General features: G+C 54.8%; 2 protein-coding genes and 1 long non-coding RNA gene across 4 annotated transcripts; 1 reads left to right on the top strand and 2 right to left on the bottom strand.

The window, feature by feature from the left end:
• Nucleotides 1-499: 499 nt before the first annotated feature.
• On the bottom strand, nt 500-1,126 carry RPRML (reprimo like). The gene has a single exon (XM_037887029.2). The coding sequence runs from the start codon at nt 981-983 to the stop codon at nt 648-650; it is 336 nt and encodes a 111-aa protein (XP_037742957.1). The 5' UTR covers nt 984-1,126; the 3' UTR covers nt 500-647.
• Nucleotides 1,127-14,145: 13,019 nt separating this feature from the next.
• Nucleotides 14,146-18,705, bottom strand: LOC122463913. The gene is made up of 3 exons (XR_006287667.1): nt 17,486-18,705; nt 15,637-15,841; nt 14,146-15,277 (listed from the first exon to the last, which is right to left on the bottom strand). It is a non-coding gene; the product is annotated as an uncharacterized LOC122463913 (long non-coding RNA).
• Nucleotides 17,027-60,659, top strand: ITGB3 (integrin subunit beta 3). Of its 2 annotated transcripts, none has more exons than XM_037886877.2 (15): nt 17,027-17,319; nt 30,266-30,348; nt 37,450-37,642; nt 40,870-41,122; nt 43,891-44,053; nt 44,567-44,728; nt 45,313-45,408; nt 46,051-46,140; nt 46,849-46,983; nt 47,474-47,903; nt 50,556-50,778; nt 51,553-51,653; nt 52,649-52,765; nt 56,123-56,289; nt 58,514-60,659. In XM_037886877.2, the coding sequence occupies exons 1-15, from the start codon at nt 17,256-17,258 to the stop codon at nt 58,580-58,582; spliced, it is 2,346 nt and encodes a 781-aa protein (XP_037742805.1). In that variant the 5' UTR covers nt 17,027-17,255; the 3' UTR covers nt 58,583-60,659. The 2 variants fall into 2 exon arrangements, with proteins under 2 accessions (XP_037742805.1, XP_037742806.1); XM_037886878.2 differs by having other exon boundaries at nt 17,028-17,319; nt 52,652-52,765.
• Nucleotides 60,660-60,948: the final 289 nt, after the last annotated feature.

The following is a 60,948-nucleotide window of genomic DNA, read 5'->3' on the forward strand; positions in this document are numbered from 1 at the left end:
TGTAAATAAATAATTAAATTTAATTAAATAAAAGAAACTCCCAGTTCATGGACAAGGAGATCTCAGGCATTTAAAAACAACAAGAAAAAGAACATGCTTTTCCAATTACAAAATTCTTGATTTACAAAAGGATCCATGCTTGAGGTGCGAAATAGAAACAGACAGGCACATTCATTAGCATGCAGTCCTGGCTTTAAGACTCAAAGAGCACCCCACTTTCCCTGCCCCCACAAACATTTCATTTAATTGGCTTGCACACCACAGTTCACTTTTTTTGCTTTGTTTTGTTTTGTTTTGTTTTTTTTAAAAAAAAAGCCTTAAGAAACGGGTAACAGTATCCAAGGTAACAGCCAAAAAGATTCCAGACCTTCACTTTGTTTTTGCAAGTTTTCATGCAAAACGTAACACATTTCTGCATGCAACATTAGGATGACAATTTTATTATTGTGCTTAACACAGGGCCAGAAAGATGTCTCCGTCCCTTTCGCCAGCACGTCTTTCATTCAGCACAGAAGGGTTGATTTACCCTGTACACCAGCATGTTGCAACAAATCCGGATTCCACACCCGGCCCCCCATGTGCATGGGATTGCACTTCTCGACCGGAATTCCATACCATTCACTTGCCTACAGACTCCTGGTATCCTCTCAGTACAGCCCCATGATGGCAGCTCCCACGTCCTTAGACGGTCTGCGGTCCTTGACCAAAAAGTTAATCATGCTCTCCGACTTGATGAGCAAGTTGCAGCCCAAAAAGAAGATCCCAAACACCACAGTCAAGGAGAGGATGCAGAGCACAGCAATCTGGACCACCCGTGTAATGTAGAGGCTCCTCTCATCGGGCAGCAGGACGGAGGACCCACCATCGCTGGCCACCACCGAGCTGGTGCCATTGCAACAACCCATCAAAGTGCCTAGGTCCTGGGTCCTGTTGGAATAAACTCCTTGCTCCATGACAGTCTGGTTGAAAAAGGTCCCATTCATTTTGCTGTTTTAATCCAGAATCTCCACCCAAGGGAAGAGAGAAAAGCCACTTTTGGTTTGGAGCCAAGACAGGGGTTGGGGTAGATTCGTCACTACCGCACTCTCCTCACGGTGAAGCGTCAGGTACTGGAGAAACTTCTTCTAGGCAGCAAGCAACTAGGCAGCCAATTTGCATAGCTGAGAGATGTCTCACTCACTGATTCCTCTGTGCAAGGATATTATAAACATGAGCCCCCAAACAGAGCAGAGAGAGAAGGCAAGGTGGGTACAGGGAGGGGAAATCTACAAGCAAACAAGCAGGAGATTGCAATTTACCCCGTCCCTGGTCCCGCAAAATCCCTAATCTCTCCCCAGTGCTCTAGGAAAGCAAAGCAGAGATGCACATTCCCAGTCGTGAAATTAACACAGAAAGAAGATGCTGAATCCTGCAGGCTGGGAACTGAACAAATGCAAGTTCCAATCGAAAGTCTACGTGGTGCTAAAATATCATCACTTGTCAACTCCACCCTCTCTGGTCCCCCAGGACTGCTGCCCCCCTCCCCCTCCAACACCCCACCTACAGATCAGTGATGCCCCCCACCCACTCCTAGCCCCCACCATCCCCACTCATTGCTAACCTCTCCCACTCCTGACTGCCCAGACCGTGCTGGCCTCCGCCTAATCCTGACACACATGCCTAGTGCTGGGTACTGCTGTCTCCCACCCACCCCTGAACCCCCATCCCTTGACATGGCTTTCCCCACTCCTGACCCCCATCCCCACTCCCTGCTGCCCGCTCATCCACTCCTGACTTCCCCCAGGTCAGTGCTGCCTCCCTCACATCCCTCCTCCCCCAGTTCAGTGCCATCCCACCCATTTCTGGACCCCCAGCCAAGGGCTGTGCCCCCTACGTCTCCCGCACTGGGTCTCCCACGCTTTGAAAAACAACCTGCCAGGAATGTTAAGGCTGCCAAGCTGAGCGCTCAGAAGTTAGAGGGGACACAATGAAGGTTGCTGTGCCCCCTCATGCACATACCCTTAGCTCTGCTGCCTTGGGCATGTGCATTATATCAGCCTTAACCACATGCCCACTTGCTACTTTGTTCACAGGACCCTCGCCCTGTCCAGTTCCCAGGATGGACTGGGAAGACAGGGAGCAGAGACCAGCCAGGGCAGGGGGAGAGCAGAAGGCAGAGGGAAGAAATGGGCTGACAAGGGGACGGAGGAGAGCAGATGGTGTTCTGAAGAGGTGGGGAATGGAATAAGAATTTGCAGGTGGGTCCTAGCAATGCCAAGACCCCTTCCCTCACTCCCTGGCTAGGAAAGCAGCTTCGAAGTGGGGGTAGCTATCCCCTATCTCCAGACCCCATTCCCATGAGGTCCCCTTCCTCCCCCCCAATAGTCCTGCCACCAGCGGAGGGGACTCGGGCTCCGGTCTGTTATTTTGGGGGATGCATTGGCCCACTGGCTGGACTCTGCTGCTCCATCATTCTTGTTAGGGGCCTCCTGTGTCTGACCAACCCCAGGAGAGACTGAGTGGGTGGGACAGACCAGTTCCCCACCCCCTGAAATCCGTGTAGGGACCAAACCCAGAGGCAGCTGATGCAGATGCTGGGGGCAGAGGTGAGAGCAGGACCAGCCATTGTCTATAGCCTGAATTTATTATAACCTTCCTAGGGCTGGCGCGTCACGTCCATCCCGTAGGGAGGGGGGTTGGTTACCAGTCGCTCTGTAAACTCAGTCCCCCAGAAGACAGACCCACTGGTGCAGGGTTAATCTCCACAGTCTGTGCTTTGCGTCCTACATCCCTTTGATCTTCCATCCCGTCTTTCCGCTGAGCCTTGGGAATTCCTTTACAAACATGACTGACGCCTCTCAGGATCTGAGCTATTATCCCCGTCTTATAGATAGGGAAACCAGCGGGACATCTACCCTGCAAAACAAGACCCGCGGGAGTGAGTCTCAGAACCTGGGTCAACTAGGTCACTCAGGCTTGCGCTACTGGGCTAGAAACAGTGGTGTAGACGTTCCCATTCAGGCTCGGGGACCCTCCCCCCGCGCTGGGTTTCAGAGCCCGGGCTCCAGCCTGAGCCAGAACGTCTACACTGCTATTTTCAGCCCCATAGTACAGGGCCTGCGAGTTCGAGTCAGTTGACCCAGGTTCTGAGACTCGCCGGCGTGGTTTTGGTTTTGCAGTGTAGACGTACCCTAAGGCACAGAGCGGCTTAAGGCCAAAATTGTCAAATACAGCCACTGATTTGGGATGTCTCTGTTTTTTAGGTACCCAACTTGGGTCACCTTGGGGTCCCCATCCGGGCACCCAAAAATGGAGAGACCCACCCCCAAATCACTGCCCACTTTGGAAAATTTCAGCCTAAGCAACTGGCTCCAAGGCCATGCAGTGAGTAGAATAAAAACCAGGGGCTCCACTCCCCACTGCCCTGCGCCCGGTGCTATCATTTACACCAGCACAAAGTGCTACCCAATCTGACTGAGAGCGTTTGGCGCAGGTGCCAATGGCTACGCAAGGTGAAGGACAACTGAGCATCAGGCCTCAGGAGTCCTGGCTCCCTGACCACTGCTCTGACCCTGAAAAGCACACTTCCCCCTAGACCTAGGACTAGAATCCAGGACTCCCCATTGTCAGCCCTCTCTCTACCAACCAGGTGACACTTCGTGTTCGCAGGCAGCTCCCCCTCGATGGCTGCTCTCAGCTGGCTGGTTAGCATTAGCCTATTAGCTCACTGTAAACATGCTGGGGCACCATAAAAGGGGAGAATCCTTCCAGAGCTGGCTTTGTCATGGTTTATTTTTTATTTGCTTGGGGTTGGCAGACAAGCCTTTCTCCTTATTGTTACTATAATTATTGGCTGATTCTGCCGGGTGCGGAATGCAGAAGGCTTTAGAATAGGGTTAATGGAGATTTAACCGTGGGGGGTTGTTGAGAAGGGACTGAAGATTACGGGCTGAGGGAGGGTGAACAGTAACTTGGCAGCAAGGTGGGACAGGATTAAGTGGGGAGGTTTCCTTTCCTTTTAATGGTGACTTGTAACCTGGAAAGGTATGGGACTCGTGCCTGTCTTTGCTTCTTTGTGGCAGATAGAGAAGGCCTGAAAGTTTTAAAAATTATTTTTTAATTGCTTGTTTTTCAACATTAGCTATTCAGGCCTTGTCTACATGAAGACCTGCCCGCCGGAGAATGTGGAGGGTTATGACTAGCCCTGGGCAAAGAACTGATTTTTCCATTCACTGACCATCCCAAAGCAAACCAACACATGGTTTGGAGTTGGATGTTCAACCCCAGCCAAAAATGTTTCTTGTCGTTTGTAGGGGTTTTAGCTTTTAAATAACAGGGGGGTAAATTTCTAAAGAAAAAGTTGTCTTGATGTGAAAATGTAGAAACAAAACATTTTGATTTTTTCTGATTTTTTTAAGTGTTTTTTTTTTCCTGTTGAAACAATTTGGCAAATTCAACACAAATTCACAGAACGTTTCAGTCAACCCGGGTTTGCATTTTTCAGCAAAGAAACGGTTCAGATGAAGAGTGGCTCCCAGCTCTAGTTAGGATATAACACATATGCAGGGAAGTTAAAAAGCTGGTATCTTTTCCAGGGTTTATGCACACATTTGCATTTACATGGGAGCAAAGTCCCATTCGCTTAACTGGGGCTACTCTCAGCCATACCGAATGCAGATGCCTAAGTCTTTGTAGGATTCAGGCCTTTTATTCCAACTCTTTGGGAGGAAAGCTACGTTGGGGAAATAAACTCTGAAAGCTCCTGCTGCGCATCTCTGAGTCTTCCAAGGAGACCTCCAATCAAAGCAGGAACGCCCAGTCTTGGCCATCCAGACAGAAATAAAATCTTTTAAAAATCCCAACCAGTCTTCCATCCATCGTTAAGAAGCAAAAAAGAGGCACAGACCCTTTTTGCAGGTCACCTTTAAAGTGCTAAGTTTTTTGAAAGTTCACGGCAAAGTGATTAATCTCAGAGCCTGGTGAGCAATGCAGAGCGAGAACCTTTTGGGGGCTTTTTTAATACATTGATGTTAGGCTAAGAAATGCTTCCTGTGCTGGTATCCTTTCACCTTTCCTTTTTAAAAAAAAATAAAATAAAAAGAGTCCCTAAGGAAGCAGGAGCTTCAGCCCCTGAAAGTTGAATCCAAAGTTTTCTTAATTGCATCCAATCTGATGACAGGAGTGTGCAAGCCTGGGGTTGTTACCACGGTGCAAAACATCCCTCGGCTTCAGAGAAGGGAAGCAAGGTCAAGTGCTATCCTGCAGAGTCTCCCATCCATACGCCACATCCGGATTTTGGAGCAGCCAAAGCAGGGACAGCTCCTGGCTAAACTGGCCCTGGCTTTGCAGGAAACCAGGCTCAGATCCTGAAAGGTATTTAATCACCTCGCTTCCACTGATGTGAGGATCTGGGTCCTACTGTTATTCCATGGGATTCACCCTGAGGGCCAATAAACACCTTGACAGGACAGGTAAGAGTTGAAAGCTTCAGGACTGTAAGGGCAAAGACCGGCCATTGGTTATTATTACATTTTGTAGTGAACAGGCTAGATTGTATGTGTACCACTGCCCCCTACTGGATGGAATCAGTAATGCTCAACTGCATATCATAAGCCCTATATTGCTAACACTTAGTGGAGATTCTCCTTTAGCTCAAGTGACTTTTGGAGCAGGACTGGGTGGGGACTGGGCTTTCGGAGCAGGAAGACCTGAGGTCTATCCCTGCTACTGATTGGTCATGGTGGCAATAGAGACATCTTGACGCCAGTTTCCACCCATCTCCGCTAACGGGTTGCTAGTTATGATTGCTGTTATTTTTAAATGTGTTTGTGACGAGTTTCAGCTTGACAGCCCGGGAGCCTGGAGGCCTCTAGTTATCCCATCCAGGAATGGCGTGAGTAGCAGCAACACAAGATCACCGCACCCTGCCCCATCCAATGTGTCTCCTCAATCCTCCTCATCCTCATGACCCACCCATTCCTTGGCCTCTGCGCTGGGCCTGCCGTGCTGGTGGCAATGTTTCACAAACTGGAAGCCTGCCAGGAACAAGGCGGCTTCCCCCACAGGGGCCAGGAGGCCTGGGGCCAGTCAGTCCTGCCCTGGGCCGGGTATTGGGCTTAAGAGGAAGGATGCCTAGCAGAGCAGAGGGCCAGAGAAGTGCGAAAGGCAGGCAGGGGTGTGTGGCAGGCTCCAGGCAGGAAGGCTCAGGAAAAGCAGGGAGCAAACTAGAGGATCCCATCCCAGGAGGGGCTGAGGGCAGGGAGGGAAAGGAGCGTGGGCAGGGTGAAAGCTGAGCCCAGAGGGTGGGCAGAAGAGTGCTTGAATCAGCAGAAAGAGGACAGACCCCTGGGGAAGGATGGCGCTGGGCCCAATTGGTTACTGGGGCAAAGGCTTTGTGTTTTGCTTGCTTTGTATTTGGATACCCCAGGATGCGGGCGTGGGGGGTGGAGTTTTGGTAATGACTTTACTGGAGGGCCTAAGTCACTGCAGCAAAGCACCTCTCCAGCGGGAGGAGACTGAAAATGGATGTGGGGAAACTGAGGCAGGAGTGCTGCAGTGCTGGGTGTTGCTGTGGGGGGTGCTCTGGGATGGTGCGCCTCATAACACCGTCCCCATAGGCATCTGACTAAGACCAGCTCATTCCAGACCACAAAATGCCAAGCACTGCTGGTCACTGCCACGCTGAGCAGCATTTGACCCAGGGCTGATGGGGAGGGGAGACATTGTACGTGGGCCCTGAACTCAGGGGGGCCGAACATGTCTGTAACTGGGGTGAAATGGGTGGGGGCGGGGCCCCAAATGTCTCTCAACAGGCCTGCTTTGACCCGGTCTACTAGTACCAGTCCCACGGGCCAGCCAGTCCTCCAACGGTGAGCGAAGGGTGGATGTACAAGGTGGGGTTTCCTGCATTGAGCAGATGTTTTGTTCATTCCAGCATTTTGTGTGCGACGATTAGGGGTTATCAGGGATCATTCCCTGCAAGAAGCTAACCTGGTATGAAAATCCTCTGTCACAGATCCCTGGAGCTGGGGAAGGATCGAGTTCCTGCCAGCTCACTGGCTCTCCCTGCGGCTGGCAAATTCTGGGAAGTTCCCTTCATAGATCTCAAGATTAGAAGGGACCATTATGAGGAGACCCACCAAGGGGATGCAGGGAGTCACTGGCACAGCTGGGAAAAGAACCTAGGAGTCCTGACTCACCAGCCCGTGCTTTAGCCACAAGACCAGCCTTCCCCCTCTCAAAGGCCTGGTCTTCTGCTGTTCAGGGTCTTTTTACTGACGCCCATCAAGGCATTGCTGCTACCCAGAGGCTCTGAGCCTGGCTGGCCGGGGCGACTAAAACCACAGCTACTTTCCCTAATACAAGGGAAGGAGGCCAGAGAGGTTTAGTATACGGCACCAGCCCAGATTTAATGGCACACTGCCCTCCTGCAGCACCTGCCGTCCCAAGCTATTGCAGTAGCACCTTGGACCCCAGCCGTGGATCAAGACCCAATTGTGTTGGGGGCTGCAACAAACACAGAACAAAAAGCTAGTGGCTGCCCCAAAGAGCTGACAGTCTCAGTAATTGGATTAAGGAAAGGGAACTGGCTTAAGAGTCAAGAGACCTGAGTTCTGTTCCTGGCTCTGCCACTGACCTGCAGCATGACCGTGGGCAAGTCACTTCACTCCCTGTGCCTCAGTTTCCCCACTTCTTGTCTATTTCGATTGGAAGCTGTCTGAGGCAGGAGCCGTCTCTCGTGACCTGTTTGTACAGCGCCTGGGTTCTGGAGCCGATGCCTGCGTTGCAATCACTAGGTCAGACTTCTGCCCAGAAGGGGAGGTCTTGGGAGCTGTTGCTGCTCATTTCTGCAACCCACCTGTGACAGGGCATCAGGAGCTGGTGCAACGGGGCTAAGAAGAGAAAACTTCAGACAGATGAGGTACATCCCAACTGGTGCACACCAACCTGTGAGTGGTCAGGACTCCGCCCCTTATTGCCAGCCTAGTGACGGAGTAAGGACCCCTGACTGCAGCCAGAGCCATGCATCAGATGGCAGAGAATCCCCTCCCCGCCCCCCCCGCCCCTCCCTCCAACATAGTGTCCTGCACCCCCCCCCCCAGACACCCTGGGCAGCCCAGAGCTGAGACCCCCCGACCACAGCGTGGCGATCCCTTAGCAAAGCCTGGTCCGAAGCCCACCTCACCATCAGAATTCAGAGGCCGCACTGGGGGGTAAATCCCGGGCGTGGAAGGAGCTGTCCCTACAGGATCGGGTAGTGCCGCAGGAGCCCTCTCTAACCCTCCATTCATTTCACTCCCAATTCAAGAAGCTTTTGCCCCCTCTAGTGGCTGCAGCCTGGCATCGGCCGTCCTTGTGTCTCTGCCAGGGAGTTTATGGTCAGCTTTGTGGGGCACCAGGTCTGGCCAGATGCTTTGTAGGCCGGGGGGGACCTGGTGCCGTGGGGTAGGAGTCTTGTGTCTGAATGGGGCAGGGGGGAAGAGACGTCTCCAAGTCCCGCGCAGCTCCTGAGGGCAGGGGAAGGCCTCAAGCCACCCCTGCGTTGCCTCTTCTAGGTGTGCGCTAAGGAGCACTGGGGGCTCTGCTGCACGGGTTCCAGGACGGGTGAGGGAAACGCAGAGGGACGCCAATCCCGCTGTCCCTGGCACACTCTGCACAGGTCCCCGTAACACCTCGGCATGAATAACACCGCATAAGGAGGGGAAGTGCCAAGCGACCCACTGCACCGTGGGTGTGCTACAGTCTCTGGAGTCCCTGGAGCAAGGCCGGATTGATTTTCTAATGGAGATGCTCTGGTTCAACCACAGGTTGTCTGGCTGGATGCACGAATCACTGGCTGAGCGTTTCTGGCACAATGGCCCCTGCTGACCTTAAAATCCAAGCCCTCAATGAAACTTCCTTCCTGAAAAAAGAACAGGAGGACTTGTGGCACCTTAGAGACTAACCAATTTATTTGAGCATAAGCTTTCGTGAGCTACAGCTCACTTCATCGGATGCACACTGTGGAAAGTGTAGAAGATCTTCCTTCCTGAAGGATCGCAAAGTGCAGTGCAAAGTTCGTGTGTAGCCAGCTGGTGAGTGTGTGTCACCGTGTCCCCTCTGGGCTGAGCCACAGGAGTTGTTACAGCCCCCAGTGGGCGACGGGGAGGGGGTGGCTTGGCTTTTTAGCCGAACCTGGACCTACGAGTCTTTTTGGCTCTGGAGGTCCCCGGTTCAGTTCCTGGGGTCCCAGCTAAGAGGGCAGTTGTCAGATGTGCAGAGCTGCTGGATCCCAAAGCCATTTCTGCACCAGTTAGTCAAATAAGGACGCAGCATCGTAAACCGGTCCAGGGCAGGTTTCAGGCAGGAAGATGGAGCATGACCAAATCAGGAAGAGGAGGGGGATGAGGCATTTCTAGAACGAACATCAGAAAGATCCAAAAGATGAGTCCTCATAGCGCTGGGGGCCTTTGACCGCCCAGGCATCTGTTGGAAAAGTTATACAGCAAAACAGAAGTCCTAGTAAGCTCTCGGAGCGTACCGGGGACAGCTTTGTGTTTCAGAAAGTGGAGGAAGTCACCAGGAGGGTGGCCATTTTAGACTTGGTTCTGACCAACCGGAGGAATCGGTAGTGACTCTGAAGGTGGAAGGCAATTTGATGATGATAGATTTCATGAGTCTACGGAAAGGAAGGTGTGAAATCAGCAGACTAAGGCCAAAGGACTTCCAGAAAACAGACTTTAGCAAGCTCTAAGAACTTGCAAGTAAAGTCCCATGGGAAGGAAATTTAAGGGAAAAGGGAGTTCAGGAGAGCTGGCAGCTTCTCAAGGAGACAATAAGGCACAAGTGCAAACTATCCCCAAGCGAAGGAAAGATAGGAAGAATATGAAGAGGCCAGTATGGCTCTATCCGGAGCTCTTTAATGACCTGGAAATCAGAAAGGAATCCTACAAAAAGTGGAAACATGGATGAATTGCTAAGGAGGAGCACAAAAGCCCAGCAGAAGCACATAGGGACAAACTCAGAAAGGCAAAGCACAAAATGAGTTACACTAGCAAGGGACATAAAGGCAATAAGAAGAGGTTCTATAACTACATGAGCAGCAAGAGAAAGAAAAAGGAAAGTGTGGATCCTCTGCTTAATGGGGAAAGAGAGCTAACAACTGGTGACATCAAGAAGGCTGAGGGGTTTAAGGCCTATTTTGCTTCGGTCTTCACTAAAAAGGTTAATGATGACCCGACAGTCAACAAAATGAATATTAACAACAAGGGGGAAGGAACGCAAGCCAAAATAGGGAAAGAACCGGCCAAAGACTATTTAGATATGTTAGATGTATTCGAGTCAGCGGGGACCAATGAAATTCACCCTAGGTACATAAGGAACTAGCTGAAGCGATCTCGGACCCATTAGCAGTTATCTTCAAGAACTCCTGGAGGATGGGTGAGATCCCAGAGGACTGGAGAAGGGCAAATCTAGGACCTCTCTTTAAAAGGGGGAACAAAGAAGACCCAGAGAATTATAGACCAGTCCTGACTGATACCTGGAAAGATACTGGAACAAATTATTAAACAATTTGTGAGCCTCTAGAAAATAATAGGATTATAATAGTCAAGAACAAATCATGCCAAACCAACCTAATTTCCTTCTTTGACAGGTTTCTAGCCTAGCAGATGGGGGGAAGCTGTAGACATGATATATCTTGATTTTAATAAGGTTTTTGACACAGTTCCACATGACATTCTCATAAACAAATTATGGAAATGCGGTCTAGATTCGGTTACTATGAGGTGGGTGCACAACCGGTTGAGGGACTGTAGTCAGAGACTAGTTATCAATGTTTTGCTGTCAGACTGGGAAGTGAATCTAGCGGGGTCCCACAGGGGTCAGTCCTGGGTCCGGTACTATTAAATATTTTCATTTAATTATTTGGATGATGGAGTGGAGCGCATGCTGATCAAATTTGAAGATGACACCAAGCTGGGAGAAGTTGCAAGCACTTTGGAGGACAGAATTGGAATTCAAAACAGCCTTGACAAATTGGAGAACTGGTCTGAATTCAACACGATGAAATTTAGTAAAAACAAGTGCAAACCTTCACTTAAGAAGGAAAAATCAAATGGACAACTACAAAATGGGTAACAAGTGGCTAGGTGGTAGTCCCGCTGAAAAGGATTTGGGGGCTATAGTAGATCACAAATTGAACATGAGTCAACAGTGTGATACATTGCAAAAAAAGCTAATATCATTCTGAGCTGTATTAACAGAAGTGTCATATGTAAGACACGGAAGGTAATTGTCCCGGTCTACTCGGCACTGGTGAGGCCTCAGCTGAAGTACTGCATCCAGTTCTGGGTGCCACACTTGGAAAGATGTGGGCAAACTGAAGAGAGTCCAGAAAAGAACAACAAAAATAATAAAAGGGTTAGAAAATCTGACCTCCGAGGAAAGGTTAAAAAAACTAGGCATGAGTCTTGAGTAAAGAAGACAGAGAGGGGGAACCTGATAACAGTCTTTGAATATGTTAAGGGCTGTTACAAAGAGGATGGTGATCCATTGTTCTCCATGTCCACTGAAGGTAGGGCAAGAAGTAATGGGTTTAATCTGCAGCCAGGGAGATTTAGGTGAGATATTAGGAAAAACTTTCCAACTCTCAGGATAGTTGAGCTCTGGAACAGGCCGCCAAGGCAGGTTGCGTAATCCCGTCATTGGAGGTTTTTAAGAACAGGCTGGACAAATCCCTGTCAGGGACGGGCTAGGTTTATTGGTCCTGCCTCAGCACAGGGGGCTGGACTTGATGACTTCTCGAGATCCCTTCCAGCCCCACATTTCTATGATCCTATGACCTCAGAGGGGACTGGGAAGCTGAATAAAGATTGGCCAGGACACCAAACTCCCCTTTTCAGGACACCCCCCAGTTCTTCAGACAGAGGGAGTTGGGGTCTTTAAGGCCTCAGTGGGGTGTCTCTGCCTAAAGACGATCTCCATAAACACCAGCCAGCTGACACTATTAAAGTCTTTACAGTGTTACTGTTGCGGGTAGTAAATGTTACCGTGACACTTGCAGGATTCCTGCTACTTTTCTTTTAGTGCTTAAAGTGAGGGAATTAACCAGAAATGCCGTGTAAGACCAGCACTAAGGGGTTATAATCAACAGGACAAAAAGCCGGTGTGAGGCCAGACACTTTGCCCCGTGACTTTTTTCTGCATCTGCTCAGCAGCAGTGTGCACCTGAGGACAGTAGGGGGCAGCACCAGAACACCATGGAAAGGACACGGGGCAGCCGAGGGAACCAATGAGGGTTCAGGATGCGTGTTTTGAAAAGTGGTGCCCCTGGAGAGGAGGCCGGGCAGAGTCAGTCGCTCACAGGCTGCTCACACCACTAGTGGCCTGCCGCCCTTCCCTGCTGGCCCAGGCCCAGGCCCCTTGGTAGCTCTGCCCGTGCACTTCGCTTGCATCCTCCCAAGTTGTTGCAGGGTTCTGTGCATGCTAGAACGTGGGGGTGGATAGGAGCAGGAATCGCATGGGGGAACAGGGCAGAAAGGTTTCTATAACCACTAGTCCACACTCCCTTCCAGACCCTGCACTTGAACTCAGGCCTCCTGACTCTCTTTGTTCATCTGCTGTCAGCAACTAGCTGTGAAACCCACTGTCAAAGCATGTGTCTCATCCTCCACCAAGGAGCAGGTCCTCAAGGAATCAATCCTGAAGCACTTACACGGGAGGACAGTGATCAGGAACAGTCAGCATGGATTCACCAAGGGAAGGTCATGCCTGACTAATCTAATCGCCTTCTATGATGAGATTACTGGTTCTGTGGATGAAGGGAATGCGGGGGATGTATTGTTTCTTGACTTTAGCAAAACTTTTGACACGGTCTCCCACAGTATTCTTGCCAGCAAGTTAAAGAAGTATGGGCTGGATGAATGCACTATAAGGTGGATAGAAAGTTGGCTAGATTGTCGGGCTCGACGGGTGGTGATCAATGGCTCCATGTCTAGTTGGCAGCTGGTATCAAGTGGAGTGCCCCAAGGGTCGGTCCTGGGGCCAGTTTTGTTCAATATCTTCATAAATGATCTGGAGGATGGCGTAGATTGCACTCTCAGCAAATTTGCGGATGATACTAAACTAGGAGGAGTGGTAGATATGGTGGCAGGTAGGGATAGGATACAGAGGGACCTAGACAAATTGGAGGATTGGGCCAAAAGAAACCTGATGAGGTTCAATAAGGATAAGTGCAGGGTCCTGCACTTAGGATGGAAGAATCTAATGCACCACTACAGACTAAGGACCGAATGGCTAGGCAGCAGTTCTGCGGAAAAGGACCTAGGGGTGACCGTGGACAAGAAGCTGGATATGAGTCAACAGTGTGTCCTTGTTGCCAAGAAGGCCAGTGGCATTTTGGGATGGATAAGTAGGGGCATTGCCAGCAGATCGAGGGACGTGATCGTTCCCCTCTATTCGACATTGGTGAGGCCTCATCTGGAGTACTGTGTCCAGTTTTGGGCCCCACGCTACAAGAAGGATGTGGAAAAATTGGAGAGAGTCCAGCGAAGGGCAACAAAAATGATTAGGGGTCTGGAACACATGACTTATGAGGAGAGGCTGAGGGAACTGGAATTGTTTAGTCTGCAGAAGAGAAGAATGAGGGGGGATTTGATAGCTGCTTTCAACTATCTGAGAGGTGGTTCCAAAGAGGATGGTTCTAGACTATTCTCAGTGGTAGAAGATGACAGGACAAGGAGTAATGGTCTCAAGTTGCAGTGGGGGAGGTTTAGGTTGGATATTAGGAAAAACTTTTTCACTAGGAGGCTGGTGAAACACTGGAATGTGTTACCTAGGGAGGTGGTAGAATCTCCTTCCTTAGAAGTTTTTAAGGTCAGGCTTGACAAAGCCCTGGCTGGGATGATTTAATTGGGGATTGGTCCTGCTTTGAGCAGGGGGTTGGACTAGATGACCTCCTGAGGTCCCTTCCAACCCTGATATTCTATGATTCTATGATTCATAGAGGAGAACAACGTACAACTGCTACCGCTTACCCTGTTAGCCCAAGTGGCAGAGCTTAAGGGCCTGGCCATGCTGATGACCTGACCTATGTGGGTGCCAATCTGGCTCCACGCGACGGAATTGTTGGGGATTGCATTCTGCTTTTTTAAAATAAGAAATTACACACACAAAACAATGTGCAAGGTTAATTCAGCTCCCTTGTGGATAGGCTTTAGGACACCAACTTTAATTACATGACTGCACGCTCATTCTCCACCAGACCCCTGCCTCATTCAGTGCACAGACGGGAGCTGCCCTGGAGACAAATCAGTGCGGTGCAGGGAGGGAGACTGTTGTTGGTAAGACCCCTGCCTCGCTTGTTGCAAAAGCTGGAAAGTGTGTAGTGAAGGAGACAGGGGGTTGCAGGAAGGGAAGGGATGGTCTCATGTTAAGGCAGCTGACTGCTGCTCTGGAGAACTGGATTCTATCCCTGTCTGCATTCTTGGATGATAGCAGGCGAGTCACTTAAATCAAACGTTTCACCAGTGGTCACTAATGGTGTATTCCTCGGTGTCTAGGTGCCCAGTTTGAGACAGGTGGGGTGTCTGAGGTGCAGAAGTGCTGGACGCTCACAGTTGCAGCAGAAGACACAAGGAGCTGTGCCCCGAGCATATCACGGTAAAAATGCTAAATCCTGTGAAGATTGCCCTGCCCTCGTTGTCTTGAGTTGGGCGCTCAAAATTAGTGGACACTTTGGGCCCTAATCTCGCTGGGCTTAAGTTCTCCATCAGAAAAACGAGGCTAACAGCAGCCCTTCGTGTGAAGAGGTTGTGAAGATAAATTCATGAATGTCTGCAAAGCACTCGGGTACTCTGGTGAACGCCCAACAGAAGCATCCAGGGGGAAATTAATCATTCTGGATTGAGTGCCGGTTTTGGAGGGGGTGCGTTAAATAAGACCTGGGCTGCCCTTTGAATGAGCAGGATACAAAGAAATGTCAAATACCTGCCTCTTCTGTGAGCGCTGTCCATTCTGTGCACTGAGCCAGTGAGGGAGGGTCCAGCAGCAAACAAAATAGTATGTGATCAGCTCATTAAAGATTGCATCGTTGGCATCCATACGCACAAAGGGGGCCAGTGAAAGTCCAACCTTCGTTCTGGCATTTCCTAACTGCCAAGTGCTGGACTCTGCAACCTGAACTTTTTGACCACACGTTTGTATGGAAGTGTTTTTATTACAGTAGAATCCAAAGGTCGCGATCAGGCCTGGAGCATGCTGGGTTCTGGACGGACACACAGTGAGAGACGGTCTCTGTCCTGAAGAAGTTATTGTCCAACTAGACAAAGGAGAAGAGCGAAAATAGAGGTAGATGAAAGTGAAGTTACTTGCCCAACATCTCATAACAGGCAGTGGCAAAGCCTGGAATAGAATCAGGGGTTCCCGCCCCCCTAATCTGGTGCACCAGCTATTCTGTCCTTGCACCTACAAACGTTCTCTGACTCTTTCTCCAGTCCCCACTCCCAGCCACTTGGACCCAGGGCTGAGTTCAGTTTCAGTGTCCCATGCTAAGGGGGGGGGTGTGGGTGTGTGGGGGGGTGTCAGTGTGTGTGTCAGTCACCCAGCACAACAGGGCCCTGATCCTGACTGGTCTGTAGCTGCTCCTGAAATATAAAAAATGCTGATAAAGACACAGACCGTCCATTTGCCCAGCTGCGGTGGCGATTTGGGCTCCTTTTCCAAAGAGCGGGTGTTAAATCACTCCGGAGGCTGTGGCAAGCAGGTGGTTGCAGGGCTAAGATCTCTGATTTTCCAGCCACGCGTGCGCTGAGTTGGCATGAGGCATATCTGCCTGACAGCTCATCCTCACTCAAGTGCTCCAGCAGCTTGGAAAGGGGAAGGGCTGGAGAAAGAGGAAAACAGATGTGTCCTTCTCTTTCACCCTGCCTCCTGTTATTGTTAGGGTAGCATCTAGCTACCTGTGCTAGGTGCGGTACAGACAGACAGAGGTAAACGGTGCCCCAGGGAAGGACACCACAGGGCGGAGGTGGGGTGGGCAAGCAGTCCTCTACAGATTCATCGCTTGCATCACCCAGTCTCACCCACTGCATAGCACGGGCCCGGAGCACCTCGCCCAGTGACTCCTGCACCCGGCCCAGCAGCGCTGACTGAGCAGGACTGTAACTTCTGGAAAGATACCCGGCTTTGAGTTACAGACCGTGAGTGATGGAGCACATCCCGGGGCTGTGCACAGGGGCTGCTCCCCGATGCAGGGGAGGGAGCAGAGACCCACTATCCCTGCCCCTACTGGCCTCAGACTGCATCCTTCCAAGGGAAGGCTGAACCCCAGTGCCAGGGAGCTGCTGGGGGAGTGGCAGGGCACCCTGGGACTGTGCAGGGGTGTTCAGTCCCTGCTCTAGAGCCTTTCCAATCTTAGTACTAGAGGTTCATTTCCTTGTGGCACTGGCCCCTTCCAGCCATGCGCCGAGGACAGGTAGGACTCTGGGCAGATCCAAAAGGTCAGAGATTTCCCCAGATCAGACAAGCCCCCCCCAAAGTTTGGCTACTTCCCCACAGTAGAGCTGGGTCTGAGACAGAAAGCATCTCTCCCATCAGTGTAAATCTGGAGCAACTCCACTTTTGTCAACGGGGTAAAACCGGTGCAGACAGGAGGCGAAGCAGGCCCAAAGTTCGGAACCAGATCTTAAACTTCCTCCGCCTTTGGGACGGCTGCATCCAAACTCAAAGCCCCTGTCTGTTCAGACCCTGAGTCGGATCCCCCTGCGTTTACACCAGCTTGACAGCAGCATCACTCCATTAACTTCAGCGGAGTTACTCCTGATTTACACCAGCGTCAGCCAGAAGAGAGCTGGGATTTTTGCATTTGGATCTGACCTCCCCCGGAATTTGGGGGTGACTCCAAGGGTTTGGATCCAGGCTGTATCTCTAGCTAGAGCAGAGGCAGAAAAGAAACCCAGGGAGACGCTGCTGGGGCGGGTGCAGGGTGTCAAAGCAGGCTCTGGCCCCAGAGTGGCTGCAGCCCGGGGGCTAGGCCGGCGGTCACGGAGCCAGGCTGGGTTTATAAGGCCCTGGGAGGAGACGGAGGGAGAGACAGGAGCGCCGCGCTGCAGGCAGACAGGCGGGGGCAGTCGCTGACTCAAAGCTGACGGCGGAGTTTCCTCCAGGCAGCCCGGGCTCTGGCTCAGCACGTCGGTGCGGCTCAGGCCCTCAGCCTCATGATTCATCCCCCCGGGCGGCTCAAAAGCTCCAGCCGTCCCAGCCCCGGGCTCCAGCCCTGAAGTCCGGACTCGGAGAAGATGCGGGGGCTCCGCCCGGCGCTCCGGACCCTGGTGCTGGCGCTGTGCGCGGCGGGACTCCAGGGTAGGTTCCCCGGCCTCCGGGGGTCGCGCTGGGTTACCCTCGGGCACGGGGGTGGCCGGTGCCTGGATTGCCCCGCAGGGGAAGGTTGCGGACTCTGTTTGCTCCGCTCCCAGCGATGCAGAGATTGTGCCGGAGGGGATGGGTGTGCGTTGGGGGGGGTAGGTACCTGACTCTGTGTTTCTGCGTATTCAGCTCCTATTGGGTGTGTGCGTTTCGATGCTCCGCACACTGGGCGCTAGGGGTTGGGTAGGTCTCCAGATCCGAGCTGGCCATTGCTTGGGTGGAAGCCCCAGGAGTCTGCATGGCCCGTGGGCTACAGGAGGTTGAGGTGTCCTCCCCGGGCAGCGAGGCGTTGCAACGGCTCGTGACTTTAGCCTGAGGCTTGCGGTAGCCTGGTGCTTTTCTTCAAGCCCCTGCACTCAAGGGGTTGCGTGAGACTCACTTTTTAAAAGCCTCACAGCGGCAGGGGAGAGCTGGGAAAGGTGACCCCAAAGACGCCCCCCGCCCCCCAAGCCCGGAAGAGAAATAAAAAGAACCCCAGAATTGAGTGTTTTTAAAATCTCGTGTTTTTAAAGCCAATCGTTTGAGTTGTGAAGGCTTGGAGTTGGCAGAGCCAGAGATACCAGAGCCCCTTTGTTTGGGCTTTTTAAAACTAGCTGAGGTGTGTGTAGGGACTAACCTGCCCGGGCCCCTGAAATGGGCTGGGGACCCCATAAGTCATTTCTATCTCTGAACTCTAGGATCTGTGAGTCCCTGTGTGTGTGTGTGTGTGTCTGGTGTGTGACTGCACCCTCAGTGTGCATGTGGAAGTGTGTGGATGTGTGGTTGTACCGTTGGTGTTAGTGCGTGTGTGTGGAAGTGTTTTGTGATGTGTGATTGCACCATTTGTGTTATTGTGGGTTGGTGTGTGACTGCACCCTCAGTGTGCATGTGGAAGTGTGTGGTTAGTGACGTGTGGTTGCACCGTGTTGTGTGGGTGTGTGTGGTGTGTGGTGCTGTGCAATGGCGCGGCACCATCGGCATGAGTGTGGATGAGCACTTCCCTTGTGATTGGTTTGGTGTCTGGGCATGGGTTTACATGTCTGAGTGTGTCTCTGTCTAGCAGGAATATTCCCAGCCTCCGTGCAGGAAAGAAGCGTACTGGGACATGCACAGGGCACCTCCTGCAGAGGTGGCAGAGAGCCTTGCCAAGTTTGGGTTTTTCCTGGTGAAACAAGCCAGCGTCACACGAGAGCTGGGTCCCAAATCCCTGCGCTGCAAAGCCGTGTGCGGAGGACTCGGCCGGGTCTCTCCTCGGCCATTCCCACGCCCCATCTCACCCTTCCTGCTGCTCCCCTGAGGCTACCCTCCATCCTGACCAGGCCTGGCAGCGCTGAGAGGGCTGGTGCTGAGTTTCTTGCTCCTGACCCACCCACTGCGAGGTCCTGTCAAGCATTCCTGGGCCAGGGGAAGACTGAGCGCATGCGGGCTACACAGGGCCAGACACAGAGAGCAGGGCTATGGTGATGCAGCCTGCCCCCTTCCAGCCCTATGGGTGTGTATCGCCCACCAGCTGAGACTTAGTTACTCGATGGTGAATGGGTGTGAGTCCGTGAGACCTGCACCTGACACATCACCTCTGACTTCTGCCCACGCCGCCTGACAAAATAGGTGTGGTTTTACCATGGGATAACAACCGCCCAGGCCCTGGCCGCTGGATGCACTTTGGTTTTCCCTGAGGGTTTACAGCTGGCCTTGCCTGGCTACCAGGCAATAAAACTATCCAGGCCATGTCTCTACTGAGGATTTTCCAGTGAGAAAACTCTTGCACATTAATTATTTGGCTGTAATAAAACCCCCTTGGTTCAGTGATGCCACAGCCGGAGCCTAGGGGTAAGTCTAGATGGGGGACACAGGTTGTGCTTTCCGCTGTGTTGGCTGGCCAGGTTTTTCAAGGAGGCTTTGGGTCGACCAGAGCGAGCTGACTGGGTGAACCAGAATCATCCGTACTATTTACTCCATGTGCTGTGGTAGGTTCTGTACAGCACAGGAAGCCAGTCCCTGCCCCCAGAGAGCCGACTGGCAGCGTTTGCCACCTGCTTGGCACTGGGGTAGGTGGCGACACGAGGTGCATGGCCGCAGAGAATCGTTAGGGTCTGGGGGGAGGGTTACCCTTTGCGGATAGCCTGTCGCAGAGTTAGCAGTCTCTTCTGTGCGGATTGGGCCGGGCCAGGACTTCAGGGAGACCACGTGTGCGGAAACTGGGGCGGCACAGGCCGGGAGCTAGAGGCCCAGAAAGGACCGGGGCTGTCTGTGTCCAGCAGAGGCTATAAAGAACCCCCCTTTGTATTCCTTGCGGCAGAGTCTTGTCTCAGCGCTGGGGCACTATGCTAGTAATGCAGTCGGGGAAAGCGTGTGTTCAGTCTTGTCTCTGGGGGTCTGTTAACATCTCAAACCACTCAGACTTTGCTCCACCCTTACCATGGTTCATCAGAACCTCCAGGGTACAATCTCCCAGCTCATCATGACCCCTATAGTACCCAGCAAAACCAGGCGGCCGCCTGGGGATATGACTCCTTCTCTCCTGCTGGCATCCCACCTAATTTACCCCTGCTCCCCCTCCAACTAATGTTCTTGGGCAGGTAACAGACACTGGCATACAATACTGACTCCCATGCCTGGGACAGTGGCTGGCCAGTCTGCCCGGGGATAAAACGCTGCCAAATCTGAATTCTCTGCTCACTGCACGGGGAGAGTTTTACGCCCTCTTTGCCCAGGTGTAAATGAGGACACAAGGGGTCGGACAATGGAGACTCAGCCCGCTGTGTTTGTCAGCGGGCAGCCAGAGCGCTGACTGCACCATGAACCAATGAACAAGCAGAGCCCCCCGTCCAGTCAGGGAGAAGGCAGATAGGTGGCTCTGCAGTGCCAATGCCCTGCAGGGGTCTGCACAGGACAGGGGACATGGATTGAGGCCTCAGAGAGGAGCTTGGAATTGTGTGAAATCCAGGATGGTCACAGGAGCCTAAAGGAGTTAGATGCCTGACTTTCATTGTATGTCAATGGGATTTGTGCACCTATCCCCCTCTGGCTTCTTTGACCAGCCCTGCCCAAAAGGAGACAGCACCAGGGCCCTGATTCAGATCTCACTGGTGCCAGTTTCACCCCACTGTCTGCCAGTTACACCAGCACCAAGGAAGAAAACTTGGCACTCCGTATACAGAAACACAATTCCTCTGGGACCAGCATTGCTGGGTCTGCTTCTCCCTCACCACATGCCCGTAGCCAGCCCTGAAAACCCCCTGGCCCTTCTCGCTACTGCAGTGAATCAAAAGGAAGTGGCCAGGACGGTAACGCAGCAGATGGGGGCTAAGTGGTAGCGCTGGTTGGAAAGCAGCGGAGCTGGGATTCATCATCGCTGGTGCTTGACTTTCCCGAGGGCGCCGGGGGGCGGGGGGGTGGGGGGGAATTTCAGGAAGCCTCAGAGTTTAGCTACAGCTGAGCTCTAGGCTCCAAGTGCTGGCTCGACCGGCTCAGCCTCTGTTGGACGTGCTTCATGGAGTTCCTAGCTCAGGACCCTCCAGAGGGGACTTTACCACACCAGGTCCCGGCTGCACAGTGTGGCTGCAACACGCAGATGGGGAGCCATTTGTCCCCTTGTTCTTTAGCCCAGGATATTTAGTGCTTTGTGTCCAACAGATGGGCTCTAGCTCAGGTCCACATCCATGACAGGTGCTGCCACACTCGGCCTAAGTGACTTGCCCAAGGTCATGCAGGAAGTCGGTGGCAGCGCCAGCTTTAGACCCCACATTGACTCATTCCTAGGAGGGCTCTATCCCTAACACAGCTGTGTGGGGCAAGGGAGGAGCCCCAGCTAGCCCAGGGTGAGACTAATGACCACACCTGTCAACAGGCCCCGAACACGGAGGGGAGAAAACCCGTCTGATAGGAAGCACGCTCTGCCGGTTGGCCGCCGAAGGAGAACTAAGCACCATGGGCTCGGTACGGCGCTCTGGTAACCGCAACCCATGAGTCAGCAGGTGGATGTGGTTTTTAGGAAGACAGTAGTGAGGAATGGAGGAAATTCTCGGGCTGCAGAGGGGTCAGGGAGCCTACCCGAGCACCTTCCCCTCCCTCTCCAGCAGCGAGACTCTGGTGGCACTGGTTCAAACCTGCGGGACGCCATGCGAGGGCTGCCTCACGGGTTTTGTTCTGAGGGGGGCTAGACACTGCCCAGCCCTGTGGCCTGAGCCCCCTTAGCTTTCAAAGGTACCCTCTGTGTCTTATGTATCTATCAGGAGCTCCAGTGGTTTGCAGCACCCAGTGCAGAATCCTGAACGCCCGCAATGGCCAACTGAGGGTCCCTTTGTGCCTCTCCCGCGGGCTGCCAAGCTAAGGCTTCTCCTGAGATTTCCCTAGCACTAAGCCGCTCTCTGAGCCCCTTTGTGGCTGTCTTCCAGCTTTGATGAGCAAAAGAAATCCAGTGCCCGTGCTCATAGTGCCCGGACTGCAGCTTGGCAGGGTCTTGGCAGGGCTGGGGAGATTTGACACTGAAGGGGGCAGGAGAACGGAAAGGACAGGTGATAACCATCCATACCTGTGTATCTACACAGCAGGGCGCTGACTGTAACATCATTGTGGCTACGCTGGTATGAATGCCCTCAATATAGACGGGCACTTAGTGATGTGTAATTTGGGTGGTCAATAGAGATTATCTTCTTTAATAAGGGTCCTTGGTGGTTTTATGGAAGGAGTGTTGCTCTGGGACTCAAAAGAGCCAGGTTCTAGTCCTGGTGATGTTAGGCAAGTTACTTCTGCTCCCTGTGCCTTGATTTCCCCATCTGTATAATAGGGGTAATGGTTGTAAAGCACTTTGAGATCTATGGGTGAAAAGTGCCGTATGAAAGCTAGGGATTATGTGGGCAAAGCTCAGTGTTGATGGCCCTTTTCCTCACCCCTGGGGCTGGGCACTGACACCAGTGCAGAGTGAATGCCCAATGCTGCAGAATCAGACGCTCACTGTACATGGATGATGTGGCTCTCCTGGTAGGAGATACAAGGCTCAGGGCGGGGAGAGGAATCAGACCCCTTTCCATTAAACTGCCTCCAGCACCCAGCACTCTTTGGAAAAATGGGTCCCTAAAGAGTGTGGCGGCTGAGTTTTACAGTGGGCATTAGCCTGCCTACAGCACCCCTGCCCTGTGCAAATGACCGATGTGAGCTGCTGCTTAGGATGGAGCAGGAAGCCTGGCCGTGTGCCCCGCCCTGGCTAAGGGCAGGCCCATTATGTCCTGCCCCAGTGAGGGCCAAAAGCCGTGCATACAAGCGAGCCCAGGGAGGGTGTCCCTTCCTGCTCCGATTGCTTTGAGGCAAGGGCAAAGAATCAGTCTGGGCACCCAGCTATTTTAAGCAATTTCCTACCAGCTGCTGTTATTTCACTGGTTCCTCTTCCTGTTCTGCTTTCATTTTCCCGCCTTCCCCTCCTCCCATCCCCTTAGCTACAGCACTCAAACACTGGTACTTCCACCCCCGCGTCTGCAGCTGCAGTGCACAGAGCCAGGCCATCCCGGAGCAGGGAGTCAGGCCGTCTTGTTTTGCGACGGGCGCCTCTCAGTCCAGCCTCTGTCCCGTCAACATACACTGCAGTGGGGCAAGCGATGGGGCTGGAGCAGGAGGCCTGGTGCTTTAAACCCCGCTGACTCATCACGGGGCCTCAGTAACAGGAGAGAGGTCATCAGTCAGCGGGTCTCCCCCAGCCCCCGAGCCAGCTGCCTCCTCTGGCTCCCTTCTTCCCCACAACAGGACCCATTTACAGGCAGCATCAGCTCCTGCGGCCAGTCCGACCCGTTAGTATTGTTGGTGCTGTATTAGCAGACCCCCAGGCCTGGTTGTGCTTGGCGCCGGGAGAGAACTCACAAACCATGCAGAGGTGGGTTACCATGTACCTAAAGAGCGCCCTCTCTGGCTGGTGTGGGCACTGCACTGATAAAATCCATGGGGCCCTCATTAAAGGGTGCTTCCGGTGGAGGCAGGATGCCACGAAGCCCTGGATGGATTGAAATCAGAGGGACCAGTCAGTCCGCAGGGGCTCTGGTAATGGAAGCCTCTTTTCCAGGAAAACATGGACATGTGGAACCCACTGCGCAGTATGTCCCCATCTGTGCTGATCCACAGAGGGCCTGAGGCTGTTACAGACCTTGCTGGGGAGGTCTGGCTCACGCCATAGCAGCTCAGGTGTTTTGCGCTGGAGGTCGCCGGCACGGTCCCCAGCGGGACAGCTATCACCCGTGCTGCCTCGGCGCACGTGCACAAGTGGCCGTGCGACCCAATGATTCTGTTAGTCCCAGGCGGTGATGCCGGGCCACGCAGGAGGGAGAGGCTTCAGAACCAACAACTGCCCTTCAGCAAAGGATTTCCAAAGAGTCACAGCGTTACACCCGCCGCCAGCCAGGTGCGCTGCGGTAACCGCAGCGATCCGTCGATTGCACGGAGGATCCCCACGCACTTTACAGACACTAGTTACACGAATGCTCAGCATCCTAGTGAAGACGGTGCAGCTCTGTGTTTTCATGGGGAAACTGAGGTGCAGGAAAAGGCAGTGACACTGGAGAACCATAGAGTTTAAGGCCAGAAGGGACCACTAGATTAGTCTGACCTCCTGCATATCGCAGGCCAGCAACATCACCCAGCACCCTGTGACTGGCAGCCTGTCAACCCTTTTAGGCCTGGGCAACCCAGCACCCTTTTTGGCCTGGGGCCAGCTGAAAGCCCTGTTCAATAGTCATGCCCCACCATACCTCCACAGAGTGGGGCCTTAAAAGGAAAAAAGCTGAGCTGGGAGGGGGAGTAAATAAGTGAGTGGAGAAAAAGCATATATATATATATATATATGGAGAAATTGCTCTAAAGATTCCACTTAGTAATCAGGGATTTAAAGGTTAGTTTAAAAAGGAATGACAAGAATTATTGGCCAATGAGAGGAAGAAGAGGCTATAAAAAAAGCCCCAGAATAGAGGCAAATGCACGACTCGCCGCAAAGTTCTGCATGGCTCAGTGACGTTCTCACATTTGCAGTGTTGACTAGTCCCTGTGGGTTGAATAATCATTGATCTTTATTGAGTCCAGACAACAATGGGTTGTGAAAGGCAGGTCAGGTTAAAGAAACAGCTGATCAGCTGATATGCGAATGCAGGGCGTGTTCCCAGGAAGGGCAGGGTCTATGGGGAGAATTTAGATACTTGAAGGTGACAGAAGGTACTCAGAGTATTGGGAAAGTGCTTTCCTGGGATTTTTAAAGCCTCTGGAGCAGGGTAAGGGAGCGTAGTAGTGGTGTGACTGTATGAGGAGTCTGCTAGATGGAGCTAAGGGGAGAGAGGGGCAGTTGTTAGATCTCTGATGGCCAGGGTCTGGGGACGGAGTCCTCATGAGCCTGAGGACCCTGAAGCTAAGCTAAGAGGACTCTTTACAGATCCTCATGAGAGGGCTGGAGGGGACCCTTGCAGTCAGGAGGAAGAAGGAATGTGGGAGCCCTGATACAGGGGAGGAAGAAGAATTGGCAGATCTGTGGTCAGGTCCATGCTACAGAGTTAGGGCGATGCAAGGCAGTTTGCACCCACCTAACTATAGAAGTGTCGCTCCCACTGACCTAAGGCCCGGAGACGCTGGTACGCTGGAAGGGGTGGGGCTAAATGTGGCTTAGTTGGAGGGTTAAGTCATCAGAGCAGCTTGGAAGGCATTGGAGGCTGGATGGAGTTTTGGGGAAACTGAGGCAAAGCTGCTGCGATGCCCCCTGATGTTGCAAGGGGGTGCTCTGGAGCAGTGAGTTTTATTACACGCACTGGCTGTGTCTGCACTAGCACACGTTCCCGCTGGTAACAACCGTTGTTGGCCACATTGCAGCCGGGCTGACGCCGAAAGGCCTCAACCACGGGGTCCTGCCGACACCAGGGGAATTTTGTGAAAGTTTCCGACCACTGCTGACATGTATCTGACTCCACTGCTGGGAGCCCTAGCATAGATAGGCTGTGGCCAGCATTTTATGCCCCATGTCCTCTATCCCTGATGAGATAAGGTCTGATTGGCACAGTGCCCTGACAGCTGGTGACAGCCGGGCCCTGCAGGAACTCCCAGCATGGCTAATGCCCGTGGAGCCGAATCCCCCTCAGAAGGCTTGAAAGTGGGCTGGGATGTGCCCGTTCAGCTGGCAGCTGGTGGCAGTTTGGTCTGTCTGTGCTAGGGCTTGTCAAGGATTCAGCTACACCAGAGCAGGCCAAGTCTGTGGCTGAGCAGAGGAAAAAAGCTCTCTCGAAACTTTGATGTCCCCACTAGACAGACAACACGGTGGGGCCCCAGGAGGATTTGTCTTCCTTCTCTTCTGGTCATGGAAGGTGCGTCTACACTGCAAAAAAGGAGTGTTTGCAAGCCAGATTCGCTAACTCGGGTTCAAATAGCAGCGAAGACACGGCTTCTAACTTGGGTTAGCAGCGCGACTTCAACCCCAGGCTCTCCTATCAGTTGTAACTTGCTCTGCTAGCCCGGGTTGCTGTGTCCACACTGCTAATTGAAGCCGAGTGAAGGACACACCTGTTTCTGCAGTGTAGATGTACCCAGCCGGAGGCAGGATCCTGGACTAGATGTGCCAGCATTTGAAGCTGCTCTGGCAGTTCTTAGGTTCCCAGGATTGGCATCAGAGAAGGCTTTGTGCATTGTTCTTTATATTGCATATGCTCAGGAATTCCTGCCCCCAGCTGCATGGAAAGCAGCTGAGAGCGGGGAAGGAATTCCTGAATCTATGTGCAAGAGGTTCACTTTAGGATTAAACTCCTTGGAGCGTAGCCAGGCCCTCTGCTCAGCTGGGAAGGAGCCAGTTCTGCTTGCACCCGGAACAGGCACTCGTTTTGGGGGCAGGGATTGGGGGAGGGAGGAGGGCAGGGAAGCCTGACTTCTCATGTTCACTGGTTTCTATCCCTATCTCAAGTTAGTGAGACCTGTCGTCATCATCTTTCTGTTTCTCTTCCTCTTGCATCACATGTGTGTGCAAATATCAGCCCAGATTCCCAGCTGGGTTCTGTCAGCACCACTCCGTTGACTTCACCGTAGCGAGGCCGCTTTACACCCGTTAGCGTGCAGATACAGAACCTGATCCTCCCCCACCTGCTCCTTGGGCAGCCACCCACATCAGCTCACTGCTCTCACAGCTCACTGCTCTCTCCAAAGCCTCCTCCTGCCCGCTGCGGGACAAAGCCCCCCGACTCCTTTGCTGTCACCAAACCCCTTGGTCCAGGCTTACACTGAACCCCAGAGATCCTTCAGCTGGTAGGAGTTTTCCCCTCAACTCACAACCTTGGTGCACTTGCTTTGCCTCCATCCCTTCCAGTTCTCTGCAGAGCCAGCCCAGCTCGGTTCACTCGCCTCTTCTCCCGTCTCCCTGCTCCATTCCACCGTGACTTTTTTGTGCACTGCCCCGGCCTGCTTTCCACAGCCTTCTCGGAGGGGACCTGTTCCGGAAGGACAGGCAGGGCAGAAAAGGTGGGGGAGTAGCACTGTATGTAAGGGAGCAGTATGACTGCTCAGAGCTCCGGTACGAAACTGCAGAAAAACCTGAGTGTCTCTGGATTAAGTTTAGAAGCATGAGCAACAAGGGTGATGTCGTGGTGGGAGTCTGCTATAGACCATGGGACCAGGGGGCTGAGGTGGATGAGGCTTTCTTCCGGCAATTCGCAGAAGTTACTAGATCACATGCCCTGGTTCTCATGGGCGACTTTAATCTTCCTGATATCTGCTGGGAGAGCAATACAGCGGTGCACAGACAATCCAGGAAGTTTTTGGAAACTGTAGGGGACAATTTCCTGGTGCAAGTGCTAGAGGAGCCAACTAGGGGGGGAGATTTTCTTGACCTGCTGCTCACAAACCGGGAAGAATTAGTGGGGGAAGCAAAAGTGGATGGGAATCTGGGAGGCAGTGACCATGAGTTGGTTGAGTTCAGGATCCTGACACAGGGAAGAAAGGTAAGCAGCAGAATACGGACCCTGGACTTCAGGAAAGCAGACTTCGACTCCCTCAGGGAACTGATGGGTAGGATCCCCTGGGGGAATAACATGAAGGGGAAAGGAGTCCAGGAGAGCTGGCTGTATTTCAAGGAATCCCTATTGAGGTTACAGGGACAAACCATCCCGATGTGTCGAAAGAATAGTAAGTATGGCAGGCGACCAGCTTGGCTTAACGGTGAAATCCTTGCGGATTTTAAACATAAAAAAGAAGCTTACAAGAAGTGGAAGATTGGACATATGACCAGGGAAGAGTATAAAAATATTGCTCGGGCATGTAGGAATGAAATCAGGAGGGCCAAATCACACCTGGAGCTGCAGCTAGCAAGAGATGTTAAGAGTAACAAGAAGGGTTTCTTCAGGTATGTTGGCAACAAGAAGAAAGCCAAGGAAAGTGTGGGCCCCTTACTGAATGAGGGAGGCAACCTAGTGACAGAGGATGTGGAAAAAGCTAATGTACTCAATGCTTTTTTTGCCTCTGTCTTCACAAACAAGGTCAGCTCCCAGACTGCTGCGCTGGGCATCACAGCATGCGGAGTAGGTGGCCAGCCCTCTGTGGAGAAAGAGGTGGTTAGGGACTATTTAGAAAAGCTGGACGTGCACAAGTCCATGGGGCCGGACGCGTTGCATCCGAGAGTGCTAAAGGAATTGGCGGCTGTGATTGCAGAGCCATTGGCCATTATCTTTGAAAACTCATGGCGAATGGGGGAAGACCTGGATGACTGGAAAAAGGCTAATGTAGTGCCCATCTTTAAAAAAGGGAAGAAGGAGGATCCTGGGAACTACAGGCCAGTCAGCCTCACTTCAGTCCCCGGAAAAATCATGGAGCAGGTCCTCAAGGAATCAATCCTGAAGCACTTACACGAGAGGAAAGTGATCAGGAACAGTCAGCATGGATTCACCAAGGGAAGGTCATGCCTGACTAATCTAATCGCCTTCTATGATGAGATTACTGGTTCTGTGGATGAAGGGAAAGCAGTGGATGTATTGTTTCTTGACTTTAGCAAAGCTTTTGGCACGGTCTCCCACAGTATTCTTGTCAGCAAGTTAAAGAACTATGGGCTGGATGAATGGACAATAAGGTGGATAGAAAACTGGCTAGATTGTCAGGCTTAATGGGTAGTGATCAATGGCTCCATGTCTAGTTGGCAGCCGGTATCAAGTGGAGTGCCCCAAGGGTTGGTCCTGGGGCCAGTTTTGTTCAATATCTTCATAAATGATCTGGAGGATGGTGTGGATTGCACTCTCAGCAAATTTGCGGATGATACTAAACTAGGAGGAGTGGTAGATACCCTGGAGGGCAGGGATAGGATACAGAGGGGCCTAGACAAATTGGAGGATTGGGCCAAAAGAAATCTGATGAGGTTCAACAAGGATAAGTGCAGGGTCCTGCACTTAGGACGGAAGAATCCCATGCACCGCTACAGACTAAGGACCGAATGGCTAGGCAGCAGTTCTGCGGAAAAGGACCTAGGGGTGACAGTGGACGAGAAGCTGGATATGAGTCAACAGTGTGCCCTTGTTGCCAAGAAGGCCAATGGCATTTTGGGATGTATAAGTAGGGGCATAGCCAGCAGATCGAGGGACGTGATCGTTCCCCTCTATTCAACATTGGTGAGGCCTCCTCTGGAGTACTGTGTCCAGTTTTGGGCCCCACACTACAAGAAGGATGTGGATAAATTGGAGAGAGTCCAGTGAAGGGCAACAAAAATGATTAGGGGTCTGGAACACATGACTTATGAGGAGAGGCTGAGGGAACTGGAATTGTTTAGTCTGCAGAAGAGAAGAATGAGGGGGGATTTGATAGCTGCTTTCAACTACCTGAGAGGTGGTTCCAGAGAGGATGGTTCTAGACTATTCTCAGTGGTAGAAGATGACAGGACAAGGAGTAATGGTCTCAAGTTGCAGTGGGGGAGGTTTAGGTTGGATATTAGGAAAAACTTTTTCACTAGGAGGGTGGTGAAACACTGGAATGCATTGCCTAGGGAGGTGGTAGAATCTCCTTCCTTAGAAGTTTTTAAGGTCAGGCTTGACAAAGCCCTGGGTGGGATGATTTAATTGGGGATTGGTCCTGCTTTGAGCAGGGGGTTGGGCTAGATGACCTCCTGAGGTCCCTTCCAACCCTGATATTCTATGATTCTATGATTGACCCGTGCACCATGGAAGGCAGGATCAGAAGTGGCACAAACCTTCCCAAGTACAGAGGAGTGGGACCTTTTTCTGCATTTGCTGGGCTGTTCCTCCAAACCCAACGGCTCCTGCCAGCCAGTGCCCCTCTTGGGTCTGTGTGCGATGGGCAGCCTGGGTGAGCATCACTGAACTGAAGCCACTGGGAATTGCATGTGTTCCCTTCTGAAAATCAGGCCCAAGTCTCCTTGGCGGCTTCTCATTCTTCACTGTCTTCACTGGGGGCCCATGGCATGGCGATCGGAGAGTCAGTGTGATAGTTGCGGATTGGGGGCATCCACAAGAGGCAAATGGCCTCCTCTGTAATCAGAGCATGGCAGGGTGGCACAGAAGACAGAGGCAGTATGGCCGAGGGGAGATGGTACTAGACTAGCATGCAGGCGACCTGGCTTCTGGCCCTGCTACAGGACTCTGGGCAAGTTGCTTCCCCTCTCTGTGGTTCTGCTTCCCCTCCTCCCCTTTGTCTATGTAGACTGGAAGCTCTCTGGGGCAGGGACTGTCCGTACAGCCCCTAGCACAATGGGGCCCTGATCTTGGCTGCAACCTCTCGGACATACCAACAATAACAATGAATTTCAGAGACTTGTCATTTCCTTGTGCGAGGAGAGCTGAGCGCCAGCCAGCCTTCCTGATCAGCAAAGAACAATGTGACCCTGCTTTGCGTCTGGAAGGAGCCTCTTTGCTTCAGGCCGGGCCGGCAGAGGTGTTAATCGGTCTCTGTCTCTCTCTTTCAGGTAACATCTGTACCACTCGCGGGGTGAATTCCTGCAAGCAGTGTCTGGCCGTGAGCCCGCTGTGTGCATGGTGCTTCCAGGAGGTAAGGGGACAACATGCAGCCAGCCTGTGTGGTTCATACCTTTGCCCGGCCTTTCGTTGCTTCTCTGCTGCTTCCTTTAGCCCTGTTCTTCATGATGAATGAATTCAGCCCTTTAGCTGCATGTTAGTTGCATCTGGGTCCAGGGTGCTTCTGGCCCTATCTACTCTGTGAGCTCAACCATCGTTTGTAACAAGATCGTGGCCCCTCGAGGGCTGGATGCTTTTAAACTTGTACCCAGGAGTGTCACAATGGGAGCCGATGTTATCCGGCGAGGAGCAATGAGTGAGGATAAAAACATTGGCGGGGATATTAAATCTTGTGCTTCGGCGTTTAAGCCAATCTCTGACGGTTAGGGTGCCAAGTCTCAGAGCCCGGGTCAATTGACTCAGGCTTGCGGGGCTCAGGCCCCTGGGCTAAAAATAGCAGCGGAGACGTTCCAGTTTGGGTTGGAGCCCAGGCTCTGAAACATGGGGTGAGGGGGTGTCTCGGGGGTTGGGGTTTCTCGAAGGGGTTTTTCCATCCGTGTGGTTAATCCAGGCGTGGTCATTAGGTGGTTGATCTAGCCGCATCTCCACAGGGGAAATTTTTCACAGCCCTGAGCATCTGCCACTTGGTCAGGCTAATTGTATGCATAGACCAGGTCCTCGGGGTTAGTGTGTGTGTGTGTGTGTGTGTTGAAATGCATGTGCATGTGACAGGATCTGTATCCACGCCTGTGTGTGCTTGAGTGTCTGACTGTGTGAATCTGGGAGGCGGGGAGACACTGAGGGGTGGGTGTGTCTGTCTGTCTGTCTAGGAAAGGGAGCCATTGTTAGTTTGCCCGTCTGATAACTAAGGCCGGTCTGTTCTCAACTCAGGGAGAGGCTTGCTGCGATTACCCCGAGTTTCTCTGGCGTGTGACAGCCAAACCTCCAGGCAGGACTGCACTAATTGTCTCTGGGGCAGCCTGGGGAAATGGGGCTTTTCTAACTGGCTCCAGCACAAGCCTTCCCCTCCCCGCCCTTGTTCTCAGGCCGCGGGGGCGGCTTGACGTGCTGTGAGTTCTTTCCCCGGATCCAGCCAGAATTTCCAAACAAGGAAATATTCCCCGCACTCGCTGGGGGGGGCCGTATTTACAGAGACGTGACAATTTGGGAAAGAGACGTCTGACTGTCAGCAGCCGGCCCCCAGAGTGCTGGGCTGCGCAAAGCCGCTCCACTGTGTGGCTGCCCACATCTGGCCACATTTTCTTAATTTAGCAAATCAGATCCCCCTCCCCCTACTTCATCGCACTTTATTTAAAGGGACGGCATCTTTATTTGTTTGGTTCCTTCCTGCAGGAATTCTTTGCATTCCAGCCGCTTCCATTCTAAACAGGGGACCCCAGTCACGCGTACTCAGGTCTGGCTGCGAACCAGGCCAGTTCTGCCTCCATTATTCACACTGAGTAGTACAGAGTATAGTGAGTAGTCCCATTGCATTCAGCGTGATTACGCGCACCTCTGCGTGAGCAATGTTTGCAGGGCCAAGCCCTGCGACTGTCTCCTTAAGGGCAGAGGAAGCATCTGGTTGTTGCAGAATTTGAGTTGCAGAAATTTAGAATTTCGCATGTTGCAGTTTCTTCTTACCCTCCCTCCCTCCATCCAGGCAGTCTTGGCCCCGCATGGGACCCAGCTGGAAACCAGGGACTGGGTACTGCAATGACAGGGCAGGGACATACATGAGGAAACAATCGAGGGAAACGCTGCTTTCCATTGCATCCCATCCAGCCTGTGGCATCTGCTGCTGCAGGTCGGGGAGTTGCAGACTGGGGCTGGATGATTTTGATGGCCATTCATAACTTTTACATGTGGCGATCCAGGGGACCAAACCCTCAGGCTTCAGGGCATAGTCTCTGGTAGGAGTCAGGAGGAAACCTCCCTCCCCACACACCATTCCACAGCTGGCTAGGAGCATTATAAGGGAAGGAGGGTGCCTCTGAGGCATTAAGTATTTGCTACAGCTGAGGAAATGATCCATCGGTGTTATCCCGGAGATCTCAGCAGTGGATGCTATTTTCATGGGGGTCTGAACATCATCCATGAGTGCATGAATAATAAATTGTTGTCCTTAGTACCTTCACCCTAGACATCCCTGAAGGTAGCTCTGAATCGTTATCTTCATTGGGGAAACTGAAGCAGAGAGAGGAGAAGTAATATGCCCATGTGCACCCAGTAGCTGAGTTGGGATTTGCACTTCAGCCTCCTGGCTCCCAAATTGGGGCCCTGCCCATAAGAACATGTGGCTTTCAATTAGCCCAGAGCACTACGGAAGGCAGTGATGTCCCAGCCAGTCACCATGGCTATGCAGCTACAGAACAGCGTGACCTGTGCAGCCCAGCTTGCCTGGATTCAGCTGCTTTCCACTGGCACCGTGTCCGTAACCTAGTCACAAGCATTAGCAAAGTGCCCGAGCTGTGGGCTGGCAGCGGGACCTCCAGAGGCTGCAGAGACCTAAGGAAGGCTCTACGCAGCCCTGCTTGTTATTAGGACTCAGGGATGGGAGGGCTTGGTAGCCCAGTGGCATGTTGATTTCTCCCTTGCTAGCTTGCCAGTTCAAAACCGGGACTGCTAGCAGCAAATATGTCCAATGGCCGGGTGATAGGACACTGGACGGGGGCTCCGAGTTACCATAGAGATTCTTTCCCAGGTGTCTGGCTGCGGGATCTTGCCCATGTGCTCAGAGTCCAGCTAATCACCATATTTGGGATTGGGAAGGAATTTCCCCCCAGGTCTGATGGGCAGAGATCCTGGTGGGGGGTTCATCTTCTTCTTGGACACAGGTCACTGGCAGGTTTAAACTAGGGTAAACGGTGGATTCTCTGTAACTCGAAGTCTTTAAATCATGATGTGAGGGCTTCAGTAAGTGCCGGAGGTTAGGGGTCTCTTACAGGGGTGGGCGGGTGAGGTTCTGTGGCCTGTAACGTGTACGAGGTCAGACTAGATGATCATGAGGGTCCCTTCTGGCCTTAAAGTCTATGAGTCTAAAACGAACCCTGGTCGTTAGCAGCCAAAGCTAATTACCAGCTGATGGTTCTTCTGAGCCCTGTGAAGGGGGTGTTGGAGGGCTGCTTGGCATTAACTTGCAGTCTCAGGGGAAGAGCACCCCCTCTCGAGCAGTGTGTCTAAAACTTCTGATCCTGACAGGTTCTGAACGATTCCCTGTGAACTCCATAGGACTTGTGGGGGCCCAGCGCGTGTTGTCTGGCCAGCAATGTTATTAAGTCCGGCATTAGTGTCATGGCAGAGTATCCCTAGCCAGGGGCTTGCTCTGGTTTTGACGGGCTAGGATGGGGAACACAGCATGGGACCCAGACACCTGTAGCAAGGATCCATCCCAGGGAGTGAATGTTACCTCTCCCCCTCCATCCCTGATCTGCAGAGGAGCTGAGGCTGGGACAGCCCCAGTCAGGCAACCTTTGACTCAAGAGGTAGGAGCTCCGGTGTTGAGCTCTTGGGGGCCGCGGTCCATCAGCCGAGATGGCAGCCACCCCAAAAGCACTGTACAAAGTTAGTGACTGGGCCTCTCAGCCACCCAGTGAAGGAGGTAAATACTATCCCTGTTTTGCAGATGAGGAAACGGAGGCAGAGGGAGGGGCCGGGTGACTTGCCTGTGGTTACGCAGCAAGTCGGTGGCAAAGCCAGGAATAGAACCCAGGACTCCTAGCCCACTGCCGGGCAGCAAGTTATCAAGGCCCAGCAGCCCCGGTCATCTGGCGTGGCTGGCCATGTAGTCGCTAATATGGAGCAGAGTCGGATGCCATCTGGCCAGTGACTGACAGCAGGAAGCCTAAGCGGAGAGCTGAGAAACGGAGGCCCTCAAAGGAGGGAGCTCGCTGCTCCTGCCTTTCGCGGCTATCGGCCCTGCTGGGGGGGAAGCCAGGCCAGTAACGCAGTCACTGCCAGCGAGGCCTGCCTCACAACGCCATTTGTATCCTTCCACTCATTTGATCCAAACAAAAGATAGTCCCTTCTCCTGGGCCCTTTCAGATCCCACTTCGCAGCTGGAATCTGTCTTTGTAACGAGCTGACTCTAACCACCTCCAGCGCCGGGAAGGTTTTGGATTCGGCATTCGAAACCCCCCAGTGCTGAGGTGTCCCAGAGCTCCGGTTTGGGTTCTGCCTGTTCTAGAAACACAGGGCCAGATTCTGATCTCTGTGACACCAGTTTAAACCAAGCATCACTCCCCAGCCGTCAGCGGAGCCAGACGCTGGCGCGAAGGAGGAATCAGGAGATGCAGATGGACTAGAGACTTTGGATTTAGGGGGATCCATGTCGTATGACTTTAAATGTGTAACAGGAAGCCAGGTAGAGGGACGCTGGAAGAGATTCTTAGCGGAAGCATGACTGTGAAGCAGAGAGAGACACACACAGTAGCTTTAGGATAATGCTGTGAGGACTGTTACTGACCTCTGTCTCAGTAAGACTAGGCACAGTCCAGACAAATAACACAAAAGCGGCTGCCCCAGAGAGTTCTCCCTCTGGGGCTTAGACAATGAACAGCAGGGGAATAAACCCACAGGGAGGTAGGAGGGCATGATACAGGAACAGACATTGTGTTTGCATATGTTGTGGTTTGGATTACGGTACCACCCCAGGGCCCAGCTGAGGCGAGGGCCCTGGTCCGATAGAGCCAGAGAGCCAACAGTCCAACTAGACAAAGCAAAGGGCTGGGGGAAGGAAGGGAGGGGTGGTGGAATCTCCTTCCTTAGAAGTTTTTAAGGTCAGGCTTGACAAAGCCCTGGCTGGGATGATTTAGTTGGGGATTGGTCCTGCTTTGAGCAGGTGGTTGGACTCGATGACCTCCTGAGGTCCCTTCCAACCCTGATAGTCTATGATTCTATGTAATATACAAGCTGAGGAATAATGGGATGCCTGCAAGCATCACGGTGATCAAAGAGGCTCTGATTTTCAGAATGGGGGGGGTGAAAGAGGGGCAGCGCTGCCCAGTGGGTAGAGGTGCTGCACTGGGACCTGGGAGACCTGGGTTTTATTCCTGGCTCTCCACAGACCTGCCGTGTGACTTTGTGCCAGTCACTTCGCCTCTTGCTCTCTCTCCCAGCCTTTGTCTGTTTAGACCATAAATTCTTTGTGGCCGGGATTGGCTCTTAGGCTTTATTCAATGCGGAGTTATTCCAGAATAGCTACTCTGGATTAACTCCAGGAAGCAGACTAAGCGAATCTGGAATAAGAGCGTCCATACCTGGCGTTAATCAGAGATAGTTAATCTGCTTTAAAGTCACCCCCCCCCACCTTATTCTGAATTAATTTCCATGTGTAGACAAGCCCACGCTCTAGAGTTGTACCGCCCCAGCACAACAGAGCCCTGATGGTGTTTAGGTGCCAATGTAATTTGAAAATCTTGGCCTTTGTCTCTAGCCAGTTCATGGACAGCCGATGGCAGGAGTTCAATTATTACGTATTTGCCTACCTGAGAAACGACCTCCCCCCAGAGACAGCGTGTTGGGGAAGCTGGCAGCACCAGCCCTAGGCAGATTAGAAACTGGCCCCGGGGGAAAGGGCCAGGCAGGTTTCTCAGAAATGCCCAAGGGGCCTGGAGATACACAGTGACTTTGCCATTTAAGTTTCTGGTCCCTGCAGGGTGGCTGACAGCATCTCCTCCAGCTCTTGCTGTTTCAGCTCTCGCTCTTTCGGTTCTTTTACTCCTTTTTTGGTGCTCTGTTCCTCCTGCAGGAGGCTGGAGTGAGTAGATAAGTCTGTGGTTTCCTCATCCAGGAATTAACCTCGTCAATGTGACAGGCTGTCCCACAACCAGCTGGCTTCTTATTCGGGATGAATTTCTAGCAGTGGGGCTGTTACTTCCCTGCAACTTTGGAAACCCTCCCTTCGGCAGAGCTCCAGGCTTTGCACCCTGCTGCCCCCATGACTCGGGGAAGTCAGGGCATGGAAAGGTCAGAATCCCATTTGGCTGCGCAGTCCCCACCTTCTGTCAGTGCCTGGGCTGCATCTCACCCTCTCCCAGCAAACCTAGTCGCTGTTTGCAAAGTGTCTGCAGAGAAAGGTCTGAGCCAGCAGCCCTCCTGGGTCCTTCCATCTTAGCCCTGGTGTGACAAGGGTTTTAAACCATCCTGCTCCAGGCCTTCTAATTACTGGGGATCAGGAACAAATTTCTCTAGGGGTGTGTTCGCCCGTAACTGCCTCCCACAGAGTTTCTTCCTCAGAAGCAACTGGTGGTGTTGGCCACTGAGGGAGACAGGATCTGGGCTCGATGGACATTGGGTCTGCTCTGGTGATTCCTAAGGGGCAAAGCAGAGTCAAATTCACTCAGGAAACCTTTGCCAGCAGCTAAAGACTATTGTCCCAAGCCCACGGGAGCCGGAGGTTTCCACACCTGCATACCCCATGGGCACCTGTAGGGCTTGAACCTGGGAATCTTCTGCATCAAAAGCACTGGCCTTTACCACCCAAGCTAAAGGAGCTGCTCCCTTTGCACCCCACAAGGAGCACGCTGTTGTTGGCTGTGGGGCCAGCCAGAGGCCAGGGCAATAGTTACACTTACTAAGGGCCCTGCCCCAGGCTGAGCACCTCTGAAACTCGAGCCACTTCAATGCGTGCTTGAACGGGTGCTGAGCTGGAGTGGGGGATTGGTTACCTCTGGGTCTGTTGGTTACCTCTGAAATTCGAGCCTGAACGGGTGCTGAGCTGGAGTGGGGGATTGGTTCCCTCTGGGTCTATTGATTACCTCTGAAACTCGAGCCTGAACGGGTGCTGAGCTGGAGTGGGGGGTTGGTTACCTCTGGGTCTGTTGGTTACCTCTGAAACTCGAGCCTGAACGGGTGCTGAGCTGGAGTGGGGGATTGGTTACCTCTGGGTCTATGTATTGCTATGCCTCCCATCCTGTCACTGGCTCCCCACCTGTTCTCCTGCTGTCCTCAGTGAGGAGAGGCCCCTATATTGCATCCTGCTGGCCATCCAGCCCGGGTTCGTCCCAGGCTCTGTGCTAAGGAGTTTCAGCGCCACAGCCCCGCTCCCAACAGCGCCTGATCCACTGCCCCTATTTCTGGCCTAATCCCAGTCAGCCGCATTGGGACTTTGCTTCTATCTCCGCCTTCTTGCCCACAGGGCTTGGGGCAGGGAACCCCTCGCTGCGACCTGAAAAAGAACCTCCTCCAAAATGGCTGCACGCAGGATTTCATCGAGTACCCGGTCAGCAGCATGGAAATCCTAGAGGACAAGCCACTCAGTAACACCGGCTCTGGACAGACCGTCACCACTCAAATGAGCCCTCAGAAAATTGAACTGCACCTGCGGCCAGGTAGGAGCCAAAAAAAAACCCTGTTGGGGTTGAACCTGAAACCTCTGGCTCTCAAACCATGAGCCTCTGCTGTCTGGGCTAACAGAAGCAGGTCTCTTGGCTGGTAGTAGCTTCATCAGCCTCTGTACATGGCCCAGCCACCACGAGAGAGGGACAGAGTAGCACACGAGTGAGTGTAGGTTACATACATAGAGCAACATCCAATCCTGTAGCTTTACAATCAGGAAGGTGGTGTCTTTGTTACAGGAACCCAATGTTAATCATAGAATCATAGAATATCAGGGTTGGAAGGGACCTCAGGAGGTCATCTAGTCCAACCCCCTGCTCAAAGCAGAACCAATCCCCAATCAAATCAATGGATTAACCCTGCAGGCCAGGTGATATGCTGTAGGCCAGGTGAGCTGTTAAGGCCTTGAGACTGGACCTGTGACTCGATGCCAGACTAGTTACAGGATACAATTTTCAAAAGCACTTCAGTGACCTAGGTGCCGAAGTCCCAATTTCAAAAGCCACTTATGTGCTTGGGGGCTTAAGTCTAACTGACATCATCATAATAAAGCCTAGCACCTGCATGGCACTTTTCATCTCCAAGCGCTTGACAAAGGATGTCAGTATCGTTATCCCCATTTAACAGACGGGGAAACTGAGGCATAAAGCAGGGACGTGACTTGCCCAGGTCAATTGAACTGAAAGTTGGTAGGCTCCTAATTCAACGGGGTGCTTTAGAAGATGTTACCCCTCGCCTGATGTGGTGGAGAGCAGCCTAATGTAGGGCTGTGTTTTGTGTTTCATACGCACGGGGTCTGTATCTAACATACATACAGCATGCTAATTGCAGCCCTGGTGAAATGCCTTCGAAACCAACTCGCACGCCACACAGACCTCAGCTGAGCTCAGGGCCCCCTTGTGCTAGACCGCGTAATACGCAGCGTCAGAGACAGCCCAGGAAACAGGCATGAAGGGACTTGCCCAAGGTCACACGACAGGGTCAGGGGAAGAACTGAAACGACAGCCCAGGTTTCCTGACTCATTGGGCCATGTCCTGTGTACCTGTGAGCCCTCCCTTATTAATGAGACGCTATTCTGGAGGCCTGGGTTTGCTTACCCTGGACTGCAGCCAAGTCCGTGAGGTCTTGTGTGTTGCTTATTGTGGGGCCTGGGGTTCTGAGTACCTGGGAACTATTCTGAGCCATGACTAAGAATCTTATCCACATGGGCATTTTGAAACCTCCGTTCTCACCGTGCGATTCTGCATTGGATCTACTCCCTGCAACAGCCCCTGGGACCCCCTCGAGCCACCTTCCCAGTGCGGGGGGCAGCCACCTTTTATCCCCATTCCCATCAGGTGAACCTGGCCGTCCTCTTCCTTTTCCTAGTCCTCTTTGGGCAGCCAAGTAGTCTCCTATCCTATTTCTTTGGGGGCTGGCAAGCTACGCCTGTTCCACCAAAATCTGCAGGGAGTATGGTAGCCAACCTTCCAGGATTGTCCAGGAGTCTCCAGGAATTAAAGATGAATCTTTAATTAATGATTATGTCATTTGATGAAACCTCCAGGAATACATCCAACCAAAATTGGCAACCCCAGCAGGGAGGAGACAGGTGAACAGGCCATAGGTGACTTGGGCCAAATGTCTGGAAAAGAGTTGAGTCCCCGAACGTGAATACTCTTATCCATGTTATAATTAACCCCCAACTTCCTAAAGTCCTGGCACCCCTCCCATCCCACCGCTTCAGGGAGGAAGATGCTTGGGAAACTCCTTATGGTCCTTTGGTAGCCCATCCATGGGGCCGCTAAGTGATGCATTCTGGGTGTCTTTTACCAAGCCAGAAAGTGCACGAGGGTGGGAGAGAAGGAATATTTCTTTGGCAAGAGGAGAGTCTGAGGGCTCCCTACAGCCTGGGGCACTGAGCTGAGGGTGAAAGGCTCAACTCAAGTGCTAGCCGCCATAGGGAAGGAGTTCGGAGCTGAGGAGCCGTTGCTGTAGGTAAGCAGTTCGCACCGCACAGAGCTGTGGGACCCGCCCCTGCCAGCCTGAAAATCATCAGCACATCACACGATGTCTCCTCTCCTTTCGCGGGGAAAGATGAACCCGTCCGCTCACTTACCGCCAGGAGTCTGGTTCTGAACGGCTGGGAGGAGCCCATCAAGAACTGAGTGCTGGCAGGGGTCCAGTCAGGGTCTGTTTAGGTCTCGGGAAGGGGAAAGGCTGCGTCTATTCTATGCAGGTTTGTATCTCGTCATTGTCACCTGAGCGCTTCGCAGTCACGGGCTAAGTGACATGACTAACATCTGTCGTGTGTGGTTTGTTCTTTCTCTCACCTTGGGGGTTTCTGAATGCCTCCTGGGAGGAAAGTTCCCCATCAAAATTTCCATCAGAGTCAGAGAGGCTGCGTCTGCATTCTGCCTGTACCCCTGGGATAACTCAGCGGCTAATGCTCTTTATCTGGAGCAGTGAGGATCTGAGTGAGTCACAGCTCAGACCTAGAGGCTCTGTGCTGAGAGAAGCGAGCAGCATGCTATCTGCATGTTCAGTGCATGCCCCACAACTGTTTGTGCCCAGGGGATGGTTCTGTCTGCCCCCGAACAGCATGACTTTGCACACACCATGCGCACCAGTCACGCCGCATGGCGGACACGCATTTTGCATTCAGATTCAGAATCACATGCCTGACGGAAACTGTCACTGTCACCGCAGTTAGAGGCACATGCTTTTCGTCCCCAGTTCAATCCCTGCTCATGCCCATAATAGACGTTATCACCCAAGGATCAAATTATTTGAGGTCGATTGCAAGGATCATGCCTAGCTAAGGACCCTCTTGCAATATCCATGTGGGAGCCTTAGACCATGCATGCAAGCTCCTTGCACTTTTGCCCATATGGGATAAAACCAGCATATATTTTAGATTATGAGACGGGATTACGATAATCTAGTCTGGCTTCCTGTACAACACAGGCCATGGGACTTCCCAGAATTCATTCCTGTTTGATCCCAAGCACTGTGCCCTGCAGTATTACCCCCATTTGTGTTTACCCTTGTCTGTCTCACCAGAGCAGGCTGAGACCCTCCATGGGGCAGAAGACTCCTGTCCAATGAGACAAACACATAGCTTCCATCTGAGTCTGTGAGCTGCGACACCCTGGACAGCTCAACCTCCTTCCATCCCACTGGGATCCATGGGAGATCTCCTACACCGGCTCCTAACCCCGCTGCCGTGTTCCCTTTCAGATGACTCCCGGAACTTCTCCGTCCAAGTGCGCCAGGTGGAGGACTACCCAGTAGACATCTACTACCTGATGGACCTGTCCAATTCCATGAAGGATGATCTCCACAACATCCAGAGCCTGGGCACCAAGCTAGCCACTGAGATGCGCAAGCTGACCAGCAACCTGCGGATCGGCTTCGGGGCCTTTGTGGACAAGCCCATCTCGCCGTACATGTACATCTCCCCGCAAGAAGCCATCGACAACCCGTGCTACGAGTAAGTCCCAGCCCAGAGGAAGCAGCAGCCCTGGTGGCCTGAGCCAACCCCCACTGGAGTCAATGGGAGTCTTTGCATTGACTTCAAATGGGCATTGAGGTCATAGGTGCACAAAGCCAATTGGCTTTATGGCACAAGGATGTCAGTGGGAGACATTCCAGCAGAGCCTCAGCTGGTGTGAATCAAGGGAGCTTCGCTGATTCATGCCTGCTGAGGATCTGGCCCATTGTGTTTAATAGTTTCAGAGAGGGAACTAGGGCTCCTGGGAAGTGCTGGGAGAAGCTTTTTGAGCAAAAATTTTATCAACAGAAAACGCAGATTGGGGTTGACTGAAATACTTCAAGACTTTGTGGCAAATTTGGCAAGTTATTTCAGTCGGGGGGGGGGGGGTGAATTCTAAAAAAATCTAAAGGTTTTTGTTTCGAATTTTATTTCAATTTTATTTTAAAAAAGAAACACACACAAACCAAACAAAACTTTTCGTTCAAGCTGAACTGAAATTTTGTCAACATTTTTGGTTCACCGAAACCCTTTTTTCTTTTTATTTGGTTCTGCCACTGAACCGAAAAGTCAGCCATACACACAGCTCAGCTCCTGGGTTCTGCTGCTCCCTGGCTGTGGGACCATGGGCAAAAGGTTACATTTTTCTGGCCCTCATGTCCCCATCTGCAAAAGGAGGAGGATAAAACACTTCAACATCATTTTTCACCTATAGATTGTCAAGCAACCTTACAGGAGTAAGCTGCCGTTTTATAGAACAGTATTTGTGATGACGTATTGTTTTCGTCTAGAAACGTCTAGAGATCACAGCCAAGATGGGGCTCTCTTGTGCTGGGCACTATACAAACCCACACAGTGAGTCACTAACAGCTCTAGGAACAGAATCCAGGAGTCCTGACTCCTGAGCCAGTGCTCTATCCACTCTTCCAAATTGCTGACCTCAGAGGGTTATTGAAGGGTTGATGTGTGGCCTAGTGGATGGAGTACTGCACTGACACTCAGAAAACCGGGACTCTATTTTGGGCCCTGCCTTCCCCTCCTTGTGCCTCAGTTTCCCATCTCTAAGATGGTAATAATACTGAACTCCTTTGTAAAATACTTGGAGCTCTCCTGATGAAAAGTACTAGATAAGAGTCAGTTATTATTATTAGTGGTCAAGCAGCACAACAGGATAAAGTTTGAAATAGCAGTTTTTGGACACTTTTCAATGATGTCTTCTTGGAAAAGCTAGCTCTACAGCCCACAAGAGGAGATGCTGGTCTTGGCTTCGTCTTAAGTAGCATACAGGAGCTGACTCAAGAAGTGACAGTAGCTGAGGCGTTAAGTAAGAGAGACCGCAAGATAATTAACACAAGAACAAGGGGACAGTCAGCGAAATGAGAAGAGGAGAAATTTAAGACAGGAAAAAGGACGTTTTCACCTTATGTGTTAATAGACTGTGGAACTCTCTGCCACAGGAAGTTGTGGAGGCCAAGAACCTAACAAGACTGAACAAGGGACTGGACATTCATATGGATAACAAGAAGATCCAGAGTTGTTGTAATTAACAACCACCAACATTTTGGAAGGGATATTAGATCTCGTGCTTCAAGGCTGAAGCAAATCTATATTACGGCCCAAGATGACACCTAATGTAGGGAAGAGATTATCCCGCATCTGCTACTTTACAGTTCTTATCACTTCCTCTGAAGCATTTGGCTCTGGCCAGTGTGGAAGGATCCTGGGCTAGATAGACTTTGGATCTGCTCCAGCCTGGCTAAAAAAGAGTAAAGTGTCATTACTATTTATTAGAGTTATGTAACTTAGGTATAAGTTATGTAACCTAGGTATAAGAAATTCACTGTTTCTCCAATTTCCTACTGGAAAAATATATGGCGGGGGGGGCGGGGAGGTTTGTCTGATTTTCTTTTGTAAATGACAGAAGATTTAAAATGAAGATGAAGGTTTAGTGTCACGAAGCCTGCAGTGATTTATTTATTTTTTAAATGTTACGGCCAATGGGTGTTTAAAAACCTACAGGGATGGGCCCATGTCTCTGGCGTTGTGTTACACCATGGCAATCCTGGTGTTTTAGATCCCCCAAAGGGAGCTGCATGCACTCAATGGGGAGTTGATGCCGAACGTGCAGATGGTGTGTGCCAGATTTTCCAAAATTTTCAGGCCCAGCTTTTCAAGCACTCTCTACCCACAAAGGGAGGCCTGATTCTCAGACGAGCTCAGCTGTTGTTTTTCTCTTCAGGTTCTTATATCCGTGTCCATCGCCGTGGTATCTGAGCATCTTCCAGAAGTTATTAAGCCATGTGACTGGCATCTGTCAGTCGCTGGATCTTTCTCCTTTCCTCTACCGAGGGGGATTTTTCTGTGTAGATTAAATACATCACAAGTGCTGTGTTTATATTCGCAAAGGCAGAGTGCGCCTTACACTCAGAGCGCAGCGCAATTAGGTTTGGTCCCAAGATCCTGCAGGAGTTTCCTCCACAGCCTTGTGCCGGCTGCCCTGCTCGATTGCTCTGTGTCCCCGGGGGGGTCTCTAACACCCTGCTGTTCCCCTATTGCTAAAGGGGAGCAGTCCCAGCTAGCTGGGAGAGGCGTCCCAGTATGGAATGGGGGGGGGGGGATACAGAATTGGTTGAAAATCACTGTACCAGTAAGGACACTGCAAGACGCTGTGCGTGCTAGGCAGCAGGGGCGCTGCGCTGTCCACGCTCTCGACCTTCCCCTGTGTTTGGGGAGCTACAGGACTCCTCTCCATGGTTGCTTCCCCGCAGGATCGACCAAACTTGCCTGCCCATGTTCGGCTACAAACACGTCCTGACGCTCACGGACGAGGTGACCCGCTTCAACGAGGAGGTGCGCAAGCAGAGCGTCTCACGGAACCGCGACGCGCCCGAAGGGGGGTTCGATGCCATCATCCAAGCGACCGTCTGTGACGTAAGCACTCTGGCCCGGGGCAGAGAAGGGTCACCAGGCGGGATGCTGTAGGTTGGGCATCTTGCAGTGCGGTGAGGCAAGTGGGACATGCATCAAGAGCAGGTGTGAGGTGCAGGGGGTTGAACGCTGAACATAGGAATTGGCAGGCTGGCTCAGAACAGAACAGTCTCTGGGACCGGTGCCAGATGCTTCAGAGGAAGGGGCATGGAACCCCAGCTTGGACCATGGAATAACCTGCCCATCAGGGGAAATTCTTCCTGACCCCAAGGCAGTCAGTGCTGCTCATGCCCTGAAGCATCAGGGTGTCCCCCTTATTAATTTGCATCCTTCCTAATCATATCGCACATTTAGGAGTAGCCCATACTTCCTTGCTGGCTTGCCCATGGCGTTAGTCACCCCTGGGAGCTCCAGCTACCAGAGCTCAGGCAGGAACAGTAACGATGGCCTCCGTGGTTGTCCAGCTGTGCTAAGGTATAGAAAAGACTGGGAACCCACTCCTGTGTTTTGCTGCAGGAGAAGATCGGCTGGAGGAATGATGCTAGTCACCTGCTGGTCTTCACGACAGACGCCAAGACCCACATCGCTCTGGATGGGCGGCTGGCGGGGATCGTCCAGCCCAATGACGGGCAGTGCCACATTGGCAAGGATAATCTCTACTCGGCCTCTACTACACTGGTAAACGCAGGGCCCTGCCTGCGGGGGCGGGGAGGGAAGTGGGTCCCTATGGAATATGGGAAAACTTCCTGGGTCCTCCGTGCAAACCTGGACACAGGTTCGGGACGGGAGTTCCTGGGGAATTCGGCAGGCAGGTAAACAAAATAATAAGATGGCGGGGGGAGGGGGGGCTTGCGCACGAGAGCACACAGATAGCTATGTGTAAATGCAGGAGTGTGTGTGTGTAGTTGTGTGTACACATGTGGATGTTCATGGTCCATGTGTGTGCACCTCTGTAAGACAGTAAAGGGAGGATGTGTGCTGATTGCAGGGCTCCCCCAGCCGTGTCCCGGGGGAACAGCCCATGGGATTGGGACATCCCTCCCCGCATGGGACGGCAGAAAGAGGAGGTGCAGGCTGCTGAGGGCAGACAGAGCTCCCACCTCCACACAGGCCTCCGGGGCAGGGAGGGAAGTACAAGCCGGGCCGGCAGGGCCTGGAGAGACGTGTTGTGCGGTGGGGCTGGGGGGATTAGATGTCTCAGCAGCTGATGCGCCCGCGGAAGGACCAGCCCCCAAGGCCTGACAACTCGTTTCTCCCCCCAGGACTATCCCTCGCTGGGCCTGATGACTGAGAAACTCTCCCAGAAAAACATCAACTTGATCTTTGCCGTGACGGAGACCGTGGTCGGCCTCTACAAGGTGACTGCTCCGTGCTGGCATCCTGGATGCCCCGCCCACAGCCTAGGAAGCTCCGCCCCCAATGGCAGCTCCCTCCCCTCCCCAGCACCTGAAGAGCTCAGGACACCCAGGGCCACCCCACGGGACAGCTGGAGCTGTAAGCCGAGCCTCTAGGACATTTGCAGGCAGCCCCCAGGGCCAGGCTGCCTAGAGCCACCCATGGCTGATGAAAGCAGACACTGCGTCTGCCCACAATCTGCTCCCAAGTGGCTAGAAACCCTTTCGCAACCCTTCCCGGGCCTTTAGTGACCCTCAGCTCCGGTCTCAGGTTTTATGGCCTGGCCAGTCACCCAGCAAGGCAGCGGCTGAGCCGGGAACAGAGCCCAGCTCTCCTGGCTCCCAGGCCAGAGCTCTGGCCATGGCCTCACACTGCCTGTGTTTGCAAACACGAGGTTTGACCCACCCCCGTCCCGGTGCACAGCTTTGAGCCACATGGCAATTGCCGTCTTGATGCCCCAGGAGAGCAGCGACGCTCCATAAAGCTAGTGATCTGAGCTTTGCGCCAGGCCTTGGTACTGAAGCCCTGGCATGCCACGGTCGCCCTGGGCATCGCCCTCTTGCCCTTCCCTAGCGCATCCGGGATGCTGTGTGTTTTCTTGCCAGAACTACAGCGAGCTGATTCCCGGCACCACTGTGGGGACCCTGTCCAGAGACTCCAGCAACGTCCTGCAGCTCATTCTGGAGTCCTATGGGGTGAGTGTGAGCAGCGGGGACTCCATGGCCCACGGCGCCTGGGCAAACCCAGGGCAGCCTAGGGCATCTCCCAGGGCCGCTGCCTGCAGCAGTTTTGGGGGGTTCCTACTGGGGTCTCCTCACTTGGGAGGAGCTCCGTGTCAGAAGCAGAGCAAAATGGGGGGTGCTTCCACAGGATCTCAGCCCTTAAAGAGGCACCTGCACTTTGGCAACCCCGCCTCACCCCCCGAGCTCCCCGGATCCAGCTGTGAACATCTGCCTTAGCGATGCACAGAGGAAGTGAGGTCATTCCATTTCCCACCTTGTCCCCTTCCCCTTGGCAGCTGTCTCTCCCCCTCCTCCCGGCAGACAGGCCAGCCCTCTGGTTGATGTCTCGGTGGCAGAGGAAGGACCTTTGGCTAGCAAGCCTTTCCCCAAGTGCACCCCGGGGACATGCGCTGAGCTCGCTGCTCTAGGAGAGCCTCCCTCTCTCCCTAGCAGGTCACCGGTTCCGATCCAGCCCAGGGCGGTAGCTGAGAAAAGTTGTCACCATGTGACAGCTTCTTGGTGACTCCTGAGAGATGGAGCCGGCTGGCCCTCTCTGCGTCTCCACAGGCCTGCATCTCTGCGCTGGGTACTGGGGAGAGCTCCCCACTCCCTGGGCTCGGCTGCCTCCTCTCGATGCCCTTTCCTAAATCCGGGGCGTGCGCTGTTCCTCCCTCCCTCCAGAAAATCCGCTCCAAGGTGGAGCTGGAGGTGCGAGACCTGCCCGAGGAGCTGTCCCTCTCCTTCAACGCCACCTGCCTCAACGACGAGGTCATTCAGGGACTCAAGTCCTGCGTGGGACTCAAGATAGGAGACACGGTGAGCCTTGCCAGCTGGCAGCCTGCTGGGAGGGAGATCATAGAGTCATAGAAGATCAGGGTTGGAAGGGGGGGACCTCAGGAAGTCATCTAGTCCAACCCCCTGCTCAAAGCAGGACCAATCCCCAACTAAATCATCCAAGTCAGGGCTTTGTCAGGAGCCGGCCCAGCACTCTGGGATCATCCCACGCCCCAGCCCTGGACGCGTTCCCCAGCCTCTGCCCCTGCGGGAGAAGGTCACAGGCTTGTAATGTCTTCCATGGCAGGGCTCTGCTGGGACGAATACAAAAGGGGAGGCTACATTGAGCCTGTGGTTCTCTCCGAATGGCTCGCCCCAGCCTGTGCTGCCCCATGTCACCAAGCAGCGTCGGGTCAAACGTGCCTGGAAGGGACTGGCTGACGGCTCTGGGTCTCAGGCCTTGCAGCCAGGTGGCCCCTGCTGTGCTTGGAGCAGCCCTGCCTCAATCGAACCCCGGCGCTTCCCTCCCCAGGTGAGCTTCAGCATCGAAGCCAAGGTGCGGGGCTGCCCCCAGCAGCGGCAGAAATCCTTCACTATCAAGCCCGTGGGCTTCAAGGACAGCCTGACGGTGGTGGTGAACTTCGACTGCGACTGTGCCTGCCAGCAGCACGCCGAGCCCGACAGCCCCACCTGCAACCAGGGCAACGGCACCTTCGAGTGCGGCGTCTGCCGCTGCTACCAGGGCCGGCTGGGCTCCCGCTGCGAGTGCTCCGAGGAGGAGTACAGCCCCGCGCAGCAGGACAACTGCAGCCCCGGCGCGGGGCAGCCCCTGTGCAGCCAGCGGGGCGAGTGCCTCTGCGGCCAGTGCGTCTGCCACACCAGCGACTTCGGCAAGGTGACCGGCAAGTACTGCGAGTGCGACGACTTCTCCTGCGTCCGCTTCAAGGGCGAGATGTGCTCGGGTGAGTGGCGCCGCCCCAGCACCAGCCCCCGGGCCCTGGCCTGCTAAGGGGAGCTCGGAGGGGTGGGGAGTTCCCTGGGCTGTGCTCTCCCCATCTGTATGAACACCGAGCCGGTGCTGGGTCTAAGATGCCGGGAGTCATCCAAGATCTGACGGCAGCTCCCCTAAGGAAAAGGGGGGTTCACGCTGATTGTACTCCAGCTTGTGTCATTCCACACGGACTGCCTAAAATTCCAGGTGCAGTTGGATGCAGGATGTCTGTTGTTGTACAGTGCTGTGTAGCAGCTGCCAGGTTCCACCCCAGAGGTGGCTGCATTTCAGTGGCTTAACCTGAGCAGATGGCAGGAGGATGGCAGGCCTGAGGAGACCCCTTGCAGCAGGGCAGGCTGGCCCTAGTCGCCTTGCTCCCCCTTCTTGAGCCAGCTGGGTTAACACCACATCTGTTTATTTCCCTTGGAGCTTCTCACGGAAGCAGCCAAGCAAAGCTGAGCAGAGTTCACGGAGGGAGTAGGCGGACGGCCTGCCTCAGAACAGCATGTCCTGAAAGGGGGCCAGCGAGCCCCTGCCCAGCTCCCCTCTGCGCAGGCTCCCTGAACGCTGGGAGATGCACACACAGCTCACTCCAGAAAGAGCCCCCGACCACGCCCAGCCGAGAGGAGCCCTGGCCCATTCCATCAGCAGGTTCAAACCCATGACATCCCCAGGGGGCCCAGGTGGCAGGAGAGGGGGCAGCCACTTGACCCAGCAGCCAGCAGCACTCAGGGAAGTCCCCAGATCCCCCAAGAGGCCTTACCCCTTCCCAGGCACCGGGCCCTAGGGCGCAGACCTTGGGGGTTCCCATAAGGTCCCTGGGGGCTGGTCTGTGTCTGAAGCACCCTGCGTGGGGGAGACAATGCCCCGGGGAGCTGGCTCCGCCCCTTCCCAACCCAGTGTTTGCCCACCCCCCTTGCTGAACTGAGCCCCCCCGAGGCGGATTCCCCACTGGGCTCCTGTCCCTAGCACACCCAGCACCTCTGTTGCTTTCTGCTCTGACCACAGCATTGCCTAATCCCCCCCCCCCCCTTCCGGGCCTCCTTATCCGCAGTTATTGCGATGCAGGTGGGAGGGGCAGGCCTGTTTTCCCCTAGTGAGCCCTCCAGATCTTCCAGGGCAATGGGAGAGTGTCCCGGTGACTCACAGCAATAAGTGTGCTCAGCTGGAAGGACTGGCTCCCCGCCCCCCCACTGTATTCACTCTGGGCCAGTTCGTCACACTCTTCCCTGCTTGTTGTGCAATGCAATGGCTCCGGATGTTTGGCCTGAGACAGGGGGCCAAGCTGGTTATCAGAGACAGGGGGCCAAGCTGGTTATCAGGATGATGACAAATTGATGACACCCAACAAACAAACAAGCCATGGGGAGGAAGGAGGTGAGTGGGCGGTTTATCACCCAGACAGGGGTCTGTCATTCCGGGGGAGAGGGTGGCAGTGGGCAGGGGGGCAGCCTATGGAGGGCCTGCTCTTAGTCACACTGCTGTGAATCTGGAGTCAATCCGGAGTCACTCTAGTAGGGGCCGAGAAGTTAATGAGATCAGCTGAAAGGCTCATGGGTGGGTCTGGTCCGTATCTCACACTGCTCCACCTTCCCCACTCTCTTGGTGCCTGTTGTGAAATTAAAATGGGGGCGAGAGGAAAGTTTATACCGACGTCCTTCTCCCGGATGCCTTGTGCCAGCTCCCAGGCACCTGTCGGGCTACGTCTGCACCCCCGCAGCTTAACCGTCCTCCCTCCTTCCTGACCCACCGGACCCACTGCTCTTCCAGCCTGGGGCTCCCTGCACGTAGCTCTCCTGACGCCTTTCTGGCCAGTTTTCCTCTGACTCATCCCTAGTTTGCCATAATCTAAAAAGTGACACATTCAGTCTGTCCAGCAGCGACGCTGCACCCGGGGCTGAGCAGAAACTGCAGCTCTGGACAGTTTTCCCAAGGAAAGCCTAACTGAGGGGCTGCGGTCCTGCTCCCAACCGCAGCGACCAGCAGAATTTCCCAGGGCTCCAATGCGGGCCGGAGCCGGGGGGGGCTTGTGCTGGCTTTGCTGTGGATCCAACACTCCAGCTAGGTTTGCTGGGATCTTTGGGGCCAGAACCAAACCCCATGAGCCACAGAGCCCCAGGCTCGGAGAGGATTTGAACCTGGGTCTCCGTTTTGCAGCACGAGTCCCAGTTCAGAGAACCTGGGTCTGTTTCTGGAGCAGCCCTACCCAAGGAGAGGCCCTCGGGCTTAGGGCTCAGGGGAGGAAATGAGCAAGAGTCAGGATTTACAGCCAAGTGTCTCTTTCGCTTTCTAGGCTCATTCCAAACTGACAGAGAAAACCCCCGTGGCCCAAACTCGGTGCTCCCTGACCGCTGCCTCCCGCCATCCCAGGGGAACCAGACCGGGGCAGAGTCCCAAGCAGCTTTGCAATGAGCTGCAGAGTTCAGATCCCAGTGGGGGGGTTTGTTTTACAAAGGGCCAGGCTAACAGATGCATCGCAACATTAGGGGACGTCAGGTGTGGCTGCCCCAGTCAGGACTAGCATGGGGTGCTGCAGGCCAGGATAAGGTGGCAAAGCTGCTGGGGGGGGAAACCTAGGTGGGCGGCCTGCAGTCACTCCTGACGCCCTTGCGTTCGCCCGCAGGCCACGGGCAGTGCAGCTGTGGGGACTGCCTGTGCGACTCGGACTGGATGGGGGACTATTGCAACTGCACTACCCGCACCGACACCTGCATGTCCGGCAACGGCCTGGTGTGCAGCGGGCACGGCCTCTGCCAGTGCGGGAAATGCGAGTGCACCCAGGCCGGCTCCTACGGGGACACCTGCGAGAAGTGCCCCACCTGCCCTGATGCCTGCACCATCAAGAAGTGAGTGGGGCTGGGGGGGCGGAGGGTGCTGCTGTAATTCCAGGGGGTTAGACCTGGCCGGGGAACACTGCTGCTGACAGGCGGGGCAGGGCCCGAGGCGGCACCCAACTCAGACAAGAGTTACACCCACACCTGGTGGTGCTCGCTTGGGGTCCGGGCTGCAGGGATCTCAGCAGGTGGAGCTGGCGTGGGCTCAGTGCATGGGTCCCGGTGGCACCGCAATGGGAAGCGTCTGCCCCAGAAGAAGGCTGAGCTCTAGACTTTGTGGGATGCTGTGACTGCAGTCTGGGGCGGGGAGGAGGCAGGTTTGTGAGACCCTGATGCCAAAAGGCAGCTGATCTTCCAGCGTGAAATCAGGGTGGATGCAGGGCAAAGGGTCGCTCCTCTGTGGGAGAGTCAGAATCAGGGTCCCCCTCCCTGGGATCCCTGCGGGAAGCCTCCCATGCACTCAGGGGCTTGGCAGGAGGCAGGGTCAAGACCAGTGGCCGTGTCAGGGGCCAGGCCCCATTGGGGAGCACAGGGGATCCCCACTGGGAATGGAGGTGCTGGGAAGCAGGGACATAGGATAGGGGAACAATGTGAAGCAGATGGGGGTGGGACCCTTCTCCCCTCCCCTTCTCCATTTGGCAGAGCTGCTTCAGGGATCCTGCGGGAGCCCCCAGCTGTGAGTCTGATTTTTGAGCCCCAAACCCAAAGGCTTCCCGGGGAGCCCTGGAGCTGACTGTAGCATCCGCTGATGTTCCTGTCCTTTGTCACTTTTCTCCTCCTCCTCAGGGAGTGCGTGGAGTGTAAGAAGTTTGAGAGGGGGACCCTGAAAGAGCAGCAAACCTGCAGCCGCACCTGCCGGGACGAGATCCAGGAAGTGCAGGAACTCGGTGAGCAAGGGAGGAGCTGGGCTGTCAGCTGGAGTCTTGGACGCCTGGCAGGGCGGTGGATCATCAGCGTTTGTCACCGCGAGTGCCGGGGAGAGAGGCAACATACAGCAGAGAAACGAACAGCAGATGTAAACTGCTGGAGGCTGGCAGCGAGATCTCTGGGAGCCAGAGCTTTCCCTTTGAGTCAGAGCCAGGAAACCGGAGCCAGAATCCAAACCGCATGCCCCAGGCAGAGGCCACCCGCTGCAGGGCCTGCAAGACGAGACGCTAAAGGCTGCTCGTTTCTGGGGGGACTCACTGGGGCTGTATAGAGACGCCCCGCACAGTGAGGTACAAATGCGTGCCAGCTGGTTGGTAAGCCTGCAGGCAGGCGAGCTGAACTGGGCACTCGGACAGCGAACTGAGAGTCGCTAGCGAACGTTCGATGCACCTGACCTCCACTCGGCCTCCTGCCTAATGCAGCCGGAGCTCAGCGCCCTGCCCGCTGAGGATCATCCCCACCCCCCACCCCCCACCCCGGCGTGCCCAGCCCCAGCCTCCTTTCCCTGGGCGCTGGCCAGGAAAGCGAATACAGAGCTGGGGCCCCATCCCACTCCCGTTGAGCTCTGTGGGAGGTCGGCCCTGCCATCCGTAAGAGCAGCATCAGGACGTGGTGGGTGTCCCTTGGGATTTCACACCTTGCTCGGACACACCCAGCCAGTGCCGGGATCCTGGTGCCCACGCAGCAGCGGTCGCTCTGAGCAGCGGGTCCGGGGCTCTCGGTAATAACCCCAGTGCTGAGGTGGGGCTTGGGGATCTCAAGGCAGGGTTCAGCTCCTGTTTTAGCCTGGGCCCTGGCCCAACACAGGCTTGACCTTCTTCCTCGTTTAGACAAAGCCTCCGGGGGAACTCGCAGGCCTGGCCTCAGCTTCACTGTCTGCCCAGCTGGGCAGCATCTGTTAACCCCACCCGGGGGGCACGGTTTGGGCTGACAGCCTCTCCTTCGCCCCCCGCAGGTGACACGGGTAAAGACGCGGTGAACTGCACCTACAAGGATGAGAACGACTGTGTGGTACGGTTCCAGTATTATGAGGACTCCAGCGGGAAATCCATCCTTTATGTCGAGGAGCCAGGTGAGCCAGGGAGCGAGCGATAGCCCAGGAGGGTTAGCCCCCGGGCTGGCCCTGCTCCTGCCCCTGGGAGCGGAGATACGCAGCCAGGCGTCCCTGAGGAGCCCAGCTTCTGGATGGGATCTCTGCAGGGCAGGTCGGCTGCCCTTGGCTCTGTCCAGCCTGGACAGCTGCTTCCTCTCCATGGGGGGTGTCTAGCCTGTAATCACAGGGCGGGACTGCAGCCTGAGCTGACCGAGTTTGAATCCCACTAGCAGTCAAGCTGCCCCAGCTGCAGAGCCCTGGGTGCTGGGCGGGTTTGTACAGCTCCGGACCCAAGCTGCTTTCATGCCCTGTGATCACAGGCCGGACATGCCCTAGGAGTAGACAGCAGCTTGGCCAGGGATAATAGGCAGGGTGTGAATTTCAGCCCAGGCCTATTCCATACGGTGGTGGGAGGTTTATGGCACACTGCAGGGACAGGACCTGAGCTGCTGGGGTGTAGGTTTCATGCTCAGCTTTCTTCCTTGAACCCATCCCCCTGCCATTCACTGTCTCTAGAGAAACACCCAGTGCAGCCAGTGGGAATTCACCCGGGAATTGGGGAGGAGTTGGCATCCGGTGCCCCGGTGGCTGCTCCGTTGGTTGTCCAGCTCTTCTGGGGGCTCCTCTCCCCGCCTGCTGCCCTCTCCCCCTCTTGGTTAATTCTCTGTCCTGCATCTGCCCTTTATCCTAATCCACTTCTGAGACACCCCCCCTTCACCCTCGGCCAGGAGACACAGGTCCCTGGCTCATGACGGAGTTGGAGACAGGCCCAGATCCAGCCCACTGGCCAAGATCTGAATTCAGGATGCCACCAACAAACCGGCGATCGGCCCCAATGGGTTCTCCAGGGAGGTGGGGTCCAGCACACATGGGGGCTGCACAGGAAGTCTCCCCATGGCTGGGTGATGTGGATTTAATTTCTAAAGGCAACAGGCATTCTAATGAATAAAGCAAGAGCCAGGGGGTCAGGACGGCTCGGTTCTAGTCTTATTTATATGACAGTAGTTCCTAAGAGAGGGGGTGTGTGCCTGTGTTTACACACACACACACACACACACACCCCCGAGGGAACTGCCAGAACATTAACTATGAGCGTGCTCACAGTCCTAATGCTGCTGGGCGTTGTTGGGAAATCTCAGGGACTAGCACCAACCAATTAGCCCACGCTGCATGCCAGCATCCGCCCCGTGGGTGGCAAATAGCCTTTCCTTGCCCTGGGGCTACAGGCCCTTCTGTTGTCGGATGCTTCCCTGGCTGTTTTCTGAGGCTGAATATGACGAACTGAAACGATTCTGCCTCGTGTCTGGCAGCCCCGGCTCAGGAGCGGCTTTGGGCCAAAGTAGCTGGAGCCCAGGTGGACTCTGGTCTCCGTCACACAGCTGTACGCTTCCATGCTTCACGCTGCCGGGAGAGCGAGACCCATCCCCTTGCGTTCAGAAAATGCAACCGAAACATGAGGAAGAGAACAAAGAACCTCTGTGGACACGATCCATTTCCTCCTCCAGGCCCTGTTCATACAGACTGGCCCTGTGTAATGAGTTCAGGTCCGGCAGCTTCCCCAGATGTCTGGGGCGGGTGGAAAGCCTCGGCACCTCTCAGGCTTTGGTCCCCCTTGGGGTCTGCTGCGGCCTCTCTCTGCCAGCGCCACCAGCCCCTGGGGGATACCTGGCTGACCGGCCTTAGGCCAAGAGAACGGCATGGCAGGAGCAGGCCGGAGCACCCTGCACTGGGGGAGCAGACAGGCTGAGCCTCTGCATGTTAGACTAGCCGCAGGGGCTGCCCGAAAGTACACCAGGGAGCAGGATTTAAAGCCGCCGTTTGCCTGTCCCGGCTGGTGCGGCTCGGACACGGGACCTGGCCGTCTGAGAGGGCTGAGTGAGAACGTGACTAGATTGTTCCTTGTTGTTTCACGCCATTCAGCACAGAGACTTCCTGCCTCCATCTCCCTGTGCTTTGCTCAGCACGTCCCTGCAGCCAGCGTGGGCTGCAGAGACCAGACGTCCCCCCTGCACGGCCCTGCCTTGTCTCCACAGCTCAGTACTATGGGCGCACGGCGGGGAGCCGAGCTCGGTGGAGACCTCGCCCTGTCCAGAGAACACCTGGGGCTCCCTAGCTTTGCAGTGACCCCTCTGCACTGCAGCGTAATCTCGGGGAGCCTCAGGGCTCTTTCGGCCCCAGGCTGGGCATGGACAGAGGCATGTCCCCTGTACAGAAGGGGTATAACACCAGGTCCCACGCAGATCCGCAAGCAGGAGGCAGCCACTGCCCTGGCGCGTCCCATTCTAGGGGGCCACCAGCAACCCCAAGCTTTTCCCCGAAGGCCTTGGAAAGCAGCCGCCAGCTGTAATTACAGTCAGGCTGCCGAGGGCTGGGCTGGGCCCGGCAGACAGGAGGGCAAGGGTGGCTCAGGTTTGTTTGGGTTGCGTGCTGCGTCAGAGCCTGGGGAGCGGATGTGTCCCCTCCTCCGTCAGACAGACACGGACACGCCCAGAGGTGTTAGCGGATGCCGCAGGGCACACAGCCAGCCAGCTCAGCGCAGGGGAGGGGTGCGGAGGAGAGCCAACCTGCTCGGTGCGGGGGAGGGAGCTTCAGACAGATCGAAACACGAGCAAAGCCACAAGAGCCGCGGCCCGTCAGCGGGTGCTAGAGGCCAGCTACTCTGCTCCCAGCCCCAGAGCCCTGGATTCGCCCATCAGATGTGTGGAGGAAAGCAGGTTAACGAGAGGGGACCAGCTGGCTTGAGGACAGGGGAGGTCCCAGCCCGATGTACGACCGTTCTCAGAGCATCAGGGCACCTCCCAGTCTGTACCACAGTCGCCCTCCCAGCACCCCGGGAGCCAGGGCACGGATCCCCATTACAGTCGGGGCAGGGAAGCTCAGGGACCTGCAGGTCTGTCCCCACTGCCACAGGCCGCACTCCTTGCATTTCTAGCTGCGTGATGTGAAGCCAGCGTACGACACTTGACTGGGAATCTCTGCCCTTTGAAGGCGGTCTCCTCCTCTCACCCCCCACCCCGACACATTGGCTGGGGCATTCAAAGGAGCCAAAGGGAGCGAGGGTGCATTGCAGGGGGATTTGGGTGCTCAGGCCCCTTTGAAAACCTCACCTGTCGGCCCAAGAGTAACGCAGTGGGGATGCTCATGTGCTTCAGCGCAGGAGGCTCCGGCCCTGCGCGTGGGCGAGCGATGCGGCCCTCAGTAGCACAGGATAAGGGACCGGCTACTGCTGCTGGCCGAAGGCGTTCTCCTGTCGCTTAGCTGCGTGGAGGAGCTGCAGGATATGCGCTGGGTTAAGCAGGGAATGGCCGAGCACTAATTCCCTCCTTCCCTTGCCAGACTGTCCCAAGGGGCCAGACGTCCTGATGGTTCTGCTCGTGGTGGCGGGAGCCATCCTGCTCATCGGCCTGGCCGCCCTGTTCATCTGGAAGCTCCTGATCACCGTCCACGACCGGCGGGAGTTCGCCAGGTTCGAGGAAGAGAGGGCCCGGGCGAAATGGGACACGGTAAGAGTCGGGTGGGCAGCCCGCTCCTCTCCCTCCGTCACGGTGTGTTGGGGTGACTGTGCTCGGCTGCTGTGTCCCGCCCTCCCTCTGTCAGGGGTGGGGTGAGCCGGGGCAACGTGGGGGATTCAGGCAGGAACCCGATGCCCTGGGGGTCTGGGCCTGGCGGGTCAGAGGGGACCGGGGCAGGTCCTGAGAAGCCAGGAGATGCTCTGCAGGAAGGGTGCTGGGAGGGGAAGATCAAGAGCCTTGGGGAGGGAGAGCCCAAGTCTGGCTACAGGGCACTGCCCTCCGGACACATGCCAGTCAGCAGGGCTGCCCGTGTGCGGGAGAGAATGTCCCAGTGGCCTCCCCCGTCCCCTGAGCGCTCGTCCCCAGCACGTCCTTCTGACTCACTCGCCTCCTGCTTTTCCATCCCTGCCAGCGGCCCGGCACGGCTGGAAAGGCTGAGACACGTGGAGTGCGGGGAATTCAGCACCAAAGGGGGAGGGGGGCAGCTGGGTCGGTGGAAGGTTTCCCCACCCCCCATTCTCCCCCCACGGCGTGGTTCGAGGCAGCACTGCACCTTTCCAGGGGCCCCCGGCAGGGCACGAGCGTCTGATGAAATTCTTAGGCCCCGTTCTTTGAAATGTAGCGGTGCTGATAACAATGACGCTGTCCTCCTTGGCTAGAGCCAGACACTGGGCAAAACTCACTGCACACAGCGCTGACCTGCTACCCCAGCCCCGGGCTCCCCATACCCAGCTCTGCCGCTGCCCCTCACTCCCGACCCGCAGCCCCCTGCTAGCCCAGCCCCGGGCTCCCCATACCCAGCTCTGCCGCTGCCCCTCACTCCCGACCCGCAGCCCCCTGCTACCCCAGCCCCGGGCTCCCCACACCCAGCTCTGCCGCTGCCCCTCACTCCCGACCCGCAGCCCCCTGCTATCCTAGCCCTGGGCTCCCCCCACCCAGCTCTGCCGCTGCCCCTCACTCCCGACCCGCAGCCCCCTGCTACCCCAGCCCCGGGCTCCCCACACCCAGCTCTGCCGGTGTCCCTCAATCCTGACCCGCAGCCCCCTGCTACCCCAGCCCCGGGCTCCCCACACCCAGCTCTGCCGGTGTCCCTCAATCCCGACCCGCAGCCCCCTGCTAGCCCAGCCCCGGGCTCCCCACACCCAGCTCTGCCTGTGCCCCTCAATCCCGACCCGCAGCCCCCTGCTATCCCAGCCCCGGGCTCCCCACACCCAGCTCTGCCGGTGTCCCTCAATCCTGACCCGCAGCCCCCTGCTACCCCAGCCCCGGGCTCCCCACACCCAGCTCTGCCGGTGTCCCTCAATCCTGACCCGCAGCCCCCTGCTACCCCAGCCCCGGGCTCCCCACACCCAGCTCTGCCGCTGCCCCTCAATCCCGACCCGCAGCCCCCTGCTATCCCAGCCCCGGGCTCCCCACACCCAGCTCTGCCGGTGCCCCTCAATCCCGACCCGCAGCCCCCTGCTACCCCAGCCCCGGGCTCCCCACACCCAGCTCTGCCAGCCTGCAGTGCCAGTGCCCCTCAGTCCTGGCGTGCCGCCCTTGATCCCTTCCAGGCCGACACAGTCCTGTTTGAACAGGGTGGCGAAGGGGAGAAATGTCCCTGAGGGCGAGGCTTCGGCATTCTCTTTGGCTGACCCCTAGGGAGGATTTGAACTGGTGGAGAGAGGCTGCTCCAGTCTGGGCCCCTGTCTGTTGGCACACAGGCACTAGAATGAGACATCAGAGAGTGAGAGGGAACCTGTGTCCTCCTCTCCATTTGAAATTACCCTGCCCCTTTCTTACCAGTGCTTGGGACCAGGGGGCTGAGGTTATGGGTCAGATTTCCAACCGAGCGCAGCGCCCGGCTAGGCAGAGATATTGCCCAGGGTTCTGCACACAAATCTGGCTGTGTCAGGATGGGAGCAGATGGTGCTGAGCCCATCTGGAAATCAGGCCCCAGCTGGGCACGCTCAGAACGGACCCTAACTCTGCTCCCCGAAATTCTTAAATTACCCAGCATGCTCCAGCAGTGAGGGCACTGGAGTGGGACCCTGGAGACCAGGGTTCTAGTCCCAGGTCTGCTACTGACCCGCTCTGTGTCCTGGGGCAAATGGCTCTGTGCCTCAGTTTCCCCATTTATAAAGGGGAGCTGATGCTATTTACCTTCCCTTGGTGCTTTGTGGCCTGCTGGCGAGCAGGGCTGTGTGACGCGACGTCCGTTGTGTTTCTGTTACAGGCCAACAACCCCTTATACAAAGGCGCCACCTCCACCTTCACTAACATCACGTACCGCGGGAATTCGTAAAGAGGCCCGCCTTCCCCGGCGCCGGCCCTGGGATCCGCTCCAGTGCTGGAGCGTTTCATGTTTACAGAAGAGCCGGTGTGGGGGTGTCTGTGTAATTTAATGATGATCCCTCAGGCTGGGGCCAAGGACTTGGCGTCCGTGTCACTTCACTGTATCACAGGGCTGGGCCTCTCCAGCCACGCCACTGTCCCATCGTTACCTCGGCGTGCCCAGGGGAGGCCTGCCCTTCTGCACATGGAACAAGGAGAAGTCGGCCTCGCCGCGGCGTGCATGCAGGCCGACCCGCAGGGACTGGGAGCTCCGTTCGAGATGGGAGTGTTCGTGGCTGAGTCTGATGGAGGATGGACGAGAACAGCGCGGCCTCAGCCCATCTCCCTGCCTTTCTCCAGCCCGGAAGGAAAAGCTCTGAATGGCCTTCCTCCCCATGCGGGGCACGTCCTGCACACGACTAGCCCAGCCTGGGTGCAGGACCCGCCTCCCCGACTGGGCAGTGCTGCTCCCCTCCTGGCCCGCTAGCAGAAAGCGCTGCCCTGGAGGGACGCCGGACCTGCTCCCACAGTGGGCCACTTTGCAGTCACAGGTTCCTGACTCTGGTCCGGCTGCTTCCTAGGAAGGTAGAAACCATGCAACCCCCAAGAACGCCCTGGCCAGGCCGTGCGCTGCTTCCTCGCCCCGCACCGCCTCGCGTTTGTACACAAAGCAGATGACTGTAGCATCCGCTCTGCCAGTGCCCCAGCGGCTCCCTGACCCCGGGGGCAGGTTGGCTGCGTGCTGGGCCGAGGCCCCTGTGTCAGTTCTCACCCCTGTGACACAGGGGAACACAACGGAGTGTGACACCAGCTCTCCCCGGACCTGCCCCACCCCAGCCTAGATCCACCAGGGTTTCCAACCCACAGCAAGCAGCCAACAGACCTGGTGTGTCACACAGGGCCACTCAGGTCCCCCCCACCCCCTGCCTCGGTTTCCCCCTCTGTACCATGATGCTGATGCTCCTTTGCAATCAAGCGCTGGGAAGTGCTAGATAGTGGTAATGCAAAGAAACGAATAAGGGGCACTCCAGCCACTAGTGTGGGGCCAAATTCCCCCCAGGTGTTACTGCAAGGAAGTGGGACACTGGGGAATTGGCCTCTGGGACACAACCTCTTATCTCTCTCTCTGGAACAGCAGCCAAAGATTGGGGGGTGCTTCCTGCTGAGGGGCTAGCGTAAGAGACACGGGCTCAGGGCTCCCAGGTTCTCCTCCTGCTTCAGCCACTAGCTCCCTGCACGACTTTGGCTGTGCCATGCCAGGCCTCAGTTTCCCCATCTGCCAAAAATGGGTCTCCTGGCCCATACCTACCTCCCAGGTGGCTTGCGGGGCTTTGTGAGTGAATGTTAAAGTGCTTTGAGATCCTCAGCTGGGCAATGTTCCAGCCAGGATACGTGAGATTGTCACTCCCACCAGTGGTTTTGTGGGGCAAGGGAAGGGGGAACGTCGTCAGCTTTCCAAGCCCGAGCTAGGGAGCAAATTCCCCTCCTTGCAGGACAGCGGCCAAGGCCTGTTTTCGGGCCGTGCCTGGAACCCGCGCTGCCCACGAGTTCTTGGTGGCTACTCTGCAGGTCAAGCAGCAGCAGAGTCAGACATGCTGCCCCCTGCCCTGGATGGGCACCAGCACCGCCCCCTCCTGCCAGGGCAAGGAGCTACCCCACAGCTCTTCCCTCCTGAGCGGCTGCAACCCAGGTCCCCAGAGCCTGCAGCACAGGGCAGGGATGGCTGGCATCCATGCCCAGCTCCACTTTAGCTACTGTCTGCTCCCTTTGGCGTCTAGACTACGTCAACCCAGGATAGTCGCGAGGTGCCCCCCTGACCTCCCAGAGGCACCTGCAGGGGCATGGGGGTGGAGCTCTGATGCCAGCTGGCTGCCCCTTTGAGAACAAGGGTAAGATCCCGAGGGCTGGGGAGAGGAGGGGAGTTTGGGTCTGTCTCCTACATGGTGCGAACTCCAGAACTGATCACAAACGAGCCCAGGGCGCAACTGAGATCGGCCCAACCTCAGACTTTGCATACAGCACCGAATAAAAAAGTTTTGCACTATCAAGGGCTTCCAAGCGTGTCTGGTCTTTGGCTGCAGGCTGCGGGGGCAGTGCCCGGCGACAGCGGTAATGGCTGGTATCTCCTGCGGGTGGCTGCTGACAGTTTCAGCAAATTGGAAAGTGGGAGGGGAATGGGTTTGCATTAGAATCATAGAATATCAGGGTTGGAAGGGACCTCAGGAGGTCATCTAGTCCAACCCCCTGCTCAGAGCAGGACCGATCCCCAATTAAATCACCCCAGCCAGGGCTTTGTCAAGCCTGACCTTAAAAACTTCTAAGGAAGGAGATTCCACC

Source organism: Chelonia mydas, chromosome 27, assembly GCF_015237465.2.
Source record: "Chelonia mydas isolate rCheMyd1 chromosome 27, rCheMyd1.pri.v2, whole genome shotgun sequence".
In the NCBI taxonomy this organism is placed as follows: Eukaryota; Metazoa; Chordata; order Testudines; family Cheloniidae; genus Chelonia; species Chelonia mydas.

What these genes read in the sequence shown, in the direction of transcription:
- RPRML (XM_037887029.2), bottom strand. Translation starts at nt 983, where the DNA reads ATGAATGGGACCTTTTTCAACCAGACTGTCATGGAGCAAGGAGTTTAT.
- ITGB3 (XM_037886877.2), top strand. Translation starts at nt 17,256, where the DNA reads ATGCGGGGGCTCCGCCCGGCGCTCCGGACCCTGGTGCTGGCGCTGTGC. An exon ending in TGAACTGCACCTGCGGCCAG is followed by an intron (nt 37,643 to 40,869) that starts GTAGGAGCCAAA and finishes GTTCCCTTTCAG; the next exon opens with ATGACTCCCGGAACTTCTCC. An exon ending in TCATTCTGGAGTCCTATGGG is followed by an intron (nt 46,141 to 46,848) that starts GTGAGTGTGAGC and finishes CCCTCCCTCCAG; the next exon opens with AAAATCCGCTCCAAGGTGGA.